General features: G+C 45.3%; 2 protein-coding genes and 1 pseudogene across 3 annotated transcripts; 2 read left to right on the top strand and 1 right to left on the bottom strand.

Annotated features, from left to right (window-relative positions):
- The first annotated feature begins 41,319 nt into the window (after positions 1-41,319).
- LOC136449946 (kinesin-like protein KIN-13A) lies at positions 41,320-61,594 on the top strand (annotated as a pseudogene).
- On the top strand, positions 49,513-55,506 carry LOC136449949 (uncharacterized). The gene is made up of 2 exons (XM_066450176.1): positions 49,513-53,934; positions 54,018-55,506. The coding sequence occupies exon 1, from the start codon at positions 51,381-51,383 to the stop codon at positions 52,437-52,439; it is 1,059 nt and encodes a 352-aa protein (XP_066306273.1). The 5' UTR covers positions 49,513-51,380; the 3' UTR covers positions 52,440-53,934; positions 54,018-55,506.
- Positions 61,595-62,017: 423 nt separating the features above from the next.
- LOC136449948 (ubiquitin-like-specific protease ESD4) lies at positions 62,018-66,658 on the bottom strand. Of its 2 annotated transcripts, XR_010758193.1 has the most exons (10): positions 65,800-66,658; positions 64,977-65,053; positions 64,800-64,893; positions 64,601-64,699; positions 64,146-64,232; positions 63,943-64,062; positions 63,659-63,762; positions 63,405-63,477; positions 63,007-63,323; positions 62,018-62,146 (listed from the first exon to the last, which is right to left on the bottom strand). XR_010758193.1 is itself a non-coding variant. In XM_066450175.1 (9 exons), exons 1-9 carry the CDS (start codon positions 66,583-66,585, stop codon positions 63,261-63,263), a joined length of 1,503 nt encoding a protein of 500 aa, XP_066306272.1. In that variant the 5' UTR covers positions 66,586-66,658; the 3' UTR covers positions 62,208-63,260. The 2 variants fall into 2 exon arrangements, 1 of the variants encoding a protein (XP_066306272.1); XM_066450175.1 differs by lacking the exon at positions 62,018-62,146 and having other exon boundaries at positions 62,208-63,323.
- Positions 66,659-72,089: the final 5,431 nt, after the last annotated feature.

Below are 72,089 nucleotides of genomic sequence, written 5' to 3'. Positions count from 1 at the left end.
GTCCGATTAGTTCATTTGATCAGCAACAACAGTCAGAGTGCGACCAGACGCTAGATAGCAGTGCTCACCGGACGCGATGCTAGCTGTATCTATAGTAGCATGGATAGGCTATTGACCATAGACCTGTGGGTGCTGACTAGACGCAGGCCAGAGTTCGATTAGAGCAAATGGCTCTTTCTAACACACTGATGTATTTCATTGACCAGTGCATCCGGTCACCTTGACCAGAGCATCCGATGATCCCGATACTTGCTGAGTTGGGCCTCAACCATTATGTTTTGAATGGGGGTATAAATACATATCTCACTTGTCCATTTGAGGTCTCTTGCCCATTTTTTCAACTAAGAAACACCTTTGGAGTGCAAGGGAGAGCAAAGAGCCTAGTGGGGTGCTTGAGATTTGATAATCCAAGATTAAAGACCTCATTAGTGCTTAGGGAGTAGCAAGTGTGCATCCACCTTACTCATTAGGCTTGTCTTGGTCAAGTGAGAGTTTGTGCTTGTTACTCTTGGTGATCGCCATCACCTAGATGGCTTGGGGGTGATTGGGAGCTTGGTGATCATTTAGCGAAGCTTGTGGATGACCCAAGTCATTTTGTGAGCGGTTGTGGGTGATTCACCACAATGGAGTGTCAAAGAATCAGCCCATAGAGAGCACTTGATCCTTGCACGGATCAAGGGGGAGCTACACCCTTGTGCGGGTGCTCTAATGAGGACTAGTGGGGAGTGGCGACTCTCTGATACCTTGAGAAAACATCACCGTGTTCCTTTCCCTCTCTTTATTTTGAGCATTTACATTTGAGCAATTCATTTCATGTCTTTACATTCCTAGAATTGCCATGCTAGAGTAGGATTGGAACCAAGGGTGCAAAACTTTTTTATGAGAGAACAATAGAAACACATTCTAGACATAAGGGGTGAAATGGGCTAAGTGTAGGGCTTATTTATTGCAAATATTTAGAATTAGCCCAATTCACCCTCCCCCTCTTGGGCATCTTGATCCTTTCAAACTACTTCTGTCCCACCATAGATGAGGAGTGAGCCCTTGGTAGGCATCTCTTATTAATACTTCTCATATGCTTTTGTGGATGTGATCATGAGCTAGCATTGTATTTGCACTATGATGATAGATGGTAGTTTCAAACTTTAATTTGCTTCCGCTACTATTTTACTTAACTTGGTTTGTAATAACCTAAATTCGTACTCTAATGAATGAACTATATTTGTGAACTTTATATAACATGTGACATGTATGTTGAATCATGTACGATCTTGGTTGTATGTTGATGGTTAATCAGGACCCTTTGTGGTACTCGATGGACTACCGGGTTTATATGGGCTCAAGTATGACACAGCGACCTCTTGTGGGCTGCCATTGTACTTGTGCTCTAATAAATTGGTTTGTTCTGCTACATTGGAGCCACCACAGCACACCACTACCACCGCTAGTCTAATGACCACAAATTTGTTTCTACTTTAAGGGGAAATATCCAATATAGGTCAACCTGTAGGTTGTTCACATAGAGAATATAATACTATAATGACTCCAAAGACATGTCCATACAACTTGTCATCTAGCGCAATGGTAAAGACCGTGCATTCTTTCCTCCAGGTCCCGGGTTCGACTCCCAGGCATTGAGGTTTTTTTTTAATTTATTAGACCCCAGCAGCACAATAGGTACAAGAGACGCGTAAGCCGTCGGGTCCAACAGGTCTGATGGAGATGGAGAAAGGTCCTATAGGTACACGTGACACGTGAGCCATTAGGTGCCACAGGTCGGATGGTCCCATAGTTACACGTGTGCACAAGCCATCGGGTCCCATAGGTCGGATGGAGATGGAGAACAGTCCCATAGGTACACATGTCACGTAAGTCATCGGGTCCCACAAGTCGAATGCTAAAGGGTCCTATAGGTACATGTCGAACAAAGAAAGGACTGAGTGGAGACTTTTATGACGAATTGTAAGCATTATAGATGAGTAACTATAGGTCCCACATGTACACGTCTGTTTACGGTAGTTAACATTCATCATAAACCATCAATAGAACTTGTATAAATGGCTAAAAAGGATCACCAATGTAGACTTAGGGGTTTAAACTAACAAATTCCATGAGTTTTGGTGAATCTGTGTTTTCAGCAGGATTTAATCAGAAAACCACCAAGGAGGACCTATTTGTAAAAAGAAATCACAGAATTCCACTGTGTAAACAGCGTGGGAAGACTCTACAAGACTATAGGAGGCTCTCCATTGAAGATAACCCCAAGCCACTGCCATGTGAGGCTGGCCAGCCCCGCCTGTAGGCTGGCTAGCCTATGAGGCCCCTATCAGCCTCTCCATTGTTATGTTGGTTCTCCACTGTCTTAAGGATTGCATCCCCACCATTTATTCAAGTCAGTTTGATCTGAGGGCTTAGGATTGACGCTCTGGCCTATATAAAACTAGAGATTCTACATTAGTATATTATCTGTGCGCTTGCGGATTATTCTGTGTGCATTAATATATACCAACAAGCATTTCTAGTGCCATTGCCGGGGAAACGATTGCTGAGTTAACTTTGAACCTAGCTTATCCTTGTATCATTATTCTTTTATCTTTTATCTTTTCCTTTCTTTTTACCATGGATCTAGAATCCACCCCTATCTACCAATATGGTGCACCTATGAGCGCATGCCTATAGCCACAAGAATCTTTAAAGCCTATCCTAACACCTGGCTATGAGCTACGCCTATGTTTAATCAACATGGTCATGATCAACCCTTTTCAGGCAAAGATTATGAAAACCCCTATTCCCACCTAAATGAGTTTGAGTAGACCTATGCATGCCTATGCATTGTGAGCATGTTAGACGAAACCTTACGATCGAAGCTTTTTCCTTTCTCTTTGATGAGAAAAGCTAAACGTTGGTACAATCTCACCATAGAGAGTAGACAAGGAGATTGGGATGCCCCATGTTCTAGCTTTTGCTTGCAATTCTTTCCCATCTCTAGGGTAGTCAGACTTCATTCAGAGGTTCTATCTTTTAAACAAAAGAAAAAAGAATCTCTTGGCATGGCCTGGGAACACTTTAATACTCTTATTAATACTAGCCCTAATGTTGCCATTCAAGACCTTATTGTTCTTCAACACTTCTGTATGGGTCTTAATAGGTAAACCTTAAAGCTTCTTAATACGGCCTCAGGAGGCTCATTCTTGCATGTCTCCGTCAATGCAGGGAGAAGCATTCTTACAAAAAATCTTAGAGAACATCCCCAAAGAAGTAGAAGAGAAGCCATTAGAGGAAGAATCCCAGATAGTTGAACCTGAATCTTTACCATACCCATCACTAACTTTAGTATCCCAAATCCTAAACCACCGAAAAAGGAGGAAACTCTAATTTCAAACTTCATGCTTGAATTCAAGGATGGACTTTTTGAAAAAATATGGAAATATCTTGAATTACCATACCATGAGGAGACCCTAGAAGTCTAGGAAATCATCATCCAATGAAGAACCTTTAGACTCTTCTGAGGAAGCTTTCCTTAAAAAGACTACGAAAGAGCTAGTGTCTATTATAAGCAATGAATGGTTAGAAGAATCAGACCTTTCCTCTAATGTGATTCATTTAGATTCACCTTGTATATCCATTCATTATCAAATTAATAAAGCTCCTTTCAATGCTCTTTACAATCCTGTTGTGCGTGTTAATATCATGTCTACATCTTTTACTCATGATTTATTGAAACACATGCCATTGATCCCAACAACAAAGTTATTGAAAAGACTTTCAGGACACATTCTCTTGAGTTTGGGAATTTTGTATGTCCTCCCTATCTAGGTAAAAGGAATCAAAGTTCATTTGAGCTTCTATATCTTTGATATTATGGAGTTTGACCTATTGATAGGGCAACCAATTAAATGACTTATCTAAGAAGGATAGACAGGGAAGTTGAATATAAGACTTGGGAAAAACTTTAAGCTTTCTATACCCACTACTCATTCTCTAAATGCTAAGAGTGAGCCAATTCCTGAGGAAGACCCAATGGAAGAGGTTAAGGTTGTATCTCTTGATAATTTGATTCAACCCAACCATGAGGACAATGCTCAGTTCTTTATCAAGGAGGAAGACAAAAATCCCATAGAGCCTGAAGCTCTACATGAATTGCTAGAACCACCTAAGTCCACCATTAAGCTTAAACCCCTACTTTTTGGTCTTAGATATGCTTTTCTCAATAATGGTCAGAATTCTCTTGTGATCATAAGTGATAAACTTTCTCAGGAAGAATCCCTATGCTTAATAATTGTCTTAGAAAAGCATCGTTCTTCCTTTGGCTACTCGCTCCAAGATCTTAAGGGAATTAGCCCTGCTCTTTACACCCATCGCATCCCTACAAATCCTAATTCTATACCTTCTAGGGAGCCCTAGCATAGGCTTAATAATGTGATGAGAGAGGTTGTTAAGAAAGAGGTTTTAAAACTCTTACACACTGGGATCATCTATCCCATGCCGCATAGTGAGTTGGTTAACCCTATTGAAGTTGTGCCTACAAAGGGAGGCATAACTGTTGTTAAAACTGAAAAGAATGAATTAATCCCCCCAAAAACCATCACTAGATGTTGGATGTGCATAGATTACCAAAAACTTAACAAGGCAACAAAGAAAGATTACTTTCCGTTGCCCTTCATTGATGAAATGTTGGAGCGACCGGCGAATCACTCTCTTCTATTTTCTTCATGGGTATTCAGGCTATCATCACATTTTGATCCATCTAGATTATCAAAGCAAAACACCTTTACATATCCATATGGAACCTATGCTTACCGTAGAATGTCTTTTGGATTATGTAATGCTCTAGCTTCTTTTCAAAGATGCATGATGTCTATATTTTCTGATTTGATTGAAGAAATCATGGAAGTTTTCATGGAAGACTTTTTTGTTTATGGAAAAACTTTTTATGATTGTCTTGAAAATTTAGACAAGGTTTTGCAAAGATATGAAGAAAAACACTTAGTCCTTAATTAGGAAAAATGTCATTTCATGGTTAGAGAAGGAATAGTGCTTGGACACTTGGTGTCCGAACAAGAGATTTTGGTAGATAGCGCTAAAATTGAAGTAATTAAATAGTTATCTCCTCCCATAAATATCTGAGGGATCTACAATTTCCTTGGTCATGCTGGTTTTTATTGCCGCTTTATAAAAGATTTTTCACATATTGCTAGACCACTTACAAATCTTTTGGCTAAGGATGTTCTCCTTGAATTTGATGATGCATGTTTGAAATCTTTTAACATTCTTAAGAAAGCACTCATCTCTGCACCAATCATTCAATCCCCTGATTGGTCGCTACCATTTGAAATTATGTGTGATGCTAGTGATTATGCTGTGGGGGCAGTTTTGGGACAAACTAAAGATAAAAAGCATCATGCAATTGCTTATGCTAGCAAAACTCTGATAGGACCTCAACTTAATTATGCAACAACTAAAAAACAACTCCTGGCTATTGTTTTTTATATTAATAAGTTTAGATCTTACTTAGTAGGAGTTAAGGTGATTATTTATACTAATCATGCTGCTTTAAAATACCTGCTCACTAAGAAAGATGCTAAATCTAGATTAATAAGATGGATTTTGTTACTCCAAGAATTTGACTTAGAAATAAAAGATAAAAAGGGAGTAGAAAATTCTATTGCCGATCACTTGTCCAAAATGCAATTTGAGAATTTGCAGGAGCTACCCATCAATGATTCGTTGTAGGACGACATGCTCTTCAAGGTCACAATATCCAACCCCTAGTACACAAATATTGTGAACTATATGGTTGTAGGTTATGTGCCACTAGGGGAGAATAAAAGGAAGCTTATCTATGAAAGTCATCTCCACATATGTGATGAACTATAGCACCTGATTTTAAAGACAAAATCAGATACACACTATATGTGAGCCCAGGAAGTCAAATCTCACATATAGCCACAAATAAGGGTAATATCAATAGACAATATTTAAATACATAATGTATTAGTATAAAGAATATAATCTCAGAGTAAAGACAGCGGAAAGATGACTCTGGGCTTCAGGCAAAGACTCTAAATCCACAGGGATGATTGGCTGGTTGACCACAAGCTTAACTCCTCCAGACTAGCAATCTGGTACCGATCTGGAGATTTTATCCAAAGTATAGAAAAGTAAAGCAAGCGTAAGCACATGTCGTACTCAACAACATAACATGGGGTTCATGAGGCTCAAAAGGCTAACACTAGTTTACTGTGATTAGCTTTAATAGGTCATCTTTTTAAGCAATTGAGTAGCAAAGAATTTACCATTCCCAAAAACACATGATCAGGTAAATATGAATAAAGAATAGCATAAACAATTAATTATTAGTACAATTAACTAGTAATGATAATCTCTATTCCATAAGGGTCCAAAGCCACTCATGACCGAGAGCATGACTGTTATAATAGTTTTACACTCTGCAGAGGTTGTACACTTTCATTGTGAGTCATGATTTACCCTTTCGCCTAAGGTAGCTAATCTCTTGACCCACTTCTAAGGAAGGTTGGTAGGGTTCACTATGAAGCCTTTCAAAGGTTCATCTAACAAGTTAGGGCCGCTAAGGTTTCCCCATCAATAAGCATAAACTCCCCTCTAAGGAGTGACTAACAAGTGCACCCACTTAGTAGGCCGAGATCATACCTATCGAAGCCCCTCTTGCGCCATAAAGGTAACCACTAATAAGCTAGAAAAGGTCCTCATACTAAGCTAAAGCCAGAGCCATATAGCCCTCACAGCTATACTGTAAGTCCCAGATGATCGCTTATAGATAAGTCCATAGGGAGAGGAATCTGAAGCATTTAGAAAGTAGCTAAACACTCCAGCCCCCTGTTTCCATGTTACTAAAAAGTCATGTTTTAATGTTTATTGCATATACCATTAGTCAAGTTACAAGATCATGGTTTTGATTAAGCACTAGCAAAAACTACCCCATGCAATAACCCAAAGGTATCAAGGAATCCAGGATATCAATTAGCTAGGGAATTTACTACAGTTGCCAAGGTAGACACATGCATCATGAATAAAATGACTAATGATGAATAGGTATCAAGGATGGTCCCATGCTATACTTTCCTTAAACACCGATCCTTTGGTAAGCTTTAATCTTCAACGTCCTTCTTCTTCTAGATCACTACGTATATCTCACCGACTAGACGTAATTGTAGAACACCACACAAACATCCATACACATACGTGCATAGCATACAATTGCATTTATATTAGAACAGTACACCAATCATAGAAAAATAAGTAAAAGAGATTAAAATACGATTCTAAGCATCGCTGCGAACACACAGTTGCGAGAAGCACTCTAATCAGAGCTATGGTTGAAACGATACAACTACCGAGAGATTTGCTTTATACGTGGAAAAGAAAATTGTAGTCTTCATTTATTTTAAATATATAAATTCATATATATAAGATATTTTATAAATAATATAGATTAACTTAAGTTAATTTTAGATTTGAATTATAAAACTAAAGTAAAACAAATTATATTTTATTTATAAAATCTAGTTGCATAATCATTAATCAAGATATGATTTAAACCATGTTATTTCAAAAATAACAATATAGTAAACACTATTACTAACGCATAGATCTCGTCGCTACAAATCTAACGTGACTTGAATGGACTATTTCAGAGTTAAAATGAATAAGTTATGATTTAAACAAGTTTTACTTTGGTTAAATAATAGATTAAATCTACCCATGAATTTCAAATATTTAAAACATGCCTAACAGTAGTATAAACACGTAGAAAATATAAATATGGTCCTAACGCAATTCGAACAGGTCAAATCGGACTTAAAACGCAAAAGTTACGCATGAAATAAGATGTAATGGCATTCCTGTAAATATTATTTTTGAATTAAAATAATTAAAAATATGAATATACATGGTTATAGAACTGCTGGTACTAATTCTGGAAAATACAAGGACCTAAACAAATAAAAATAGGGCCGAAATGTAATTCTTTTGAATTGATCTGGACTACGGGTTAATTACTTGAAAATCCAGGGGCTGGACTGCAAAACGTGCACGGCTTGACTGCATGTTGACCGTGTCGGCTGACTGGACCGACATGTGGCACGTAGGGACTGGTGCGGTGCACCACGCATGCGCGGTGGATCGGTGACGTGGGTGCTGACGTGGCACCGTGGGCCGAGTCCATAGCTTGTGGTGGACCGGTTATGATCCAACTAGTATCATCTAATCTTGACCGTTCATCACGAATCGAGCGGCGCAGGCATATACGGATCAACCTCCAGTGGCAGCATAGTGGCTCCGGCAAGCTCTCCATTGTCGGCGGCGAGGCAGCACAGCGACGAATGCCTGGATGGCGTTCTAGACCGTCCCGAGACAAACTAACCACACGAATGCGATCTATGGGTGCTTGCAAACACGCTGGACTGCAAACCGAGGCAAGGAAATGAGCTGAAGCGGCGTCCCATGGTGGCGCCATGGCCAGCGACAGTTGATGTTCTATGCTACGGTGTTCCAGGGCGTTATTTGATGAACAGAAGGCATGGGACGATGGAGGAGCTCACCACGATGTCGAGGGAATGGAGTGCAGCGTCCGGGAAGGGCTCCAAAGGCGCGGTCGATGACGGTGGCGGCTGGAGAGAGAAGTGGTGCACGGGTGAGGGAGAATTCGAGCAAAAATGTGAAATTGGAGGTACCTACAGTTGTGGGAGAACATGGCGGAGCTTGCGGGCGAGTCAGCGATGAGGTTAGGGGCGCCAGAATGAGGAATCGCGATAGCGGCGAGCTTTGAGTGGCGTACGGAGAAAAGGGGAGAAGGAGAGGGGTCCGGCTCAGGCTTTATAGGTGGGTAGTGATGCAATAGAAGTTAAGAGAGTGGGGCACGGCGATTCTAATCGCTTGCCATGTGGGTGCGGTGGCCCAGCGGCTTGCCATACTTGCAGCGCCATCGCCGGGCGGCTGGGAAGGAAAGGACCAGGAGAAAGAAAAGGAAGGGGAAGAAGGTGACGAGGCTAGCTAATGAGTGGGACCTGGGTCACAGCGAGGGAGAAGGAGCGGGCGCATGCGGGCATGTGACGGGCGGGGCCAGCAGCGCAGCGAGAGGGAGGGAGAGACAACGAGCGTGCGGGTGCGACACTATGGTCAAGACCGAGTGGGCTGGGGCGCCAGCTGGGCCAGTGCATAGTGGCAGGCACGCGTGGAAGAGAAGGAAGGCAGGGGCACGGGACTAGTCTAGGCTATGAGCTGGGCCGAGGTTAGGAAGGAGGAAAGGAGGGGAAGGGAGGGGCTGCTGGGCTGGCCGGTTGCTGGGCCAAGAGCACGAAGAAGGCCAGGCTAAATCTGGAGTTGGGCTAGAAGGGAAGAAAGGAAGTTTTTTTTAAATGAAATTATTTTCTATTTCTAGTTTTCAAATCCCAAGCCAATTCAAATCAAATTCAAGTATAGTTTCAAATATACTTCCCTATTCAAATAAAAATGGACAATTTTGTTAGGCTTCCCAAGATAAACTTTACAACTTTAAAAATACTTTTATTTTTCTAATTTTCTTTTCCTTTATTTCAAAGCTATTTTTCAAACTCAATTCAAAAGCATTTGAATTTGTTTTGAATTTTGATAAAACCACACATCACAAAAAAATGCAATAGCATGTATGCTCAAACATGTTGCTAAACCTTATGATGAATTTTAATCTAATGAAAATTTTTATTTTCCAATATTTTATGAGCACAAAAATTCATAAATAAATCATTTTAGCTCTATTTTAAAAGAGGCAAATTTTAGGGTGTTACAATTCTACCCCCTTAAGATGAATCTCGTCCAGAGATTCGAAAAAGGCTAGGGACAAGGAAGGGAGATAGAACTAGGAATAGAACTCAGATAAACATTCCAACATATCAACTTGCATTGTAAACCAGCTTAACAAGTTACATCTGTCTCATCTGCAAAGCTTAAGAACAAAAAGATTTGGCTACATGGACTACCCCATCTTGACTTCTAATGTGATTGTGTTACACCTCAAAGAGATGAGGAAAATCTATCTTCATTTGACTTCATTTTCCCAAGTTTCATCTTCCTCTAATTGGTTACTCCATTGAACTTTACACACTCTAAGCACTTTTCCCATAAGAGTTCCCTGTGCTCTTTCTAAGATCCTAACTGGATAATCATCATCTATCGGATGGAGCTCCTCCAAGGGTGTTTGTTCCTCTACACCATCATCTTGAAACTCATAGTCCATTTTACTATCCTTAGTGTTCACACCTTCTATTAGATCATTCCATTGTCATATTCCTCAAGTGCAAGTTGAATACCCTCATACTCAATTCTTTCTCCTGACGGTGTGGTTAGAAGCACCGAACGCTAGGCATACTTGATCACTCCTTTACATGCAGACATCCATCCCATTCCAAGAATAACATCAATGTCCACTAACTCTAATACAATAAGGTTTGCTTCAAATTTTACCCCCTTTATGTCAAGACTAACTCTTTGGCATATGCGGTTTGCCTTCATTTCTCCTCCTAGGGACTTAACTATCACTGGTTTCCTCATTGGAAGCATAGTTATCTTATGTTCTTTTATGTATGCACTAGAGATAAATGAATGTGACGCACTGGGATCAAACATCACCATAGCAGTGGCTGAGCATACTGTAATCAATCCATAAATGACCTCCTTAGCTCCATGAGTGGTAATCATATCCACACTGTTCAATCTTCCAAGGATGTAATTCTATTTTAACTTATTTCCATGCACCTGCTTCCCAAGGACATTCTGTTCTGGCTCTTAAGAGCTGACCTATTGCACTTCATCATCAGGTTGCTGATATTGATTCTGATCTGTACTCACAAGTAGATTCATAGGATGTGACTGATATTCTGGTTGCGTAGCAAACCGAGGATGAGTGTTCCTTAGCTGGCATTGAAGATCACGTTTTCTCTTCTTCTCTCCCATTAGTTGAGTCTACGTCATCAAAGCTTGCTCTATAGTTGGGGGACTTGATGGCGATGGATTAGAAGTGGGAACATTCCTTCCAACATCTTGTGAAGCACTTCTGCTGGTAGAGGCCATCTATTTCCAACATATATGCATTTGGATTCAGTCATTCATAGCATTCTTTACTGTAGTTTCAAGAGATGACAAGATAGGATTGATAGTATGAAAGACTAGAGAAAACCCCAACCATTGAGATATCCAATTCTTCCACATGAAACACTAGAATGCAAGAAAACTTCATCTTGCAAACCCTTCAACTTGGCTACCCCCTTAAGATAAGGTAAAGTAGGGGACACCAACGTATAGCTTGCATCGTCTTGTGATTTTTTTTTTAACTTTATAACCAAAACAGATACGAGAGCGGTTCTTGTGGTCACAAAAGGGTATTGAAGTCTACTGTTATCCAAAATTTTCTCATGATTTATGATCGTCCAGAATCAAAGATATAAGCCGAAGAGTACAGACTGCTCCAAAAAGACAGGATATAGAGAACAGAAGAAACCAAATCCCAACTATTTATTTCATTAATCATTATACCTTAGGCCTATAAACTAAATGAAATTGTGGGAACACCCAACAAGATCATTGCAATCTTTACAAAGATGCAAAACAAGCATAAACATAATGATAAATCAACAAAGCACTTAAAGATGCACAACTCAATCATTGACTCAACTTGAGCTACTATTGTTTTTATTACATAAAGGACACAAATTCCTAATTATTAAGAATGGCATGATTATAGGAACTTACAGGGACATCATGAGTTTAGTGATCTTGCTCATTCTGATCAGGCATGTGTAGAAGGATGTGATGATGAGCTCCTAGAAGCTCCTGAGGCTGGTTCTAACATGGTAATTGAGAATGGGAGGGTATTCAAGGACCTCCCTACATTGAAGAGGTGATTGCAGGCGTTTGTAGTGATACGAAAGAGACCTGTCGATAGAATATTGTCAGTAGTCCTCCGAGGGGTATCCCATGAAGGTAGATTGATCGATAGAGAGGCATGTAATCAAGAACAAGAAGACAACAGAGACACGCAAGTTAGACAAGTTTAGGTCATCAGTATGATGTAATACCCTACTCCTATGGTCTGTTGGTTTGTATTGGCTATCATATGATATTACGTGAGTTTGGAGGGGGTCCCTACCCACCTTATATAGTTTGGGGGGTAGGGTTACAAGTTGGTTAGATCTAAGAGATAACCGAAAAGTAATAACATATTATAGGAATCATGGGATCATATGTATCCTAACAGATCTTGTAGTATCTTCAGGATATCTTCCTGGTGTCTTATGGGAGGTGCCGAGCAGAGTCGTGTCCCATAAGGCTTTGTCTTGTGGGCTGGGCCGCCCCTAGGGGCGCAGCTCATGTGGTCTGCTGTGGATATCTAGGGTCATAACCCCCCCCCCCCCATAGCTAGTCCTCGAGCGCCTTGTACCCATTGTGCAACGCTGTCTTGAGCTTGTCCGACCAGGTGCGAACAAAGTCGAGCAGTCAAACTCATGGTTCTACCACCATGATGAGTTGTCGAGCAGTTGCTGAGCAGCATGAAATGTCGCCGAGCAGTGTGAACCATCATCGAGCAGTGTGAACCATTGCCGAGCAGCATGAGCCATTGCCGAGCAATGTGAACCGTCACCGAGCAGTGTGAACCATCGCCGAGCAATGTAACCCAAGTACGGGTTGCCATAAGGGTGTAAGGAGCTCAAGTTCAGAATCAAAAATTTCTTCACAGTGGACCAAGTGTGCCCACTTAGAGTCCGACCATGAGAAAGGGAGATAGTCTTCTTCAGCTTCAAGAGGCACGAAGTCTTCCAGATTAAAGCAAACACACTCACCGCAAGGTGAAGTGTGCCCACTTAGTCCTCGAGCCTGACAGTAGATGACATAGTCATGTGGTGCTAGGGTCCAAAGTAGAAGAATAGTAAAAGACCAGCCGAGCAGGCAGCCTATCCCCAGGCGTAGCCCCAAGGTGAGAAAAAGCACTTTCACCGTAAGGTGAACTGTGCCCACTTAGTCCCCGAGCCTAATAGTAGGTGACGTGGTCATGTGGTGCTAGGGTCAGAAACAGCAGTCAACTAAAGAAATATCCCCAATGCGGTGAGGAACCAAGACATAACACTGACGCAGTCCTCGAGCCACAAGAGGAAATCTTGGAGAAAACAAATCATGGAGAAAATACCAGAGTATGTCTATACAGTAGTAATTATTGAGCCATAACGGTTGGCGAAGAAGTCAGTGATTATTCGGCGAGCCATAACAAATTGTGGAGATAAATCAGTGATACAGAACGTGGTTGTGTGAAAGCCTAGGTAACGGCCCACCTTGCTGTTGCGGAGAATTCGAAGAGGCGCAAATTGTGGGAATGGTTTCCCAAAAACCTTTGAATGCAAAAAGGTGGGGGAGTGCTTTATAACTGCATCGCCGCACCCCATGCTCCCACCTTTGCCACTTTGCTATTTCATCTTCCTCCTCAGCCCTCGCATTTCTAGATTCAAATCCACACGTGCTTCCACCACCAGTCTCCATCTGGTTCCAAGAGATGGCGCCTAAGAGGGGAGCTATGAACCAAAAGAAGGCGAGCCCAAAGAAGGCGAGCATCAGAGCCAGCCATGACGAAGAGTGGGTGCCTTCATGCACGGGGGAGATGGAGCTCAATAGATTGGTGGAGGCGGGCATTCTTCCTGACCATGTCACCACTGACTGGCGGTCAGCTAGTGATGAGCCCTTCCTAATGCCTCACACTAATGAAGTAGTGGTGTTTGAGGATTATTTCTGGCGAGGGTTGGGATTTCCTGTTCATCCTTTTTTGAGGGATCTATTGGAGTTCTAGGCACTTTGTCTGTGCAATCTCCACCCAAACACCATCTTGCACATCACAATCTTTATCCACTTCTATGAAGCATATCTGGGGATTCTTCCGCACTTCAACCTCTTTAGATACCTATTCTGGTTGAAGAAGAAAGGCAGCGGTGGTTCTAAGGTGGTCGGTGGCGTATATCTGCAACTCTAGGATGGGATGGCGAGCGAGTACATCACTGTACCATTGAATACTTCACTGAAAGGGTGGAATGCTAGGTGGTTCTACATGAAGCAGAGTCACATTACAATTTGTTGCGACGTCGACCACATCCCAAAGAGCAAAAAGAGCTAGTTGGAGAAACCAAACAGTGTTGACATGGAGTAAGTGAGGGAGCTCCTTGGCTTAATAAAGGGTGTGAAGACCAATGGTGGACTGGTGGTGGTGAGCTTCATACTGCGCGCATCCAGCCCTACAAGGAGAGGGCCCATGCAGCCTTTGACTTCAAGGGGGAGACCGACGGTACCTGAGAGAGGACAGAGATGCTGTCGAGGGATGTTGTGCAGGAGCGGGCCATAGAGCTATTCGCTCCACTTGCCTCATTCAACTTGCAAGGATAGACGAGACCCTTTCTGTAACACCCCTGGTGTTAAGATCTTATTTAGCACCACGATTTAGGCCTAAGAAAAATTTTCAAAACAATTTTTCTCGGATTTTAAAATTTTAAAAACCAGCTTTTCGTGTCAGCAGTAAAAATTAGGAATTATATTTTAAAACGTTGTTGTGGTGATTTGTTTTGCGCGAAAGAATTACATAATGCTTTAATATTTTGTTCCATGGCATGGTACGAGTATGAGCTATCATGTCCGATATTTTTGTGTGAACGACAATCGCACCGAGCATTCAAGCATGCAGCAGGTCCTTTTTCTTTTCCCTACTCTATCTCGTGCGCCTGCTTTTTCAAATGCCTCTTGTCTTGTCTCTTTGCCTACCTTGCGTAGTCTAATCCTTGCCTACCTCCATTGTCTCATTGAATTAGTGACCTTAACATGCTGCCCTTGCTGGCACTGCCCTGCGCATGCCTTGGCCGGCTGCCCACGTGCGTTTGTTTCCTCGTTGGCCTCACTCTTGTCCTTCCTGACCTTGGCCGCACTCGCTGCTGCTGCTGCCCTCATGCACCTTAAGCCGAAAGCTAAGCCGAGCTATTGTCTACCTTTGCTTGTCCTTGCTACTTGCTGCTGCTATCTGTCTCCTGTGCTGAGATCAAGCTGCTGCTGTTGTCATGTACTCTTCCTTGCATCCTTTTCTCTGTGATTACTTTAATGAAGGTTGGCCAGAATGCTAGAGCATCGTCCCTCTATCCCCCACTACTTGCCCATTTCCCTACTCCATGGTGTTGTTTTCCTTACCTCTGTTCGCCTTTTCTCTCTCTACTATGCCGCTGGGCCATGGCCATCATTGCCGCTAGTCGTCTCTTCCTTTTCCCCCCTCGGGCATATGCGTCCTCATTTCCTAGCACTGGAGTCGCTGTCCCAGCACCTGCTCGCCCTTCTAGCTTGCTCTCCCACTCTTCCTTGCCTTCTCTGCTTGTCTTGCCGCCGAGCCATGCACCCGTGGTGGCAGCGCCCATCGCCACCAGCCGTCGTGTGCGTGTGCACGCATGAGTTCCTGTGGCCTGCGCTGGACCGCTCCACCTCTGGCTCACCCTCCTCGTAGCACCTATCGGGGCCACGTTGTGCTGGCGTCGTGCCATGGCTCCATTTCCCTTCCCTGCTCCTCACCACTGTAGAGCACTCGGCTGGACCACACCACCACCACATCCCAACCATCGTTCTCCCTTCTCCTCATGTGCGTGTCGAGCCACGTGGTCCCATGCCACTCCCCACTGCGGACCATACTGTCCCTCTCGCACTGTCCGCACCGGAGCTGTCATTACCTCAGCGCCACTATTGTGCGTAGCTCCACTTTGCGTCCATCGATGCCGGCTCTTCAACGCATGCGAGGCTCCCTTGGTTCTGCATTGGAGCCATGGCCCCAGTTCCTGCTGTCCCCCCCCCCCCCCACGCCATTCGCCTCACCTCGCTCCTCCGTGTCGCCATGGCCGCTTCCTCTACCACCACCGCGCATGAGCGCGCATGTCCATAGCGTGTCGGGGCCATGTGTGTGTGCTGAGTCCACATAGCTCCTCCTCACCATGCATCCCCACTACGTTGTCGGAGCCATAGCCGCCTACCTGGCCGACACCACCACAGCCGACGTGCTGCCACCATGGCTCGCGCAAGCGGACTCCCGAGAGCAGGTTCAAGTCTTGCCGTGGCCAGCCCAAGGCCGCGCGGACCCTCGTGTAGCTCGCCGGCGGTTGTCCACCGCTGTTGTCCAATGCCTCCGCTCCATGCTCTGCTTTGGGGAGGGAGGGAGAAGGTGAGAAATGGGAATGTAGCTTTTCCCAGGGTTCTTATTGTGAAGTATGTGACTCTTATAAATAGTGTTTTCATACCATGGGTTAAATTAAGGAAAGATCAGGGACTGTTTCACATATGTACCGTCGCCACTGCTGCCTGGGCCGCACACGTGCCTGTGTGCCATGTCACGCTGGGCCGCTCGTGCCGTCCCCGCGATGGGCCACGCGCCTTGCTTGGGCCGCTGGCCACACGCCACGCCTAGGCCATCCGTGTTGTGCGCCTATGGGCTAGCCTAGTGCCGCGCAACGTTGGGCCATGTGTGCGTCTGCCGGCTTTGTCTTGTTGCGCTGTTTTATTTTGTTAATTCAGCGCCTTTCAAAAAAAATTGAAAATAAAGTGTAGAAAAATCATAAAAATGCTAAACCAGTTTTGTTTAGTTCCTAAAATCATGATCCATCTAATAGTATATTTTGTTCACATAGATTCGTTATGTTTTTAGGGTTGCTCTAATTATTTTAGCATGCTTAATATTGATAAAAGGTGAACTTGTAGGAATTTCAGTGATAAATCAGTGATAGTGTTGACTCTAAAAACTTTACAGTAAATTACTAATACTATTAGCTGCTCAAGATAATTTTTGTAGCACCAGAATAATTAGTTTACTAGATAGATATTGATGCCCTATTCTGAAGAATGATTAAATCGATAGAATAAAATAAAGAAACAACTTGGGTTTGTATAACTAAAACTTTGGTTGGGAAGTAATGCCTTATTCGACAACATGGATACATAGAGTAGCGTGTTAGAACTATCTCATTAGCTTGTGAGACGTAATCGGATTTCTAAGCATTTCAGTTGTCGTCGATTATTTACATCTATGCATTTGCATCAATGCATATCATATAGGTACGATGATGGCTCAATGGATCAATTGAAGGATGATTAGGAATCCGAAGATGGTGTAATGGTATTCTCTCTAGAAGATGATACAATGGGCTTTCTATTCAGATGATGGTGGATGATTTGACGATGTAGATACTAACTTTTTAATATATATCTTACTCAGGCAAGCCCCGGTGCATAACCTGTACTTTTCTACAGTTTAAATTATATTTGAATGAAACCCACCTACATATATATCTTTATCCCATGAGTCTTACTAGTATGACAGGATCGTGTAGAATGCTATGCTACAGGACTCTAGTAGAAGTCGAGTGATTGCCTGTCACTCGTGAGAGATAGGAAATATATTACCGCAATATTATCACTTGGAATATATAAAAATGGTGGAAAGGAAAATGGTGATCGGGCAGGGATATGGTTTGGGTATTGGTGGGTGTAAGAGGTTGTGTCGCCGTGAACACGGGGCATAGCTTGGTTACACTGCTTTCCCTATCCATGTCGATTAAGGACCGGTCGTTGCATAAGCATTGTGGGCAAGTCACAGATTTATTATCCCGAGCACATACTTGTGTATGGGCGCTTGGAAGACTTGTTGCTCTCTTATTGTGGGTTTCGGCTCTTTTCCAGACTGACTGTCAGGGTTTTGTTTTGGTGGAGGAGGTCCTTGCACCGCACTGAGTCTAGGACTTAGAGGCGGGGGCTTGGAGTCCTAGTTTGGATGGGGACCTAGGACCTTAGGATAGGAGGGTGATGGGTTGGTCCTGCTTGTGCCTTGGGCATAAGCGGGGCGTGTGTTTTCGGGGTACCTACCTAGGGGCATTGATTCATGAATTGCCGGGCAATCCAGTACGGCTTGTTTTGTGTCTAGCACCATAGTAAGAATTGAAAGATGAAAGATGGAATGGAAAAAGGAACTATGATTGCTTACCACCAGCTTGAAAGTAGCACAGGTGCTTACATAGAATGGTTAGTTAATGAACCAATGCGGCTATTAATAAAAATCAAATATAAGGACGCACTCTTAGTAATGCTTCCTGCAAAAGCAATAAACCCACAAGCCAGATAGCCTTGCATATCCTTGGAGTCTTTTTTCTCCTGTTGGATAAGTCTTGCTGAGTATAATTGAGTACTCTGGGTTTTATTCCCCCTATTGCAAGTGACAGGTGGATGCTAGAGCTGACCCTTGTGTATGGATACCTCCTAGTGGGCTCAGCGAGGATTTCTTTATGCTGCGATCGTAGTTTTTATTTACAACTCTCACCAAATTATTTTATAAATGAAAGTTTCTTAATCTGTTGTCATAGTTTATATATCAATACTTCATCATGTCATGTTAGATATTTATTTCCGCTGTAATTCAGATCACTTATTTATATTCCGCTGTTCAATTAAATTGTTTATAACTCTAATAATATGTTCATATTCTGCTATTATAAATGATAAATATTGTACTCTGGTGTTACATGCAAAGTGATGTAAGAAATGGTTAAGAATGATGCAAGCTTTATTCTCTCATTTGTGATCCTGATGGCAAACAATATGGATTTTTGGGTTCTCCCCTGGTGTGTGCCCGACGGAACCGAGTAGTGGACTAATGCTTTTTATGTGTTCCTGATGCTTTTTATCTTTTGTCGTTGCTGAGCAGTGGACTATTTTACTTATGCAAAGATCCACTCACAAAAAAGAGTGGTGTACTTCCTGGGCATGCCGAGGGGCGATTGGCCGTAGGCAGTAGATGCCCCACCACCGACATAGCCTAAGAAGGGAGCCGTCAGCATCTCGTCAAAGAGTCCTTCCTCAGTGCCGGAGAAAGTCTGGGGGAAGAGGGTAGCGGCAGATGAGTCGGCCTGGAAGAAGAGAAAGACGGCGGGTGTCGCTCCCTCAAGTCGAGCGGCATCTCGCTTGGCGGTGACTAGACCACTCGGACACGGAGTACCATGATGTTCGAGTGGTCGGATGATGACAAAGTTCCAGTGGCTCCTCCACCGAGCATGAAGGCACCTCCACGCAGCACATGCATGGAGGAACAATCGAAGGAAAAGGAGGGAGTCCCCCAACAGTAGGCACCGGGAGTCCCCGAGCAGCAAGCGAAGGGAGACCCTAAGCAGCAAGCAAGGGGAGTTCTGGAGCAGCAGGCGGAGGGAGTCCCCAAGCAGCAGGCGAGGGGAGTCCTAGAGCGGTGGGTGGAGGAGAGGCCGACGGCGGAGACCATGAGACCTCCACCCCAAGACGCAGGCATCGACCCCAAGGCCACGGCTAGAGGCTCGGGTAGGCAGCGCTATTTTAGAAAAATCTACCAAAAAGCCGCTACGTAAGTACCCTTGTCTTGTAGTTATTTGGTTGTCATATCCTTATCCTTTTTGGTGATTAACAAGCTGATCTGATGCAGCACGAGGCATGTAGAGGATGTGACCCTGCCCGTCTAGACTGATGAACAGCCGAGGGCTAGTCACAAGGCGGATGCAATGCCAGTGGCTCCTGTCCTGAAGTCGCTGGGTGCTCGATAGTCGATGGAGGAGTCAGCTGCTGCCACTGATGGACTTGGTGGTGGCAAGAGGTTGGCATCAACAGTGGATGGATTAACAACGATGCCCGAGGTAATGGCAGAAACCACTGGGTCTTCAGCGGTGAATGCAGGAGATGTCGATGTCACGTCGGAGGCTGGAGTGGAGAAACTGATGGCGCCCGAGGAGCAAACAGCACCCCCGAGGCATTATAGGGTGTGGTCAAACCTGCTATCCATCCATGGAGCCCGCCGTTGGTGCCTCCAGCCACGGTAGAGGAGGACGAGGTGGAAGAGATCGAACGTGAGGAATCTCGACCCCAAGCTGTCTAAATCCTTCATAGACGTGGCGATGAGGTGGTGGTTGTTGAGGAGGAGGACACCACCAGGGAGCTAACGAGACTGGAGTCTGCCCTTGCTAGAGTGATGAAGCAAATCAAGGTCAGTACTGCATCTGTAATGCTCATCTTTGATGTTGGAGATTGTTCTTCTTCATAATCTTGGCGTTTTTGCAGGGGATAACTCGGACTGCTGAGCAGTGGCGCCAGCTGATAAAGAGGATGGAGCCCCTCACTAAGGAGAATGAAAAACTCAAAGAAGCTATGAAACTTATGGAGAAGAACATCTAGAGGGCCTAGCATGAGAGAGACCTTGCTGAGTCCAACGCACAAGACCTGGAGTACTAGAAAGGCGTCCTATCCGAGCAGCTGGCGACCATGTTCGAGCAGCTACATGGCAAGTCTGAGCAGCTGACCACTATCTCTGAGCAGCTATTGAGTGCTTCTGAGCAGTTGGAGCGGAAGTCCAAGCAGCTCAAGAACGTATCCGAGCAGAAAGCAGGTATGGCATATCGGTGAATGTGCTTTGTATTATTGAACATCCAAATTTTTAGTGATGACTGTTGTGCTTGTAGAGCAAGATGCAGAGCTCGACTAGCTACGCCAAGCTATCAGGCATCTCCAAGAGGAGAAGGTGAAGGAGTCAGGGTGACTAGACAAGCTGGCCAAGGAGATGAAAGGTGAGTACTTCCTGGTCAAAGTTACTGTTGAAGTAGTTTGCTTGCTTGATGGAACCTTGTAATGCTTGTAGACTACTGTCAGAGGGTCAAGGCATAGTTTGATGTGCTAGTGCAGGAGGCCAGGACCCAAAGGGACAAGTTTGATGCTATAGTCGTTGGAGTCAAACCGGTGCTCGACTACATCGACCTGGAGGTGGCTCCTTAGCCCGACGGCAGGCCGCCGCGTTTGGACACCATCATCAAGAGGTGCAAGGCAGCATGGGAGAACTTCAAGAGCTTCAACCACAACACCATTGTTACCACCGTTACTCACACCCTTGCGGTGGCCCGGTCCCACTACCTAGCCGTTGACCTTCAGGCGATAGAGGCCAGATTCGCCAAAGGGATGGGTGGGGTGGAGCACCAGTAGCTGGAGGATGAGGTGGAGGACATGGCGAAGAAGTTGGCCGGCGACATCAACCTGTTCGGTGAGATGGACGGCGATGGCAAAGCTCAGTGATCTGCTCAGAGAGTATGCTGTAATAACTAAATAGAGTAGTTAAAAACACGTAAGGGCGTAGACAGACATTTATGTGTATGTATAAATGTTGACATGTGCATGTTTATGTAGTTTGCTAGTATTGCGGTGAAAAAATCATTGCAGTATTATCCCTAACGCAATTATACGTAGTATAAGTAACGTACAAGCAGTTAGTTCATTACTAAACTCTTTGGCCTTAGCTAGCCCATAGTCCATAACATCGAGCGCGGAGCCTGTGCACGTGTAGGAGGAACAGGCGTGACCAAGGAACCACAGCCGACCACCCATAACATAGAGCGCGGAGCTCATAGCACGTGTAGGGAGAGATCAGAGACTGGGTCTTCTCCATAGAGAATAGAGCGGAACATGTGCTGCTCAGCGGTTGGCAAAATAACTTGGAGATAAACGTAGTATAAGTGGCATCCGAGTAGTTAGTTCTTCACTGAGCTCTCGGCCTTGGCTAGCCCATAGTCCATAATGTTGAGCGTGGAGCTCATGCACGTGTAGGAGGAATAGGCATGACCAAGGAACTGTAGTCGACCACCCATAATGTAGAACACAGAGCTCGTAGCACGTGTAGGGAGAGAATCGGAGACTGGGTCTTCTCCATAGAAAACAGAACAGAACGTATGCTGCTCGGTGGTCGGTGAAACATTTCAGAGATATGGAGAAACACGGCAGAGTGTTTATGGCGATCACATGTTGGAGATATGGAGAAACATGGCGGAGTGGTTATGGCGATCACATGTTGGAGATATGGAGAAACATGGCAGAGCGGTTATGGTGATCTCATATTAGAGTTCGTAAAGGAGTAGCTTAGAGCTCGGCGACCATAAGTGGAGATTAAATCATAATGGAGAAAAAATGGAGACAAATTATGGCGACCAAAACTTTATTCATCATGGAGTGGAGAATACATATCTAGAGCGTTTCAAGGATAGAAACATATAAGGTGCTCAATGTGCCATGAGTTGGAGATATCGATTCTATCCAAGTCACATAGCTGATAAGACCCTGATCGGGTAACCTCTTTTAACGATGTAAGGCCCTTCCCATGGGGAGGAGAGCTTGTGCATCCCTTCGGTTTTTTGTTTTCTACAGAGAATGAAGTCGTTGACAGCAAATGAACGACCTTTGATGTCACGGTTGTAGTATCTCTGCAAGCCTTCTAGATATTTGGCTATGTGAACATAGGTGATCAGGCGTTCATCCTCAGCCCTATCGACGTCCTCCATCCGAATAGCTGCGGCTTGCTCTTCATCATAATTTTCCACACTAGGTGCTTGAAAGGCAATGTCTGCTGGTAGTATAGCTTCTAAGCCGTAGACCAAGAAATATGGAGACACACCGGTGCTGCGACTAGCTTGAGTGCATAGTCCCTAGACCATAGCTGGTAGCTCTTTGAGCCATCTGCCCACATGCTTTTCTTCTTTCTGATATAGCCTATTTTTTAGGGCATCAAGGATCATGCCGTTCGGCCGTTCGACCTGGTCGTTGTCTCTAGGATGGGCAATGGAGACGTATTTAACAGAGATGCATCAGTCTTCATAGAAGTCCCAAAAATGATGACCAGTGAATGTGGTTCCGAGGTCGGTGATGATGTTGTTTGGGAGACTGAATCTATGGATGATATCTTTGAAGAGCTCGACTGCTTTCTTTGTAGTAGCCGAGACAAGCGGTTTATACTTGATCCACTTGGAGAACTTGTCGATGGTGATGTACACATACTGGAAACCACCTAGCGCTGGCTTGAAAGGCTCAATCATGTCCAGTCCCCAGCATACGAAAGGCTCGAAAGCTAGGATGGTCTGCAGTTCTTATGCTGACACATGTATTTGCTTGGCAAAAAATTGACATCCATCACAACGTCGGACGAGGTCTTTTGCATTGGAGATGGTCGTGGGCTAGTAAAAACTAGCTTAGAAAGCTTTGCCGACCAGGTTTCTCGAGGCCGCGTGGTTGCCACAGGAACCAGAGTGAATTTCAAGAAGTAGCTTCACTCCCTCTTCTTAGGTGATGCATTTCTATAGTATCCCTTCCTTAGCACTTTTCCTCATCAAGTTGCCATCCACCAGCACGTAATGCTTGCTTTGATGGATTAGGCATTCGGTTTCAGTCTTGTCGGCAGGTACTTCGGTGCTGGTGAGGTACTTGATGAACTGTTCCCTCCAATCGGCGGCCGGTGAAGGTACCATAAGTACAAGCTACTCGGCGGGGGGAATTTCTTGAACTTCCTTTTCTTCCTTAATGGATGGCACCAAAAGATCTTGAATGAAGACCCTGGCGACATTGCAGCGCAAGAGGAGCCTAACTTGTATAGGTGGTCGGCGAGCTGATTTTGATCTCGTACCATGTGGTGGTACTCGATACCATAGAATTTCCCTTCAAACTTCCTGATTTCAGCGCAATATGCATCCATCTTGTCACTGGAGTAGGACCAGTCTTTGTTGAGCTGGTTGATGACCAGCGTGGAGTCCCTATATACCATGAGCTCAATGGCTATATGGAGTCCATGGAGACACGCTTCATATTCGGTGACGTTGTTGGAGGCTGGAAAATGTATTCAAAGAACATATCAAAGCTTATCCTTGGTCGGCGTGATGAATAGGATGCCCACACCAGCACCGTTGATGTTGAGAGCGCCGTCGAAGTACATCGCTCAGTGCTTGGGGCAAGTAGCAGCGATGGGCTCTTGAATCTCAGTCCACTCAGCGACGAAATCAGCGAGCGCCTGAGACTTGATGGTAGGCCTACTTCTAAATTCGATGGAGTAAAGTGTCGAGCTCGACAGCCCACTTGATGATGTGGTCATTGGCCTCTTTGTTGTGGAGAATATCCCCTAGAGGGAACTCGGTGACCACGATGATCTTGTAATACTCAAAGTAGTGGCGGAGCTTGCGTGATGTAATCAGAATGGCATATAGCAGCTTTTGCACCTAAGGATAATGAGTTTTGGGCTCATTAAGGACCTCACTGATGAAGTAGACTAGACGTTGCACCTTATAGGTGTGCTCGGCCTCCTCACGTTCAATGATGATAGCTGTGCTAACGACACGAGAAGTGGCGGTGATGTAGATCAAGAGAGTTTCGTCTAGCCATGGTGCCATCATGATCGGAGGCTTTGTTAGGAACAACTCAAGCTACTTGAAAGCTATGTCTACCTCCTCTGACCAGGAAAAGCACTTAGAGGCCTTGAGGAGTTTGAAGAACGGTAGTCCCTTTTCACCGAGGCGCGATATGAAGTGGCTTAAAGCAACCATGTAGCCTGTAAGCTTCTGTATATCCTTGACGCATGTTGGTCGTTTCATGTTGGTGATGGTGGAGACCTTGTTGGGGTTGGGTTTGATGCCACATGCAGTGATGATGTAGCCCAGGAGTATACCGGATGGAACTCCAAAGATGCACTTTGAAGGGTTTAGCTTCCATCGGTACCTTTTTAGGTTGGCGAGCGTTTCCTCGAGGTCGGCGATAAGATTGTCGGTGGTCTTAGACTTGACGACCACATCATCGATGTAAGCTTCAACATTGCCACTGATCTGTTGATCAAGGCACATATGGATGGCCCTTTGATAGGTCACCCCGATGTTCTTGAGCCCGAAGGACATGGTGGTGTAGCAGTACGCACCGAAGGGCGTGATGAACGATGTCTTGATCTGGTCTTCTTCCTTGAGGGAGATCTAGTGATAGCTGGAGTAATAGTCAAGGAAGGAGAGCAGTTCATAGCCAGTGGTGGTGTCTACAACCTCATCTATCTGAGGTGGGCCGAAGGGGTCTTTAGGGAAATGTTTATTAATATCAGTGTAATCAACACACATTCTTCATTCTTTATTCTTTTTTTGAATGAGAATAGGGTTTGCTAACCACTCAGGATGATACACTTCTTTTATGAATACGGTAGCTAGGAGCCATTTTATTTCTACCCTACTAGCCTCCTTGTCTGGCGTGAATCGACAGAGTTTTTGCTTGATGGGTTTGGCGGTCGGTGAGACATTCAAGGAGTGCTCGATCTTCTCCCACGGTACCCCCGTCATGTCTGTAGGTTTTAAGCAATCATGTTGGTGTTGGCACGTAGGAAGGAGATGAGCGTGCTTTCCTATTTGGGGTCGAGGTGAGCCCCAATCTTCATGGTCTTGGAGGGGTCATTGAGGCCGAGGCTGACCTCCTTAGTTTCCTTGGACTTGGCAGAGGCATGAGGAGGCTCTAGCGATGGGATCTCTAGGTCATCAGCGGGCACTGTCTTGGCATCGGTGACCACACTAGCCATCTGGATGGAGAGGTCAATGGCTTCGGTGAGAGCGAGGCTCTCTGTCTCGCAGGCATAGGCAATGGAGAGGTTGGCCCGTAGGGCCAGGACTCCTACAGCCGAAGACATCTTCAGCACCAAATAAGCATAGTGTGGTACAGCCATGAACTTGGCCAGAGCTAGCCGACCAAGTATGGCGTGATAGGCGGCGTTGAAGTCGGTGACATAGAAGTTGATGTGCTTGATGTGGTAGTTGCTTGCCATGCCGAACTGTACTGGTAGGGTGATCTCTCTAAGCAATATGGATGTCCTGCCAGGTACCACACCCCAAAAGGAGGAGTCTGAGGGTGTGAGATCTATTATCATGAGGCCCAACTCCTTTAGGGCTCCAACGAAGAGGAGATTCAGAGCGCTCCCACCGTCGACGAGCACTTTTCTAAAAAGTACTTTCTAGATGGTTGCATCGAGGACAAGGGGGAAATGCCCTATGTAGGGGATGTTCGCCCACTGGTTGGCCCTGCTGAAGGTGATGGAGACCTCGGACCAAGGGCGATAGCTGGGGTTGGCGGCGGCGTGCTCTATAGTGACGATGAGCACTTGCTGGACGATGAGCTACCATTCTCTTCTACTCTCGGTGGAGGCGAGGCCCCCAAAGATGGTGGCGACCACCTTGTCATGATCCTAGAAGGTGTTGTTGTTGCCCTATGTGGTCGGCGGCCTCCCGCTCTATCATTGTTGTCATCGTCTAACTTTTTATCCTAGAACTCCTTAGCCAAGTCGAGGTAGTCCTTCATCTTATGCTTGGCGTTCTTGTGGAGAGGGCACAGGCCATCGAGGATCTTCTTATACTGCTCATCATAGTTGTGCTTGGCGCGGGGTTCATTAACGGCAGCGACAATGTGGTCTGGCCGGCGGCGGTGATTTTGACCAGACTTGGATCCTTCTAGCCGATCACGGCCACTGTCCCAATGGTAATTGCGGTCGTCATAGCGGCGGTCGTTGTGGCATCGGTCGTCGAGGTGGTCGTCACTACGGTGAGTTGGGTGATGAGTGCCTGCATCCTTGTTGAAGCACACCTTGGCTTCCTCGGTGTCGGTGTACTGGTTGGCGGTTGTGATCATCTCACCAATCCCTATGGGTGGCTTGCGGTTAAACTTGGAGCGAAGCTCACGGTGATGGAGTCCTTGGATGAAGGCGGTGATGACCTCAGCTTCCATGATGTTGGGAATAGAATTCCTTATCTCGAAAAAGCATCTAATATAGCTACAGAGGAGCTCAGATGGCCTTTGGTAGATGCGGTTTACATCATGCTTGGTGCCTGGTCAAGTACACGTAGCCATATAATTGTCGGTGAAGACTTTTTCAGCTCTTCCTAGGTTTCGATGGAGTCTGGGGCAAGGCATGTGAACCAGTTCATGGCGGTTGGCATGAGCATGATGGGAAAATAGTTCGCCATGATACTGGTATCTCCTCTGGTGGTGCGGACAGCAGTGGTGTAAGCCTATAGCCACTATGTTGGGTTCATCCTTCCCTCGTAGGGCTCGACCCCAGTGATTTTAAAACCATAGGGCCACTAAAGTGTTCAGAGCACCCTCATGAATGCTAGGGGCCCTTTAGGGTTGTCGGCATCATTGTCTGTAGTGTTGTTGGCATTGAGCAGCTTGAGAGTTGAGTTCAGGTTACCATACTCTTGCTCGTACTCCTAGCGGTGGTGTATTTCTTCTTCGTGGCAACCGAAGCGGCATTCGTCGATACGTCGCTGCGCATCTTGAAGATTGTTGAGGTGTACTCAGATGTCCTAGTCGACCTCCTAGTCATGTTGGTGGTGATGTTCAATGCGGTTGCCCTTAGCTCCGCCCTGGAGGGGTTGCCTGTCATCGCGATGCTGGTCGGTGAAGCGACTTGGGCGGTGATCGAATCTTGGCATGGCTAATCGATGAATTGAGCTTGTGGAGTATGAAGGTCTTTGATCCTGGTGGATCTCATTGACCTGGCAGTGCGCCGCTTTAAGCATGGCGGTGACCTTGGCAACCTCTAGTGTTTGTGGGAGCTGGGCAAGCTCGTTGGTGACCACAGCCAGGTTGGCGCTTGGGGTCTTATAGACATCGTGGCCGTCAACATGAACAAACTCATCGTCGAGGTTGTGTTGGAGTTGGCGTGGCCTTCCTTGCGAGTCAAGCTACTGCTCGGCCATCGCAAGGGTAGCCTCGTTTGCTCAGCGCTACGCACGGTTGATGTTCCTATTCTCACGAGGAGCGCGTTCCTCCTCAATTTTGCCATTCCGAGGGGGGCTATCGATGCTGACGTTGAAGATTGCGCTGCCTTGGAAAGGAGGAAGAGGAAGTAGTTCGGTGGTGGTTTCGGCGACGGCCTCCATAGAGCCCTGAGACTCAGAGTCTGGATTCTCCTCCAGGATGGTTTGGATGGATGCTCTGGGGCATCGGCCAATGTGCAGCATGTTGATGGCCGACGAAGGCTGGTCGGCGATCTGTTCGGTGAGAGGATGGACATCTCCAACCTGATCGGCAAATTTGCCCCTTACAGCATCTTGGTAAGTGGCGGCGATGTTGGTGAACCCAAAGGGTAGGGGCATAACACCTAGAGTTTCTCGAGCAACCCCTAATAGATCTGGATTGGAGGGTGGTCGGCACTGAACCAAAGTGTTAAGAGCCGATTCGACGATGGAGAGGCAATCGACGAGCTTTAGACCAACCTGATCGATGGATGTGATCAGATCATCATTATTGATCTACCTCCTCTGGTAGCAAGGAAGCAGGTAGTGAGTTGTCGATGAAGGCGACCTCAAAGGCAGTTCTAAGATCGGATCTATAGTCGCAGGTGCTAGGGTGATCAGCGTAGAATCGATTTGCACTGGCTCGATGAGCTCTCTGACTCCGTCAGCGTTGATGATCCACGAGATTGATCCAACCGTGAAGATCTAGCCGGGCTATGGGAGAGATGAAGAGCCTACGGAACATACCATCTTGTTCGTTATAGAAACAGCATGCACACCCCTACCTAGCATGCCAAGTATCGATAGAATATCATCAGCAGTCCTCCGAGGGGTATCCCATGAAGGTAGATTGATCGGTAGAGAGGCATGTAATCAAGAACAAGAAGGCAACAGAGATACATGAGTTAGACAGGTTCAGGCCGTCAGTATGATGTAATACCCTACTCCTGTGGTCTATTAGTTTGTATTGGCTATCATATGATATTGCGTGAGTTTGGAGGGGGTCCCTGCCCACCTTATATAGTCCGAGGGTAGGGTTACAGGTCGATTAGATCTGAGAGATAACCAGAAAGTAATAACAGATTACAAGAATCATAGGATCATATGTATCCTAATAGATCTCATAGTATCTTTAGGATATCTTCCCGATGTCTTGCGAGAGGCGCCGAGCAGAGTCGTGCCCCGCAAGGCTTCATCTTGTGGGCTGGGCCACCCCTGGGGGCGTAGCCCATGTGGTCTACCATGGGTATCTAGGGTTGTACCCCCCACAAGACCTTATAAGGTCTTGCATTCATATGCGAAGCACCGTTACATAGTTGTGTGTGACAAGGAACGCTGCCCATAGAGGATTTGTGCAAGGCAGCAAAAGGTCACCGAAAAGTGAAAGATCACAAAAATTGTCGGGCCACATAATTTTGCTGACCATGTGCTAACACTAAAGCATCAACAGCTGATATCTACCCTCATTGCCAAGCAGTTGATGGAAATATTGTAGGGAGAACCCAACATGAAGGTTAGGACAATTATCAAGACCGTTGAGGCATTGTATAGAGGTTATGTAATAACTTATGGTAAAGTTTGGAGGGCTAAGCAGCGAGCATGGAAGATGATATATTGGGACTAGGAGGATGGGTATGAGCAACTGCCAGTACTTTTTAATACAATCAAAGCTGTGAATCTAGGCATGCATTATGAGTACATCCCAAAACCAAATGCATGGAAGGATGGGAGGCAGATATTCTTCTGTGCTTTCTAGTGCTTCCCTCAGTGTGTCAAGGCCTTTAGGCGTTGTTGTCCTATCTTCTCCATTAATGGTATGTTCTTAATTGGTAAATACCAGGGCACACTTCTTATAGCCATATCATGTGGCGTGAACAACAAGTTGGTTCCTTTAGCATTTGCTTTGGTTGAGAAGGAGAACAATGATAGTTGGGGATGGTTCTTGAGGCTAGTCCGGATACATATGGTTGGGCTTGGTAGGGAGGTTAGTGTCATATCTAATAGGCACCAGGGCATACTTAATGCCATGTGAGAGTAGATAGAGCGGTATGCGCCTTTGCACCATCGTTGGTGTACTCGGCACCTTGCCAAGAATCTACTCCGGAAGGATGGTGTGAAGGATAACTTTGATCTGTTCCAAGAGGCTGCTCGACAGCTTGAGAACAAGTACTTTTAGAAAAAGTTGGAGCAGGTTAGAACCGCATCAAATATAGAAGGTAGACAATGGCTCAGATGTTTGATGAGGGATTTAGAGAAAAGGACAAGAGCTCACGATACTGGTGGATGGAGGTACGAGTTTCAGTGTAGCAACATGGTGGAGTCATTCAATAAGTTGCTATTGGGGATACATGGTATGCCCATGAATGTAATTGTTCAATTCACCTTTCTACAAGCTTGTTGTCTGGTTCAACAATAGACATGCTCATGCATTGAAGTTGCGGAGTGATGGAGAGATATGGGCTCTGAAACCAAAGGCATACCTAGAGAAGACAAATGAAAGGGCTAGCACACATGAGGTTACATGTTTTAACCATGCCATAGGGACTTATCAGGTCAAGCATAGGGGCGGTACAATTTCCGATGGTGAGGTCTGAGAGTTGAGTATGCATGTGGTAATCCTCCAAGATTTCACATGCACTTGTGTTAAACCAAGGCAGTACCACTTTCTATGTTCCCATTTGGTGGCAACAGCTAGGCATCGCAACTATAATATCAAGAGCAGGATACCTCATGAGTTTAGTGTCGACACACTTTGTGCACACATGGAGCCCTCGCTTCGTGCCTTTCCGGGACCCTAGAGAGTGGTCTCCATATGATGGGCCAAAGTACATTGCGGATCTAGCTTACCGTTGGAACAAGCATGGATCAAGGAAGAGGACGAGGCACAAGATGGTTATGGATCAGATACCCAGAAGAACAAGGCATCAGAGAGGAACCCCATTTCTTACTGACCCTAAGCAGTATGAGTGTGGCAAGTGTGATAGACTGGGCCACAATTCACGCACTTGCGATTGGCAGATTAGTGAGGTGCGACTATTGGTTGTTTTCATTATTTCATATTTGTCGTATTTATTCAATTAATTATGCATGTCTCAATTTATGATTGTAATTGTGTCAATTACTTGTACATTTCTAAGTTTATGTTTCATTGTATATTGAATTTCTATTTCATTGACTTTTTTTGTAGGATGGCGCAATTCCACCTGCTCGACCTGACGTACAAGGAGACTCACCGAGGACATCTCATAGCGGAGGGGTAGGTAATAATCTATATGTTTTGTTTAAATTTTTGTGAGCATACATGTGTTCGTGAAGTAATGGGAGACTATGTTTTATTCCATGCAGGACCTTCCACTCCTTCATCCTAGAACCCATAATAGGTTCTTGGACATGCAGTACGACAACAGGTACACTCCTTTCATGCAAAAAGTTGGCCTGGATGTCATCTCTTTTTAGGTTCATCGTGGGTTGCCCAAGTTTAACTTAGCGGCCATAACTGCGTTGGTTGACAGGTATTATCTTCAATTATTGCCTCCATTGATGGCCATTTATTCATGCGCTTGCCTTTTTGACATGTAATCTTGCTTTGTCTAAAATGTAGGTGGCGGCCGGAGACTCACAACTTTCACTTGCCTTTCGGAGAGATGACAGTCATGCTCTAGAACTATTAGAAGATGCTAGGTCTGAGGATTCATGGCAACGCAGTGACTGGGCAGTGCATGTCAGAAGGTTGGAGAGCATGAGTAGAGACCTTCCTTGGGCGTGAGGTTGGCGAGCAAGGGGCTCGCACTTCTGGAGTTCTAATCTCCTGGCTCCAGCAAGAGTTCGCATAATGCCCCGAGGAGGCAGATGAGAAGATAGTTGGATACTACTGTAGGGCGTCGATCCTACACCTATTTGCCTACGTTCTATTCCTCGACGCCACGGGTGACACTACATCATGGATGTGGGTCCACTGCCTCAGTGACTGGGACCAGGCAGGTCAGAACAACTAGGGCTCAACAGTGTTGGGTTTTCTTTACCAGTAGCTTTGCGAGGCGTGTTGTCGAACTTTGTCCATAGCGTCACTTGGTGGATGCGTGTACTTTTTCTAGTTGTGGATGTGAGCTCATCTACTAGTTGGCCTTCCTGAGCTTCTGGCTCATCATGAGTGGTTCCTAGGTTAGCCTCCACGTCGACAGCCGACGTGGGCATATCTTTGGGACTAGGTTAGGGTTTCATGTGTGAGGTTACAGTGGGCGTACACTGAGTTCATGAACAAGCTAGACACGCTAGTTTGAAATGGTTTAGTATAGCATCTAACATCTTGTTTGGACATGTTGCAGGTGTCGTGGGAGCCGTATGATAGAGAGGGGGCACTTCCTTTTCAGTTGAGCAACATGTGTGGGTGCGATGATGACTTCTATAGGATAAGGTTCCCTCTAATCTGTTTCTATGCTATCAAGTTTCACCTGCCAGATAGAGTTACATGCTAATTTGGAGTGAGACAGTTTTGGCCAACGGCTCCATTCTCGATTGGCGTTGACTTACATAAGTAAGTGTTTTGCTATTTCAATTGTCTCATGATGGTCCATTTCCATTAATATGGTGACATGTACATGGATTGAAGTAATGAGACATACGTGTAGGTTGGATCGTCAGAAGAACAGAAAGATTTTTGATTGGGAGAAACACCACTAGTACTATATTGAACAATGGGAGTTGTTGCACGATAACGTGGATGAGAACAACGAGCCACACATGAACCATGAGTTCAGGTGCTACCAAGCTTGGTACCAACGTACGACACGTTGCAGACTAAGGCTATAATAGACAGAAGATGACTACGCCGACATCGAGTCCTCCGATGATGAAGACACAGCGTATGACCAATCTACTCATGCAGGAAGGCAGGTGGAGGCAGGACCAATCTTGGATAGAGTAGTAAGTCAATTGCCTTATTTTTCTATGTTAAGTTGCATACCAATACATTATGCGTTAGAGGTATCTATTTTAGTTAGTGGCACCTTCAAGTCGTAGCATCCTTATAATTAATTTAATCATGCAACATAAATCATGCCTTCAGAAGAGGACTGGATGGAGTTTGATGCATGACCAAATGGATATTGTGATGACCTATAGGTGATGGTACAAATTCAGATGGGTTTAGTCCTAGTAGTTGTTTAGTGAATTTTTCTTCTATAAAAGAAACACAAAACTTGTTGCTATCTGTTGAGAAGTATTATTACTGAGAACTTTGTTGCTGGGCAATACTCTCAAATGCTCCATTGAAGACATTGAGCGCTTTCATCTGAGAGTCAGGGATGATGACAAGCATAGTTTTCTAGACATAAGATTCAAAATATTCTTTCAAACATATTATTAATACGTTAAATTCTTTCAGTTAACATAATTTTGTACAACAGAGGCTGTCACATTGGCTACGCCATGCGGCTACTCGTTGTGGTTGCAGGATAGCCACGACGCAAGACATGCACGTTCCTTCCACAGGCAGAGGAGGCTTAGGTTTCTCTAGTCAAGCACCTACAGGGTCCATAGGCATTGCGTACGAGGACGAGGACGAGGACGACGACGAGGTGGACTAGAGGCACAAGGAGCTTGGCCCGTCTTAGCTCCAGGATGCTCCCTCGACTCAGCCTACACAGCCTTTAGGCACTAGGCGACGTCGTCCACCTGACCCTTACACTCTAGGCACGAGCGCTCTCGGTCACAAGGGTAAGGGTAAGACTAGGAGACAGTGAGGTTTTGTGATAGATGTTATTATGTACTATTATAGACTTTGTAGTTACTTTTCTATAACTATTTGGGACTGTATGGACATTGTGGACTATTTAGACTATGCAGGACATGTTATGTTGATTGTGATGTTCGATGTTGTTGTATTGTGCTCTTTGAACGATTAAATGTTTGGATTATATAATGATGTCTCTATTTGTAATCGTGGATGTTCTTGACACAAGGGAAACTCTTGTGATTTTTTCCATGAATCATTAATTATACTACACTGCTAAAAAGGCACAAATGTAGTACACATATTAAATATAAATTCATTAGAATGTGTATAGTCTAATCATATCATACAGATGCTTTGTAGATGTATCTAGGCTTTTCAGTAATAGTGAACGAATCTAGGCTTTTCAAACAATGAAAATAGACTTTTCAGTTACAAGGACGAGGAGTACGATGACAGCAGCGATTTATCACTTCACTTATATAGTACACCTATAGCATCAAGGCTTTTCAGTGATTTATCATGTCAACGACGAATAGACTTTTCAGGAAATGAATATAGGCTTTTCAGTGTCCATTGAAGTAGGCGCTTTAGTGAAACTAATTAGGCTTATTGTGACCAGTTATAACACATTAAAACGGCAACTAAACCTGCCTCTGCCTATATATACGCAATGTTGGATGCATTGCTACTTACTTTCCAACTAGTATTTTCTTTTGTTGCGGTACCAATATCTCAAGGGTCGTCCAGAGGGAGAGGAAAGGGGAAGGGAACTACCATTGTGTGGAAGGGTTATCTTGGTCCCGATTTCTATGAGAAAGCTCTTTATGAGATGATGTAGACTAGGCCCGATCTTTCAAAAGGTATGATAGCGTCGATTGGTGGAGACTCGACGTTTATGATCTAGGCTTCGAACCAAGATTGATTCGAACCCCCGCAACTGTTACACCACTGCTCCGTTGGTTATCAACCACGCGAACGCGATTGACCTCGCCGAGAAGGCTTTCCTGCAAGCGAATCAAAAACACAAGCAAGAACGGGATGAACGCAATCTAAAATTGCAAATAAATATAAGGCTTATGATAATGAGAAGGGGTTCAAGTCTTTATTCGAAAGGACTAATCGCCACAGGTGAACAAGATCAAGAACTGGGGCCCTAGTTCACAGCAAGTGGCCTTGGCAGCGACAGTTGCAGCAAAACGATGTCTGTTTCACGAGGAAATCAAGAACTAAACAAAACCCAAACCCTAAGGAGAGCGACGGCTGGTATTTATAGAGTCTTAGGCGTCACTCCCCCTGGACGCGCCCCCTAATAGGCCCAAATATGATACACGGTCCAACGGACCAAAAACTAGTGTCGTAGCACCCTGGCAAATTCTGGATGCTGACTTATTTTGATGATTCCTGTTGATTCCGAAGAGCTTTTGACGTGAAACCACTTGGATTGGCTTCCTTATCAAATTAGCTTTCCATCCATATGTGGATCATCGAAAACGGAGTCCGGATGCGTTCTGGGTGACCAGTTTAAAGCAGACTGGTCCTGGAGCCCGAATCAGACTCGAACTTGAGTTGGACATGGCTTCCACCATGAAAAAGATGATTGGACGCCCATGCTGGACCTTCTCCTCTACTTGGCTTGTATACGATGAAGTAGTGATGTCCTCATCATGAGAGGTTCCCAGTTGAGAGCAAAAGTGATTTTAGCAAAGAGGCACCACTAAGAGGATACGATGAACGAAAAGAAGAGTGGCTTAAATGCATGCATGGTGAGGACTGCCTAGTGCAGATGTTCACCGAAGAAATAGATGGAGGTCATCGTTTTTTAAATGCCCGTGAGCATGGGTAATTGCTATTACTATTTGTTTCTTCAATATGTTCCTCTTCTATACAACTTACATGACATACTTATTGCAGTCTTCCTTGGGCGAAGAAAACTGTGGGTTCACTAGGTGGGTCGATTCTCGACCTATTTTACTCCATGGCGCATCCATGTGTTTGTTGTTTGGTTTAATTACCTAAGGCATGTTAGGTTTAGTCGAAGGAACTATGTACCCTTATTTGGTATATGTTCTCACATGTCATTTCTTGTGCTTGTTGTTCGCTTCAATTACCTAAGGCATGTTAGGTTTAGTTTAGAACCTCTGTACCCTAGTTCGGTACATGTTCTTATATGTCATTTCATGTGTTTTGTGTGTTGAATTATATAATACCCTACTTCGTTAAGTTTTATTTGCAACACATGATCACATTTCACTACGTCCGCAATATTAAACTGAATATTATGACAATAAATAATGAAAACAACTACGTAATGAAAAGTCCAATACTATAACACATTAAACAATACAATAATACTAGAAGTACGTGCCGATAAACTAAATAACATAGTACATGACCTAAGCATGCCCATACTTAAAGTGCATTACATGACAACGCAATGAAAAGTCCAACAGTAGGCAATATTATTCATGAATAAACCATAGAACTAGCAAGTAATGAAGACTACTAAGTGTAACGAGATCACTTTCCCTTCCTCAGGGCATCGGAATTCTCCTCCATCGCTGCTTTCGCTCGGCGTGCACGCTTAAGCTTCTTCTCCCTCTCCTCCCTATACGCAGCAACACGCCTTCTTTCCTCCTCTTCCTTGCTCCTCCTCTCCACGCCTCTTCTCTATCATCTCCTTATCCTCTGCCTCCCACCGCAATAGTTCTGCATCCATTTCTTATCTTCAGGCTTGATCTCAGTGTCGATCCGCTGCTCAAAGTCATAGAGCGGTGGAGGGGTCTACAAAAAATAAAATTGTTACAAAACAAAAAAAATCATGCAAGATGTCATATGACACAAACATCAATTCATCACCATCTTGTTAATGCAGTGCTGACGAAGTGTAGGCTCAAACGTAAAATTGAAACACATCCAATACCTCTGCCTATACGTGTCCTCTTCATCGAACTTGCCTACCTTGCAAGGATCGCCGCAAAAGCACATGGGCACTGGAACACCACTAGGCAGAGACAATGGGTCGAAGACATTTTCGGTCATCTAGTCATAACTACAATTCAGCCATTTTCGTTCTAAGAACCGAAATCAATTAACATTAAACCCTACGCCTAGGGTTTCCTATGTGATCGGACAACAATGAACCCATAACATAACAACGTGCGATGAGGTTACCTTGGTTTGCTAGCTTTTCCATGTCTTGGCATTCTACGATTGTATAATATTAATATTAAAATTACATGAAACCCTAAGTAATGACGATTCTTAAGTTAAAAAATCCGACTAATATAATCGATGTGAAAAAATCTAGGAGGGGGCGAGGATACTTTACTCTCAAAAATCTATGGATCAAATCAAAGTTTTAAGGTCCAAATTGCGATTCGTGAGGTAGGACGAAGTGATGAGAGAAAAAACCCAAGAGGAAGGAGAAATAAGAGAAAGAAGGCTCGGGCAGAAAGGTTGGGGGCCGGGTTAAAACACCGCCTCGGCGCCATAGATCTCGGCGCCGTTCTCGGTGCCAATAACCACGGCGCCAAGCTCGGCGCCAAGATATACGGCGCCGAGTTCGGCGTCAAGATCTACGGCGCCAGGATCTACGGCGTCAAGCTGGCTGCCAAGTCACCGCCACGTCCGCGTCGAGCCCAAGTCCGGGGCACCAAAATCTATGGTGCCGAAGCTCAGCGCCACCAACGATGACGCCGAGTTAAGGGTCCAGATTTTGAAATCATACCTCCAGGGATATATTTGTGAATTTTTTTTTGAAAAAAGGGCTTAAAAAATCGGCATGTGGCGCGTGGAGTCTCCGTGAACAGGTGGCGCGTGCAGTGAGCTGACTCACTAACGTTGGCAGTTTTTCCAAGAGAAGGGTACCTCATGAATAGACCCACGAAGTCACAATATTGTCACGGAAGCAAACATACTGAGATACTATTAAAAAATAAATTTTCAAAAAAAATTGATTGACTTCGTTTTGTTTTAGTAAAATTAAACTAAAAAACTATATTTTTTAAGAAGAGGGCAAACAATTTTGTCGCGTGACGAGACTCAAATTTTCAAAAAATAGAAAACCCTTCAATACGATGTCGGATGAAGATAATTTTTATATGTAAATTGTATACCTCGATGAGATCTACAACTTTATAGTTTTAATTTTTTTCATTTGAGGACAGTAAGATGCTCAAAAAAATAATATAAAATTTTAGCACCATAATAAACGCCTACTAGCGCTTGCCGCATTAGAATACTAATATATTATTTGTATGGAGTTAAATGAAAATACTTTTTATACCAAAGTTGTAGCTCTCAACGAGATCTACAACTTTGTAGTTTTGAGTTTTTTCATTTGAGGACGTTAAAATGCTCAAAAAAATAATATAAAATTTTGACGTGTCCCGAAAATATCAAAAGTTACTGTTTATACGCCAAAACCGCACAGAAACCAGCCCAGGGTTGAAAGTTGAACGGTTTCAAGAGTTTGAGAGCCAAAGTTATCCGGTTTTGGAGTTCGACGTTAAAATTCGGACTTTGACGAGAGTTCAAGGCTGTAAATTGCACTTTACCCTAAATTGAAATATGAAACGTTTTCATGGTCCGTTTCTTTTTTAAGTATCCGTATGAGTTAGAGCAGTGCGTCCACGTTACGTCTACATCTGATGAAAAGTTTCGATCTAAGATGAATTGGACTCGTGACATGATCATTGTATTACTCCCTATTCCCTAAGTATCATGTGACCATATGAGTTAAAGTAATGATTATCTAGACACAATGTAGAGTGATTCTAAAATAATTAGAACTAATGGCGCAAACGTAGAATAAATCTTTGAACCGTAACGCAAGTTCTCTACATGATTGTGTGGTAATCTTGCAAAGTACGGACATGTGTTTTGCTAGTGGTTATAAAAGACCAAACAAATACAGTACGGTTTCAGGGGCATTGTAGCTGTTAAAGATGCTTAGTTGCGATGCGGTCTATAAAATCCAACAGACATGATGAACAGCACTGATCTGATCACGTAGCAGCGTACGATTGTACCATTCTAGCTTTGATCCGGTACTTGCCAAGTTGCCGTCATATTGAGCGCGGCGATGCCATAACAGTGAGTTTGCAGCCACAAGTTTAACACAAGGGTAGAGTGTCATTGTATCTCTCATCATCAGGATTCAGGCATTGATTTTCCCTTGACAGAAAAGCCAAGCTTGCTTTCATTGATCCCAGGCCAGCTGTCCGCCCATATGGGTGATTTGGGACTGACCTGCATGCATGCAGTTGTGGCCTTGTGCCGATGACTGACGCTCGCCGTCATGTGTGCCTCTCGGCCGCGTCCTTCTCACCTGTTGGATATCCTTACTGGCAAAAACACAGGCTAGGGCGTCGTCTTGTTGGAAGGAAATGGGGATGAGACCAGCAGTCGAACGAGGATGATCCGCATTGGTGCTCAACAGCGACACACCTGTTAGGCTACAGTGACCAACCATCCTCCTGTAATCTTGTATTCCTGATAGGTGAATTTTCATGTCATCAGCTGAAGTGCTCAACTGTTCTGTCGCCTAATTTTCAGTTAAAATTAATGCAGGAGATATCAAGTTTTTCTTATCACGGAATAATCCCCGTACGTAACCCAAACAAGCACGACTATGTTCCTTCTGCAAATTTTCCTATGATCCTACTTTAAATGTAACCGAACTAGACCAAGATTGTGTGAAGAAATGGATCTCCTTGCCGCCAAGGCACTGCCTGGTCCGTCGGAAACTTTTGAGCTGCTGACGGCAATGCCAGATCCAGATTGATCAACGCAAATAAAGTCGCTGGCCAAAGATGCGTCACGCGTCCACGACTCCGAGAACAGGGGATCGCTGATCAAGTACGCTCAACGGGATCCTGTATTCCTGTCTTGGCCAGTGCGGTTGAATAGGCGGTGACAAATAAAAAGCACAGACACTAGACAAATTTAATTAGAAACGTTCGGAGCAGCAAAGCACAGGCACTAGACAAATTTAATTACGGTTTCACGTTTTTTAATCAAACGGTTTCAGCTCCACGCACTATGTTCGAGAAAAAATGTTGAAGTTATAAGAGCACATAAATAGATGCTCCACGAGCTTCGGTTTTTTGTGGAGCTGCTCTACAGTAAATTTTGTGGAGCAGTCACAGACACCCCCTTAATATACTATTTTTCTAACTAGAGAGGGTTTGGAAGCTTAGGGTGACCAGTAGGGCTGGATGAAAAGCTCACAGTTAGATAGCTTTCTCAACTAGGCTCATTTATATTTTTCAACGAGTTGATTTAGCATTTCAGCTCGTGTAGTTAACAAGCCATGAGCTAAGCCTAACGAGCCAAAGTTGTTGACCTTAAACTTGTATTAGTTTTGTATGACTTGATGCCTTGCACTTTACAATTGATCGATGGCTGGACCTGGATCCTATAAACTCCTGTCATTCACCCACTCTGTCGATTCTGGTGTAATGACATGGCTACTGAAGTCTTATAGATACCAGCAAAATAACTTAATGGTAGCATCGTTAGTATGAAATTGTACTTCGCTTGACTTACCTAACATAATATAAAAGGACTATACATGTAAGGCTTTAGCAAGGAATTGAAGTTAGGTTGCATAAATATCATTTTGTACATAAAGTAAATATTATCTATCAACTACATCTAAGCATAGCATAAGTTTAAGCATTAAAATGAACATAAGTATAATGGTGGAGCTCTATCTTCCATGAGTTCTCTCAAGGCATACACTACTATAAAGCTAGTAGTCATAGAACATTCTCATCACCAAGAGCATGCATTCAAAATGATCAACGAGGTACAATTATACCCACAAGAGACAAAGGCCACCGCATACGCCTATCGGTATACAAGGAGTAACTCATCGTCTCAACCTTTCCCACGCTCACCCAAATCGCCCAATAAATGGCTGAGATGTGATGAAGTACTAGTCCCTCAACTACTCTGCGCCTCAAATCGCCTCAAATTTAGATCCAGAGCAAAAATCCTAGGTACAATGTATAAACACTTGAACCGGGTCAAACCAAAAGGTGGCAATTAAGGAGAATTGTTCTCGTTAAATAATAAGAAGTATTTATCATAGTAACATCTTCTTACAATGTACAGAGTATTCTTTATGGAGAGCTTATAGCGTATGATTTCACATAGAGATCTAGCATATAACATATCCAAAGTTATGTGAGACTCAATCATTGGCAGACCAAATGAACTTAATAGATTTGGATGTTTAAGTCCCAAATGGGCCCTGTATTCTGAATCAAAATCAAACCGCTAATTTGCTAATGGAGATTTTAATTCTTGTCAAATTTAATGAACTATTAAAATATTTTTCCGCATGGATTCATCGCTCTGTCAATAAAGGAATCTGTCAATCTAGTCTAGTGTTCATTGTCTCATATTTTTCAAGCAAAAATCATTTTGTTATAAAAAACAAAAAAACATTTGGTCTTTTAGTCGTTTTATTCTTTCCACATGAATCCTTTTGTTTGGTCATTTCAGGTTACACAATCTTTCCGAAGACTATTTTTTATTATTAGTATGTGAAGGATTGGAAATAGCCCCGCTGTCGTCACTATATCCGTTACCGAACAATCGCATTTCAAAAATTATAGCCGCAGCCGCCCCCACGCGGCACACGGCACACGCTCCTTCAGTGTTTTGCTGAAAACATTTGAATCTGCTTCTCACTGGTTTTTTTAATCCCTCCCGGAGTGTTCTCTAACTTTTTTTTTTCTCCATATAACGTCTTGTTTAGATACATGTGTATCCACCTCAATCCATATGAGTGTAATAGAATATAATTTAGTTTAATTCCACTCTAATCCACCTCAATAACCCACGTGGATTAAAATAAATATATAAGCATCAAACGAGGAAAAAAATAATAATATCCGCCTCTCCCTCTCTCCTCTGCGTGGTGTATTTTCAAACTTGTGTGAGCAGCATCAAGGCCACCAACAGGCAACAGCAGCAGAACGAACATCTCGCCTTCTCTGAAAGCCATTTCAGAACCACCTTCAAACTCCACCCCCCTCCGCTTCCACAAACCAATCCCTAGTTCCTCTCGCCCTCGCATCAACCCCCAATTCGATCCACTTCGTCCCCGATCCACCTCGAGTCCCATCCAATTCGGCGCTAGCCTGGTCGGCATTGCCTGCCGGCCTCGTCGCTCAGATCTGAGTGCCGTCTCGGGCGCCAGATCCCGCCGCCTCCGCTCCTAGCATTTCGCCAGGACCAGGATTCGCGCGGCGCCGGCGCCGGCGCCAGACGCCAAGTTGGCGCCTCAGAAGCGGTCCCAGCGCGGCGGCGGCGGAGGTGGCGCCTCCGCCGCCGCTGCGGCTTCGTCATCCGCCGCGGGGGACTCCGGGGACGCCGTCATGGCGCGCTGGCTGCAGTCCGCAGGCCTGCAGCACCTCGCGGCGTCCTCAGCCGCGGGCGGGGCCGGGGCCGGGGCCGGTGACATCCGCGGCGGCGGCCTCAGCGGCGGTGGCGGCGGCGGCCTTCTCCCGAGTCTTCTCATGCAGGTCTGTCGAAGATTCCGTCCTTTGCCTATTACGCGTTGGACTGGTCCTTTCTGGTTTCTGCGCCGGCTGTAGCCATATATCTTTTGTACGTCTGTATAATGGAATCCATGGAGACGTACCTGTAACCGTGTATCTTTTGGATTCTTCTTGCATTTGTCCCGTTGTAGAAATGGCCGGAATCCACTGAGTTTTGCCACCCTGCCTGAATATAGCTTATACATTTAAACACCACATATTCTTTGTTTGCATTTTATATCTTTATATTATTATGAAAGTGTTTTTACTTTTTAGTGATAGAACTAGTATATTTTTCATCAAGCCAATCGTCATAGCTCGGACATTTAAACATGTTGATAGTCCAAAGTTTGGAAAGTTTGGCAACAATGATTCTAGAATGTCAGTAGAAACGAATGGCAGGATTAGCATCCTCTTATGTCTTGGATCTTTACTGGTAGCTCACACAGCTTGATTGCTTGAGTTTGTAACTTAACAAGGGGTTTACTGCAGAACCTTGTGCTAAACAAGTAACTAGAAAGTGAGCTTACACCTTTCACATTGCATGGTAAGTTTAGTAGTGATCAAATATTGCTGAAGGCATGGATGTGGCTTTGTTATTATTGTTATTTTTGGGGGTGGGGGTAGTTAATGCATCTGTGCTGTATTTCAGACATGTTTCCTTACAGTATTAAACTGGTACCTGTAACTTGTGGGAGGAAAGAATGTATCCTTGATTCTGATTGTAGGCCACATTTTCTTATAAAATAAGATGTGATCTGCATAGTTTGCTCTATATCAAATTCATACATGAAACACGACTCCAAATCTTTGTCATTGTTTGACAATCAGGGGGTAAATGTAACTTAACGGTTTCGCCGCCTAATATTTAGCAAAATCGGATCTATTTGAATTAGCGAACAATTTCTGTGTCCGCTATTTCTAGTAGCTGCAATGATAATGGGAAAGACACTGTTCTTTTTCTTGAAAATATCACGGAACATATTCCATGTAAGACATGATCACATGACTATGGTTGTATTGTATGATTGATTCTATGCCACCTGGAAACATGATACTACTTATTTGATGGTTTTGAATTTTTGCGTCCTCCAAGATGCAAGTTTTACCACTAATTTTTATGTCATACTATACTACTACCTTTTATGAAAGTATTTTTAAATAAAATGTGCAGTAATATAATTTCTGCAGTCAAGCTTGATAACCATATTAATTGTCAAACTTTGGAATTTTGGTAGCATGTTAAAATGACAATTCAGAAAGAAAATTGGAGGGAATGTTTGAATGTTGCCTGTACTTTCAGTGTCATTGGTTCTATGCACTGTTTTCTTAAACTTATTTGGATATGGCATTTTTTTTTCTCTTGTTTGGAAATAACTTGTCTATTCTGCCCTTCGCCTTTTATCTTCTCCTTTTGTGTTATTCCACTTTTCACTCACCGTCTTAGTTCCATGGCTTCTCCTACTGCATTGACACAGCGAGCATGCCTTAGTTTGTCCAGGATTTTTTTTCAGTTTGTCAGAATTAGCGCGCCTTAGGACTTACTCATTCTCATTGACAGTGATCTGACATCTGCACTTCGTGTTAGATCTATGTGCAAGGTTCCTATGTAGTTGAAGTATATGTAGTATAACAATGCGTAGTATTGTTTTTTTTGTAGGGATATGGGCCACAATCAATCGAGGAAAAACAGAAGCTTTATACATTATTGAGGAGCCTAAATTTTAATAGCGAATTAGCATCTGCATCTATATCCGAGCCCTATACTCCAACAGGACAGAGCTTTGCTGGTGATGCTCCTGTAGATGGATTTTATTCACCTGAACTTAGAGGTGAATTTGGGGCTGGCCTTTTGGATCTTCATGCAATGGATGACAGCGAGCTCCTTTCTGAGGTATTTCTCTAGATTGTACCTGCAAGATGATCTTGTGTTCCAAAAAATGCATGTCTACACTTTGTTTCCCCCCCTTCTTCCTGTTCCTTCTAGAAACTGGCGAGATGATTCAGTTGATTAAGATGTTATTAAAAAATTATCTCCCTATCTGTTTCATAAGTTGCAATATCATTTTCATGCATCTAATCTAATTACCTTATTCTTTTGTCAGAATGCTGCATCAGAACCATTTGAGCCTTCGCCTTTTATGCCAAAAGAAATGGATGACGACGACGACGACATAATAACAGAAAACCAGCAAGGTCTAGTAGACAACTGGAGTAGTGCCTTCACCAATGAAAAAGAGAACACTGTGGTTGGTGCTAGAGAAAGTAATGTAGCAAAGATTAAAGTCGTGGTATGTTGATGCTGCCATCTTCTGGTCCACAACTGTCATACACTTAAATCAAAATCCACTCTCTCTTTACCTCTTATTTCATTGAAATTTTTTTTTTCTTTATCTCATCAACTTGCAGGTAAGGAAAAGACCTCTGAACAAAAAGGAGGTATCTCGAAAAGAGGAAGACATCTTAGATGTACACAATTCTCAATTTTTGACTGTCCATGAACCTAAACTAAAGGTACTGCCTGTTCACCGAGGTACTTAATTATTTATGTGTTTGGTAGTTCACAAAATAGTTATTTTTTTTTGTCAAATATCGAAAAGTTGAAGGGCGGGCCTGGTGCAAGCGGTAGAGTCTTACCGCCTGTGACCGGAAGGTCCCGGGTTCGAGTCGCGGTCTCCTCGCATTGCACAGGCGAGGGTAAGGCTTGCCACTAACACCCTTCCCCAGACCCTGCACAAAGCGGGAGCTCTCTGCACTGGGTACGCCCTTTAAATATCGAAAAGTTATCTTATTGGGCTTGTTGGAATAGTTTGATTAATTTTGGATGCTAGTGATGATATTTATTGATGGTGAACATTGGAAGAGAAAGATGCAATACTTGTTCTCCTTCAACGTGTTACATAATAACCTACCTATGTATGTAGGACAACCTGCATGTTTGACAATATTTATATTCGCCTTGCTTTGCTTAAGAAATAAAGCAACACTAAGTAACTATGATGCCAGCATGATTTAGGTATTTAGGCATTACAACTTGAATGAACAAGCATGCTTTGAAGTGCTGAAGTTGACTGTTCTGATCGAATGGAAAATGACAAGCAATTTCAGAAATTGAATGTTCTGATTGCCAAAGATCTCCATTTCATTCAGCATTTTGAGTTCTTCAAAGTGCGCGTCTGCCTGCAGTTAGCCTGTCCTTTTAGAGAAGTGGGTAGTATGTTGATTCTGAGCCTAGATGTACATTGTTATAATAATCTGCATGGTGTTGTCACTATCTATAACTGAAATTGAACGTAGTTTTTTTACCAGGGTTGCAAAATAACTTTCTACAAAGCAGGACTGACGGAGAGATAAACCATTCCTTATTTTACTATTTTATTATTAGTGTATTGCATGCTTGCTCTGTTAGTGAAAATCAATGTGTTTAGATGCATGAGTCAACATGCTTTAGGAACATAAGTTTCATTTCAAACATTTTTAATACTTGTTCATATCAAATATACTAATATATTGTTTTCACTGAAAGGTGGATTTGACAGCTTATGTGGAAAAGCATGATTTCTGCTTTGACACTGTCTTGGACGAGAATGTAACTAATGATGAGGTATTTTTTATTATAATTATATTCAGTAATTGATCTCTAAAAGCAATTACCTTAGCACTGCCCCCAGTGGATGTTGTAGAATGTCTCCTTTCTTGTATTCGTTTACATTTTTTGACATTATACTTGCTGTTTTGTTTAACAGGTGTACCGTGAGACTGTGGAGCCTATTATACCAATAATTTTCCAAAGGACAAAAGCGACATGCTTTGCATATGGCCAGACAGGTTATATAAGCTAAACACTAGAAGTCTAATTTCTTTTGGTGTAATTGTGACTTATGTCCTGGACTTTGCTAATGATTATTTGTTTTATCTCCTCGGTGAACTCTTTGGAAATAACCTTGTGCTTGCCATTCTGTTTACATTCTTCAAATTCTCTACTGCAATTTGTTTAATGGTAAACTTTGTGCTTGTCAAGCATTTTACTGTAGAGTTTTACCAGCATCGATTTGCATGACCCATTGAATATGATAAATCCAAGCATCTGAGATTTGACACTAAGTACAATTGTGGAAACATTGCCAGTTTAATAGTTTATCTATAAGTTTGATCCCTGTTTTTGGCAACCTTTTTTTTTTGGGGGGGGGGGGGGGGGGGAGGTGTTGAGGTGCTTAAAACTGATGGTACTTGAACTTCATGGCCCGGTTCGCTGGTCTGAAACTTGGTTGAAAACACTGTTCTGGCTGAATTGTTGGGAGAGAAAAACACTGTTCCGGCTGAAAAAACAAGCCGAACAAGCCGAATATGGGGTAAGCCGAACATGGCCCATGTTGCAATTATCAAATTATCTATTGTCTGAATGCCAAGGTATTTTGTTTATTTGTCTCAGCTGGATGTTACATTTATATGGTAGTCTTGGTGAATTATGATAAGGACCATTCCTGTATATAGTTTGTTACTCCTGAATTTCTTATTGTTTTCCTTGGTAGCTTGTCTTATGAATCTCCATGTGCAGGCAGTGGCAAGACCTATACAATGCAACCCCTACCTCTTAGAGCTGCACATGATATGGTTCGTCTTTTACATCAACCTATGTATCGAAATCAACATTTCAAGTTGTGGCTCAGCTACTTTGAAATTTATGGTGGCAAACTCTTCGATCTTCTCAGCGAAAGGAGGTTGGTTACTTGAATTCTTATGTTCTTTTTTTCTCTCGAAAAACACAGGAGAGCTGCGCATCATTATATTAAGAAGTAAAAATGGGAAAGAACTCATACAACACACCCCAGGCCAGCCAAAAAGGCAAGCCCTCACACTCACCAACTCACGCCAAACTCCACCAAACTATCTGATCCTTAGGATACAAGCGCGCCCATGTCACTTTCTGAATGGGGGGCAGTCAAGAGTGAATTCTTATGTTCATGTTTGACATAGTATAATCCATTGGTCGAATTTCTGTTTTTGGGTCATTGGTCAGATGTACACACTGGTTGCATGCAGATTATTATGTATAATTCAAGTACTCCCTCCGTTCCAAATTATAAGACGTTTTGACTTTCATTCATAGATACATTACTTTTACTAAGTATCTAGACATAGTGTATGACTAAGGGCCTATTTGGTTGGAGACCTGGAGGATTTGCCTGGCAAAAAGTGTTGCCTGAGAGTTGCCTGGAAGTTGATGATTTTTGTCTGGCCAGGCAAGTCTGAAGAAGGTCTGTTTGGTTGGAGACCTCTGCCTGAGAAAGGCTAATAAAAGATACAGTACATATTTAAAAGCTAATAAAAGGTATAATACCATATTTAAACTTACACGGTTATGGTTATAAATAATAATAAATAAATAAAAGCATCCATATTTTCTCAATTAATAATATATTTGAAATTACAATTACAAATAAAGTTAATAGATTTCGTAGCTATTTAAAAAATGTCATAAGGAAAGAACGTATGAGGAAGAAAGATAATTATAATTATACTACACACATTATGCTAATTTTAACGTGAACATGATCAACCGAGGGGAGAAAGACTAGAAAATATAAAATATACAAAAAGTTTTTACACATGGCTGTGAAAAAAGAAATAGAATATGCCTGAGAAGTTTAATAAAAAAGAAATATATTTTCTTCTATATAAAACTTTAGCATCATTTGAGTAATATATATTATTATAATACAAAAATAATATAAATAAAACCTTTAATAAAGTAATATAAAATATAAATACTTTTAATATTTTATTTTCCTAATAATTCATTCATATGATTAAGGAATAAACAGAATAAAATGTACTAAATGTATCTCGGTTGCACCTATCACAGATGAACAATAGGAAATAGAAATAAGAGTCTCACTCATTTCATCAAGGAACTATAGCGTACAGCAAAGGAATAATATAAATAAAGGAGAAAAAGACACTGACAAGACAGCACTACAGTAGCCCACCCAGGCAACATCGGCGCTGCACCCAGGCGGTTGTTTTCGGTCGCCTGGCTGAGGCAGCCCCTGCCTGGCCCAGTCAGCTATCCAGGGTCTCAACCAAATGGAGCACAGGCAGCACCCAGGCACCTCTTCACCCAGGCAAATTTGGTCCAGGCTTTGAACCAAACAAGCCCTAAGTGCATAGCAAAAGCTATGTATGTAGAAAAGCCAAAGCGTCTTACAATTTGAAATGGAGAGTATAATACAAGTGGTCACATTGATTCTTGTTCCTTTTTTCTTGTGCGCTCATCTTCATGTACTGCTTTCATGCTGCTGCAGTGCTGCCTATTCACTCCATCCAAAATATACGGATTTCTGGGTTTGTCCTAAGTCTAGACAAATTTATAGAAAAGAACGATAATATTTGTGGTACCAAATGAGCATCATTAGGATAATTCTGAAATATATTTCTTAATTTTCTTTAATGTAGTAGATGCTAATTTACTTCCCTATAAATTTTGTCAAACTTAGGACAAACTCAGAAACCCTTATATTTTGGGACTAAGGGAGTAGTATTTATCTGTGTCATATGATGAAATGGTGGGGTGGGGGTCTGGGTGATGAACGCCTTTTATAACAGTGGCTCCTGGTTCAGAGTTAGTTGAATCATGTTGTCTCCAGATGTGTGAAACACTTGATTCCCATCGTCAGATCTAGTGGAAATGTGTAATCAATGGGCTAAGCATTTAAGCCAAGTGATGACTTGTATTTATTTGTACTTTTGTTTGTAGACTTGCTGGTCAAGCTCTAGCCAGTTAAATTCAATTTTTGAATGATTTTCCTGGGAAATAAAATCTGAGTGCATGGTACATTATTATCCTTTTGGTTTCTTTGGTGGATTTTTATTTTTATATATTTAAATCAGGCTACATTTTTATTCTTTTTTTTTTGTAGGCAACTCTTAATGAGAGAAGATGGAAAGAAACAGGTCTGTATTGTGGGTTTACAGGAGTTTGAGGTTTCTGATGTCCAGATTGTCAAAGAATACATTGAGAAAGGAAATGCTGCAAGAAGCACAGGCACAACTGGAGCCAATGAAGAGTCATCACGATCTCATGCTATTTTGCAATTGGCTGTGAAAAAGCATATCCCAGTTACTGAAACCCGGAGACAGAGAGACCGAGATGCTATTGAAGCAAAGAATACAAAGCTTGTGGGGAAAATGTCATTTATTGATCTTGCTGGAAGTGAGCGTGGTGCTGATACAACAGATAATGACAAACAAACAAGGTATTGTTTTTTGGCAGTAGATTTGGTCTTCTGCTTATTGTGCTCGTGCTGTATGATATTCATATTTCCTTATGCTTATGCCTTGTGCCAGAATTGAGGGTGCAGAGATCAACAAGAGCCTTTTGGCTCTCAAGGAATGTATCCGGGCACTGGATAATGATCAAATACACATTCCTTTCAGAGGAAGCAAACTAACAGAGGTACTTCGGGACTCCTTTGTTGGAAACTCTCGAACAGTGATGATTTCTTGTGTTTCACCAAGTTCAGGTTCATGTGAACATACACTGAATACCTTAAGATACGCCGACAGGTAATATTTATTTTAATTTTAATATAGTGAATTTACATGTATGTTCGCATACTTCGAAGATATATCTATAGTTATGAGTTATCTAGTTAATTCTTACTCCGGATCCTACTCTAGTAAGTCTGCATACAATTCATTCTTCTCTGGGTCCATTAATGTCGGTGTTTTCGGACCACCGACGAGTAAATTTGTATTTGCGCGTCTGGCTCAGATGGTGTGCTCGGAGGACACAAGGGTTTATACTGGTTCGGGCGGAACGTCTCTACGTCCAGTTTGCTGCTGCTCGTGTTACCGACACTTGGTTTGTAGTAGGGGTTACAAACAGACGAGAGAGAGAAAGGATCCCAAGTCTCTGGTGAAAAGAGTGAACGGGTGCTGAGAGCTCGATTGCCGCTCAGCCGTGTGCTCGTGTCGTGCTCTTGTGTTTTTATCTCGTTGTTCGGCCCCGTTTCATGGGGCGCCTTGCTTCCTCTTTTATAGGCGAAGGGAAAGCGTGGCTTACAGCGGAGGAAAAAGAGAAGAACGAGAGAGAGAAGAAGGCTTCCAGGATTGCCGGGTCCTTCGCCTTCATACGGGTCCCGCCGATCCTGTAGACGTCAACAGGGACGGCTCCACATCGCGGCCCTATTCGTTCCTGGCACCATGCGTAGGCGTCATCTGCAGGTCATGGCGTTCCACTCCGTCTCGGCGGACGTCGTGGTGAACTGACGCACCTGTCAGCGTCTGTACGAGTTTTAGACAGAGCCCGCGGCCTTGGGGTAGCTCGAGACCTTTTAATACGTCTCGAGCCATCCGGGGGAGTCAGCGTGGGCGCTAACCTTCTTGCTTTGGGTATCCCTAATAACGATACCCGATAGTAGCCCACGAGCCTGCGGAGTAGAATACTCCTTTGGAGGCTTTTCCGGACGGGAGGACTCTGAGGGCTTTGGTCTTCTTTTTTAGCCCGCGGCGTGTCCTGGTAGGACAGCGATTCCCTTTTGTCGCGATCGGTCTTCTTGGGGCATGTAACTGTAGTGTTCGGGAGGTCGGAAAGGTTGTTCTTTGCGAGGCCAACTTCCCTTGAGCCCCCGCGCGTGGTAGGCGTCCGGTCGAGGGTCGGCTCGTCTTTGTGATCGTCATCCCTCAAGCGTTTTTTCGATAAAACGGAGGGGCTGAGCCGTGGACTGGGAACCGACCAAGACTCGAACGTGGGCCGGGATGCCCGCGGTGCTTGTGCACTCGGGTACTGGCCGCTAGTGGGTCCATCCTTTTGCACCTCTCACTCTAAGGGAGCCTCGGAGTGGCTGTGAACCCGTCGGAGGACCAGTCTTCGAACTCCTGGGCCTGAATGGGCCGTAGGAGCGTTTTCAGCTCTGTATCGCTCCTTCCCTGCGACGGTTCTTGGCCTATCGATCGGGCGAACCGTCATTCGGCATGTTCTTTGAGGGCGCGGCCAGAGATAGCGTGCGCACGATCTTCGGAGGTAGGTGACGTGACACGACGCAGCCGGCGCGTGAATCTAGGCGGACGGTTCGCCTTCTCGCCCCGCTCCGTCCTATAAATAGAGGCCTCCCCCTTCATGTTTCTGCACATCAAAACCACAGCCTTACCTTCTCCGTTTCTTCACCGCCGCCGTTCGGATCTGCCGTGCTTGCTAATCCGACGCCGGAGCCCTAGATCTGTGGCTTTCGCTTCTCCGCCGCCGCCTTTGCTTTTCCACAGCCGCCTCCATCCTCTATGGATTCGTGGTATCACTCCGATGTTACCCATGCGCGCATGGAGAGGCTCGTCAAGCGTGGTCTTCTCCGTGAGAGGACCAATGCGGCATAGTGGCTCGTGCCCGGCCGTGAGGATGCGTCGGCGCCGCCCGACGGCTACATCGTCTCCTTCGCACCCTTCCACGAGCGCAGACTCATGGCTCCTCGTCACCCGTTCTTCCGGGGTCTGCTGCACCACTATCAGATCGAGCTGCAGCACTTGAACCCCAACGGGATCCAGCACATCGCGGCCTTCATCGCGATGTGCGAGGGGTACCTGGGGATCGAGCCCCACTTCGAGCTGTGGAGATATTTCTTCTCTATTTCCTTGATCAAGGAGAGAGGGCGAGAGACCCCGGTGCCGATGGGATGCGTGGGCATTCACCTCCGAGGGCGGCGTGCGGCCGAGTACATGCCCTACCAGCTCTCTAGATCCAACAAGGGGTGGCACTCGCATTGGTTCTACCTGAAGGGTGACCCTGCTGCACCCTTGCCTGTCTTCTCTGGGCGTCTGATCGAAGAGGTTTCGCCGTCATGGCCGTGGGGGCCACCCGTCAAGGAGAAGAGGATGCGCGACCTCCTCGAGGCCATTGCGTTCCTGAAGACCCACGGCCTCCGCGGGGCCGACGTCATCGGGTGGTATCACGCGAGGAGGGTGGCGCCCCTGATGGCACGCGTCCTCTCGCTCTACGGGATGACGCCCGGTGCACAGCTCGTCGGGACGACGTTCGCCCAGGGGCTGCTCCGCGACAACAAGGTTTCGCAGCACATCAAGAAGGCCACGGGGAAGGCCGACGCCATGTTCCCGATCTCGGGGCATCCCGTGATGCGATCAGATGCGGGCTTCATCGAGCTGTCGGCGGGGTTAGTCTTCTGGGACTCCGTCGCGCCGCTGTTAGAGCACGCAACCGTGAGGGCGGTGAACCGTGCCGCGGATGAACAAAGGAAGAAGAAGGAAAAGGACGACGAGGAGAAGAAACGGCGGTTGAAGCAGCGAGCGAAGCTGCAGCGAGGGAAGCGGCGTCAAAGTTCGTCGAAAGAAGAGGAGGATGGCTGCACCATGTCGCCCATCCCGTGGGATGATCTGGCCGCCCGGGACGAGGACCCGTCTTCACCGCAGGCGGGGCCCTTTCTGCGGCATGCCACGGGTAGGTGGGGAAGGACGCGTCCCCAGAGCCGGCGGAATCAAACCGCCCCGCCCCGTCCGGACCTTTGATGGCGGCCTCGGAGCCGACGGAATCAGGCCGCCTTGCCTTGTCTGGGCCTTCGACGACGGCTCCGGAGCCGACAGAAACGGGTCGCTCCGCTCCGTCCGAGCCCTAGACGGCTCCTCCGGAGTCAGCGGGAGGCAGCTGTTCTGATTTGTACGAGCCCTCCGAGCCGAGGGGGGGCTCGAAGCGGCAACGTGCCGACGAGGAGCAGTCGGGGTCGGGCAAGCCGGCCCCAAAACGTCCTCGTATGATGGCTCAGTGTGAGTGAGTTTTTTCGTCTTGACGGATTTTTGTCGCGAATTGACCGCCATGTCCGTTGCAGCGTCGGAGGACATGGGACTCCTGTGGCTCGCTCCGTAAAAGATCCTCCTCTGGCAAACGCGCTAGGAGCCGGCTGGCGCCACGCCGGTGGCGAGCGTGTGGCGTTGGGGCGGCCGCGGCGTCAACCGGGGAGGTGCAGTCGATGGCTGCGTCCACGGGAGAGCAGGCGAAGGAGGGCGCGTCCGGGACGCTTGTGGCGGGTGCGGTGCGGCCAGTCGTGTCCTCGACGTCGCAGGCGGAGGCGGCACGGCTAGAGCCGTCGTTCGTGCAGGTGGTCGTGTCCGCGGCGGGGCGGACAGAAGGGGGCGCACCCGAGGCATCCTTCGCGGATGTGGCGACAGGGTAGGTCTCCGTGTCCGCGTCACCTGCCCCCTCTATCGCTAGAGGAGCCGCTCTAAAGGAGCTGCCGCTGCAATGGAGGTCGGTGCCGCTTGAGGTCGGCGCGGGGACGTCCCGGTCTCTGGTCCGGGTGGCTGCCCTCGATGAAGCAGCAGAGGAACGGGAATGGGGGATCTTCCACACGGAGGTTGGGGACGCGGTTCGCGCCCTGACCACCATGCTGAGCTCAATGCGCGACATTGTCGTCCCGGTTGGCCAGGTATGATATGATCGTGCTTCCGACCCTCATGTTCTCTTTTCGCGCCTCTGTCTTGTCTTCTTCGTAGATCCTTATGGCCCGTAGCCGGGAGAAGTCCCAATTTCTTGTTGAGGAGACGTGACAGAGTAAGGGGCTGGCCGCATAGGTCGCTGCCACCCGTCAGGAAGTGGTTGAGCTTGCCCTTGCCGCCCGGGAGGTGGCCGACCTCCGAGTCAGGGAGAAGGACGCTTGTGACGACGCTCGTGGAGCTGAGGAAAAGCTCGCGGCCTTGACCGAGAGGGCATGCATGGACGCCGTGGAGGCCGAGCGGCTACGGAAGGAGTGGGACGATTTGCTCCGGGCAGTAGAGGAGCTCCGCATGGGGATTGACCTGGCTCACCAGGAGTGCGCCGATGCTCAGCAGCTGATCGACCACCTCGAGGATGAGCTTCAGAGGGAGAGGGACCTGAAGGTTGTGGCCGAGGGCGTGTCCGCCGGGTTCGCCGCGGAGGTCGGTCAGCGTCAAGAAGAGGTCCGGCACTTGGAGGGCGAGGTGACCCGGCAGCGCGATGAGGTGCGCAAGCTTCGGGCGGATGTGGACGGTAAGTCTCCGGTTTCCCTTGTTGTCTTTGTCCCTGTAATCCGTGGTAAGTCTTTTGACACGGTCGGTATGTGACTTGGGCAGGTCTCGACGACAAGCTCGGGGCAGAGGCGGTGAAGAGCCGCAGCCTAGAGAAGGAGCTTAGCGAGGTGAAGGACACCCTCCAGAAGGAGAGCGATGAACATGACAACCTACGCGTCGTCGTCTAGCTGGTCTACAACGAGCTCGAGATGGCCCCGGAGCAGGAGACAAGCTCGCTCGCGGTTCGCGCCACGCGGATCACGGAATGGGCACGTGATATGGCAAGGGGCGCGCTTAGCTTTGGCGTTCACCTATCGTTCGCGATCGTCTGTTCTCATTACGAGAACATCGATCTGGCGACGATGAGCCAAGGCTTCGGGCTCGTCTATATTGACGGCGAGCTGGACGACATCGAGAAGGAGATGCCCCCCTTGGCACATGACCTTTTTGCCAAGATAGAAGATGAAATCATCTCCCCGAGGGGTTAGTTTAGTCAGATAGGTCAGGTGGCGTATTTGTAATAAGTGGACAAGTTCCAACCCTCCTATTTCGTTTAAACAAGTTCTTTTATTTCGGTTGAACAAATTTGTTCTTTCTCCCTTTTTATGTAAAAAGGGTTAATGCATTCCGATCCTTCCTGCTGTTTAAACAAGCTTCTTTTGTTTCGGTTGAACAAATTTATTCTCTCTTTTTATGTGTAAAAAGGGTTAATGCATTCCGACCCTTCCTGTTGTTTAAGACTGTAGAGCTTGAGGTATGGGCGAGAAACTCTGGTCACGCTGGTAAGCAAGAGTGCCGTAGCCTCTGGGGCGTAGGTTTCTTGCAGTCCGACCAGGTTTACTCGGCGTTCGTTTCCGCAAACCTTGCCTCTAGGTTTTTAACGTGAGAAAGGGTCGGGCACGACGACTGTTTTAGAAAGGGTATATATATACCCTTATCAGGCTCCGAGTGAGACCCGACCCCTTGCCGTTGCCGTGGTTGGGTTTCACTAAAGATCGACACGATAGCGAAACTGGTAGGAGAAAGCGTTTTTTGTTTCAGAAACGTAATTCTTAGTTTTTGTACGTACTACCTTCCTAGGATCCGAGCCATCGTTCTGCGACCACGTATTTGGTCTTCTTGGGAGTCTAACTTCTCTCGAGCCCCCGCGCGTTGCAGGGGTCCGGTCGAGGGGTCAGCTCGTCTTTGTGATCGTCATCCCTCAAACGTTTTTTTGATAAAACGGAGGGGCTGAGCCGTGCTACGTTTTTCCTCGATAGACGAAACATAGTGCTCGGTGAGCTGTTAACGGGCTAGTCCGAGTGGGGCCCCGGCTTCTCGTTCGTGGGGGTCCGGCATGGGTCAGCTAGTGACCGACTCCATATTCTTAGTGGCCAATCCATATAGTTCTCGAGTCCGTTCGACCGGTCCCAAGGGCTCGTTGCCTTTCTTCGAGGAAAAATCATGGACTGAAAATTGACTAAGACTCGAATGTGGGCCGGGATGCCTGTGGCGCTCATGCGTCCGGGTACTGGCCGCTAGTGGGCCCATCCCTTTCCACCCCTCACTTTAAGGGCGCTATGGAGCGGCTGTGAACCCGTCGGAGGGTCAGCCTTCGAACTCTTGGCTTGAATGGGCCGTAGGAGCGTTTTCAGCTCTATATCCCACCTTACCTGTGACGGTTCTTGCGCCGAGCTGGACGGCGTCCAGAAGGAGGTGGCCCCACTAGCACAGGACTTACCTGCGGAGATAGAGGATGAGATCATCCCCCAAGAAATTAGTTAGGCAGATAAGCTAGGCGGCAAACTTGTAATAAGTGGACAAGCTCTTAAATTTCGTTATGGCCTAACAGATTTTTAGCCCTTCTCCCCTATTTGTATAAAAAGGTTAATGCGTTCTGACTCTTTCCGTCGTTAAGAATGTAAAGCTCAGGGTGCGGGTAAACAAACTCTGATCACGCTGGTGAACAAAAATGTCGTAGCCGTTGGGGCGTAGGTTTCTTGTAGTCCGACTAGTTTTACTCAGCGTTCGTTTTCGCAACCCTTACTTCTAGATCTTAACGTGAGAGAGGGTCGGACACAGAGAATGTTTTTTGCGCTGTAGTCGCTGGGGCATAGGTTTTTTGCGGTCCGACCAGTTTTACTCAGCGTTTGTTTCCGCAACCGTCGCTTGTAGGTCTTATTAGCCCCCGAGTGAGGCCCGACCACCTGCCGTTGCTGGGGTCGGGTGTCACTAAAGATCGAGGAGTTGACAGCGAAACTGATAAGAGAAAGCGTGCGTAAATTAAGGGTAAAAGCGACGTAGCTGTTCGATGTTCCAGGCGTTGACGAAGACTTCGTCGTCGATGGTCCTGAGCCCCTTGCTGTTGCTGGGGTTGGGTGTCACTAAAAATCGAGGAGTCGATAGCGAAACCGATAAGAGAAAGTATGCGTAGATTTAAGGGTAAAAGCAACGTAGCTGTTTGATGTTCCAGGCGTTGACAAAGACTTCGCCGTCGATGGTCCTGAGCTTATAGGTGCCTGGTCAGAGCACCTCCACGACGACGTACGGTACCTCCCATGGTGGAGAGAGCTTGTGGCGGTTCTTGTTGCTCTGGACGAGGCGGAGTACTAGGTCTTCGACGTTGAAGGTCTGACCCCGTACTCGACGGCTGTGGTACCGGCGCAACGCTTGCTGATAATTGGCCGAGCGGAGGAGGGCAACGTTGCGCGCTTCATCTAGCGGTCGACGGTGGCCACGAGCGAGCCCTCGCGCCGCTGCTTCTTCTTGTTGGGACGGTTGGAGGTGCCTTCGCCGGTGTCCTTGTTCTGCTTTGCTTTGCCTTTGAGGCGGTCGAAAATCGCCCCGAATGCCTCCTCGCCCGAGGCGTGGCTGGTGGCAATGTCGAGGAGCTCCTTAGTGGTTCGCGGGCCTTTACGTCCCAACTTGTGAACCAGGGACTCGCAGGAGGTCCTAGACAGGAAAGCTCCTATGACGTCGGCGTCAGCGACGTTGGGCAGCTCGTTGCACTGCCGGGAGAAGCGCTGAATATACCCACGAAGAGTTTTCCCAGACTTCTGTCGGCAGCTTTTGAGATCCCATGGGTTCCATGACGAGCGTATGTGCCCTAGAAGTTCCCACGAAGATCTCTTTGAGGTCTGCCCAACTTTGGATTCGATTGGGCGAAAGGTGTTCCAACCACGCTCGCGCCGAATCGGCCAAGAACAATGGAAGGTTGTGGATAATGAAATTATCACTATCCGCTCCACCGGCTTGGCAAGCAAGCCGATAATTCTCGAGCCACAGTCTAGGGTTTGTTTCCCCGGAGTATTTCGGGATGTTGGTCGGCGGTCGATACCGCGGTGGGAAGACGGCGTCGAGTATGTGTCGGCCAAAGGCCTGAGGCCCCGGTAAGTCGGGGCTCGGGTTTCGGTCCTCGCCGCTGTCGTAACGTTCACCACGACGAGGGTGGTAGCCGCGGTTAGCCTCCTCGCATCGCTGCGGGCACGCTGACGGGCATCCAGGGTGTTGTGCGCGTCATGGTGGAGACTGAGACGCTCATGTGCTGGGACCGCGGTGCGCGGCCCGTCGCCTTGCTGCGTCTGGTGGACTGATAAGTCCCTGTTGGGTCGCTCTGAGGGCGTGCGCTGGCTGGCGTCGAGCTCGCGTCGTCGGGACAGCGAGCTCTCGACCTGCTGCACCACCGCACGCTCGTGTAATGTGCGAATCTCGCGATGGGCCCGACGATCCTCGGGTGTCGCGGGCTCCAGAAGCCCCCGGAGTAAGGCCGTGGCGGCAGCGACGTTCTGGCTTGCTCGGGTGAAGTGTGGGAGGGCTTCGTCGTCCTCGATGATCCTCCGGTTCACGTCGCGGGCCATGGCACGCGCACGCCCACCGTCTCCGTGGCGCTCGATCTCGCTCGAGCTCCGCGCGTTCCTGCTTGAGCTGGAGTCGTGCTTCTTTGAGCTTTTGGTGCCGCGCCCTCAGCTGCTCTACCCGCAGTCGAGACGGGGCCTCTGCATCCCCCTTGACCTCGTCGTCGAGGTCGTCTGTTGGGGTAGCCCCTCCCTTGTGGATGCTTTCGACGTATCCCTCGGGGATACCTGCCATGAAACATTCTTGCGAGGGGTGATGGCTCCCCCTGCTGGAGTCAGTTGGAGGGCGACTCCGATTCTCCCGCGAGGTCGTGGAAAGATTCCGCAACGTATTCGGTCATCCCCACGAACTCGTTGTTCGTAGGGTATGGGGGGCGTGCGCTGCGCCACAAGGTGGCCAACGGTCTCTGTGGCGTTGCGTAGACTGAACAGGAGCGCCGTCGGGGCGCTCCGGATGAGGCAATCCGGGGAGAGCGGCTCTCCTCCGGCAAGCTGCGTGATGACGTTGGCGAATGAAAAGGTGAGGCGGCGCAGGTCCTCCCAGGACGGTCGGGGTCCTAGGAAGGCGCCGAGCTAGTGCTCTAGCCTCCCGTAATCGAAGCCGAGGAGTTGGTTGCTGCCGGGGGTGGGGGCCTTTGGTGCTGCAGCTTGAGGAGCTTGAGAGGTTGGACGGCGGCAGGAACCTACGCCAACTCTCCCTCCGTCGTAACGATGAAGTCCAGGTTCCCGAAGCGCACGTGCGCGCCCGGGACCCAGCTGACGCCATGACTAGCCATCCAAAGCCTGATGTGGAAGTCGAGACGCGCAAGAAGCTGCTACCTGCCACGCCAACTGTCAGTGTTTTCGGACCACCTACGAGTAAATTTGTATTTACGCGTCTGGATCGGATGATGTGCTCAGAGGACATAAGGGTTTATACTAGTTAGGGTGGAACGTCCCTATGTCCAATTCGCTGCTGCTCGTGTTACCGACACTTGGTTTGTAGTAGGGGTTACAAACAGGCGAGAGAGGGAAATGATCCCAAGTCTCTGGTGGAAGGAGTGAACGGGTGCTGAGAGCTCGATTGCCGCTCAGCCGTGTGCTCGTGTCGTGCTCTTGTGTTTTTATCTCATGGTCCGACCCCCTTTCTCGGGGCGCCCTGCTTCCCCTTTTATAGGCGAAGGGAAAGCGCGGGTTACAATGGAGGAAAAGGAGAACGAGAGAGAGAAGGCTTCCACGATTGCCGGGTTCTTCTCTTTCATATGGGTTCCGCCGATCCTGTAGATGTCAACAGGGACGGCTCCACGTCGTGGCCCTGTTCGTCATTGGCGCCATGCGCAGGCGTCATCTGCCGGTTATGGCGTTCCACTCCGTCTCGGTGGACGTCGTGGTGAGCTGACACCCCTGTTAGCGTCCGTACGAGGATTAGACAGAACAGTACTGGCACACCTGACACTGTTCTTGATTTGAATCGCCAGATATGGCCCGTCATGGCCACGAGTTACATCGAGGCGTGCCAGCTTCTTTCCTGGTGTCAGAGTTTTGACCCAGACCCATACGCTTGGACCTGGAGTGGTTGACGGCAGTATTGGTCCCCGTCGGACGAGGCGGAACCCGCGTCCTTGGGGTCGGGCGAGACGGAGCTCGCACATGAGGGGTCGGGTGAGACGGAGCCCGCACCCGAGGGGTCGGGCGAGACGGATCCCGTGTCCTCGGGGTCGGGCGAGATAGAACCTGCACCCGAGGGGTCGGGCGTGACAGAGCCTGCGGCCTTAGGGTCGCTAGAGACCTTTTAATACGTCTCGAGCTATCCGGGGGAGTCAGCGTGGGCGCTAACCTCCTTGCTTTGGGTATCCCTAATAACGATACCCGACAATTAAGTTTGTCCCTTGGAGGAGAATTCGGAGATCTTGGGGACCCCTGTAAATTTTTTCAGTGGCTTGCGGTCAAAAATCGGTGCTGGACAGCAGATAGATTATCCAAACATGGTTTACCTCATCCTGCTGCTTGCTTATTGTGTGACCAACCTGAAGAAAACCATCCAGCATATTTTAGTTTCTTGTACTTTCACTCGGCAACTCTGGACCTTGGTCTTGCAAAAACTTGAACTTGCAGCAATTGCACCTGGTATTGAGTATGCCTCGTGCCTCTCCCTTGTTTTTTTCCCTTTTGTTTCTCCTATCTTAATGACATGACATGCAGATCTCCTGCGTCATTCGAGAAAAAAATCTTACTGATTTCACTGATTGATAAACAGGGTTAAAAGTCTTTCAAAAGGTGGCAACACAAAAAAGGAGCAGTTTGCTGCACAGTCTGTATCATCTGGCAAGGAATCTACCTACACACCATACCCTGTATCATGTGAAGCTGAAGAGACTATGGAGCAGACTCAAGAATTTAGGCCTGTTGATTCTTCTAGGAAAGGTGTTGACAGTTTCACTTCCAATTCTTCCGTGGAACCTGAGAGAAACTCCTATAGTATGATTCCAAGCTATCCACATAGAGGAAACGAAGAAACTAGTACTAGATCTGGTTTCAATGATAGGGAGAGAGGGGACTTGAAATCTAACCAGGCTGGTTTTAATAGTAAAACACAGTCACTTCAGGAATCAATAAATTCACAAGAAGAGGTGAAAGTGACAAAAGTCTCACCGCCCCGGAGAAAAGCTAACAGGGATGAGAAATCAGAAAGGCAGGTCAACTACATGAAAAAAGAAAGTGGACCTGAAATTAGTCGGAATGTTGTTAAGCAGCAACAGCAACATAAGCAGCAGCAGCTGCAAAGACCATCATCAACCTCAGCATCACAGGTTTCATCCAAGCAATCTGAAAAGGAAGATATGGAAATAAATGCAATACTTGAGGTGAAGTCTTTTTTAATCAGCATGAGATATTGTTTGATCCTGAGTAGAGATGTGATATGAAGTCTTTTATTTTTTGGGTGCACCTTAGGAAGAGGCGCTGATAGCAGCTCACAGAAAGGAAATTGAAAGTACAATGGAGATAGTACGGGAAGTAAGTTCCAGTTAGTTGTATTTGAATTTCATCACAGATGTCTGTTTGGTAATAAATGGTTGTCTTACTCTATATTGCTCATCTCTTAGTAAAAACGTTGTCAGTTCCATATCCTTGTCATTATCTTAGCATTACAGTATGCTGCTAAACATGACATGCATTTTTTTTCAGGAGATGAACCTATTAGCAGAGGTCGATCAGCCAGGTAGTCTTATTGACAACTACGTGGCGCAGCTAAGCTTTCTGTTGTCACGGAAGGCTTCTGGTTTGGTAAGCCTCCAGGCACGCTTGGCACGGTTTCAGCAGCGCCTAAAGGAACAGGAGATTCTTAGCCGTCAAAAAACACAGAGGTAGTTTAATAAACCAAAAAAATTGAAACCTTTTGGTTTGTCATTGATTGCGAGAAGCCCCGGATATTGGAATATTGTATCATGGCCCTCCAACATCGCCTTAAAAGAAGGAAAGGGCGGACAGGATCTCACGGTGATTAGGATGGGAGATGGAAATGTGGGCTGATGCAGTGCAGGCATTAATGATTTTTAGGTTTTATGAATCAAGTTTGCCAAATTTTCTTTTCCAGAAAAAGGTGCTTGGGTGTATTTTCTATTGGTGGCATAGGTTTGTCAACGTTTGCCATTTTCGTTTGTAGGGTATAGTTGTAACCGTTGTTTGAATGTCGGTAGTGAAGTGCTGCGGTGAGGAAATAACCGTACCTTGCCTTGCCGTTATAGTGTTGTATTCTTTGTTGATATTTATTTCGCATCAACAAAAGAAAGGCAGCATTTGACAAAGATCTACAGGGTTTGATTTGTACCTTGGGTTGCCCTGTTTATTGCAACTGTAAGTCTGAGATATGCATTTTTTTCATACCTTTATTTTTGCTACCTTTTCTCTGATGTGACCATTCTCAATTTATAAAGTAATCAAGGATAGCATTAATTTGCAAGCATGTTTTGGATCCTAAAGATAACATGCATATCAAGAAAATTAGAAAAACTCAGTCGACTACTTGACTGCTTTACGAATCCTAAGAGCCCCATCCATGTAGGAGGCCCCTATATTTCTGCTGAGGTCGCTTCTCCCTCCCGCTTGAGCACAGATCCACTGCTGAGATCGTTTCTCCCTTCTGCTCGAGCACGGATACGCCAGAGGACCTCCACTGCTCTCCCTAGCTCACCGGCGTGGCGTTGCTTGACCGCACCCTGAGCGACGCCTGCGACTGAGGTCCTGTGCTGCCTGTGCCCTGTTCGCGGTGGCTGATCCAACAACCGCCTCCCTTCGACAAGGTCCCTCTTCTCCAGGCCTCCTCCCCGGCAAGGTCACCCCAGCCGGCTCCCTCCCCAACTGGCTCCCTCTGCCGATAGTCTTTGGGTTGCGTCAGATCAACGAAGGGGGAGAAGAAAATAAAAGGAGTGAGTCTCATTGACAGGCGGCTCCAATGTCAGTGGCTATGGGAGCCTTTGTTTGAGGACTTCTGCTAGAATACATTACAAAACTCTGATCCCAAAAAATAAATAAATAGGGAGAGCCCTCAAATCACAAGTAGAACCTATTTAAAGACTCATGCTAGTGTTGCTCTAAGGCTCTATGCTTCGGATGGCTTCGGCTCTAGCTCCTCTGCAAATAGCGAGGAGCTATTTTTTCTTTTCATCTCAATAAACTAGGAGCTAGTGAGGCCACTATTTTTAGAACTTGTTCAGTAGAGCTCTAAAAACAGCTTCCAATTTTTTTTTTTTTTTATCGAGAAGTGATTCTTTGCTAATTCCTCTAAAGTACACTAGGGGGTCTAGTAGCTAAAAAAAAGTAGCTTCTGATATACTCCATGCATAGAATCACTATATGCATAAAACGTTTATCTTTGGGAATCATAGATAATCAATTTCAGTAAGAACCACTTTTATCATAGAGAATCAACTTCTAAGCAGAAAAAAAACTCTGCCCAACATGCCCTTCACTTCTCACTGGCTCTGGCTCCTCGGTGCACTGTACAAGGAGCTAGAGCTGTGCCAAAGAAGGCCTAAAATTACAGGTAGCGGATGAGCCATTCCAGATGCACTCATAACAGGCTCAGGGAAGTAGCACTATTGAAAGAATAAATAAAAACATAATAAAACAAAAAGGATTTGAGGCATTACACAAAACTCTACACCCAGGCCGGTCATACAGCCTAACCCGGTGATTGCTCACACTGGTATATATATAGTTTCAAGTTAACCCATACGTACCTATCTCTGAGGCTCACTCCACGCATTTATGTCCCGCAAAGGCTCACTGACAAAACTTAAAGGTGCCGCTGTGCTCATGCACAATTCCCTTCAACCTATTGCTTGACCATCGCATGGTGCCATTGTGCAACCGGAGAACTTTCAAAATCCTTGCACTCAGTGCTATACCTTTAAGCTGCTGCACCCATTTGTTAAGTACATATTCCAACCAATATCTGAACCTAGCCAAAATGACCTATGATGTCCTCCAAGGTTTATTCAGCCCTCAAACTCAGTATTTCCTTTGCTGTCCTCCTGCGGAAGTAATGCATTTGCTTCTACAAAATGCATCCAATTTTGTTTCAACTTTTGCACATACATCATATCCATTATGGGAAAAATGATAAACAATGTATTACCTGTCCGAAAATGAGGTCCATATCTCTGCTGTAGAAGTCAATGTATTTCAGCATGAACATGCCGCAGTCCCATCTAGGGTGAAACAGGACTCAGTACGTTAGGCAAACTTAAGAACAAGTAGGAATAGGGCTGTAAGAAACTAAATGTTCTCAGGTTGGCAATTGCATGCAAACTTTTTTTAAAGGAATTCATTAACTGCACAAGCAGAAACAAAAGTACAACTATGCTTGCAAGGAACAAAGACGAGAAGTACCCATTCTCCTGCAAAGGAAGGTTTTTGACACCTTCCTGCTTCCATGAGAGCGCATCCATCTGTTGGCCACTTTTGTCTTTGACCTCATCCACAATATACGTGGCCTGGTAAGCATTTGAAAAAAAAAAACATATATAACCAAATAACTGGCCCGGTTGAGATTTTCTTAAAAAAAAAGAATATATAGAAAACGAAAAATGAGTGAAATTCAATATGGCTTTTCCGCTTGTACATGGGGAGAGCAGAATGAAGCAACACTGATAGAACCTAGAGATAACACTAACCAAGTTCCTCAAGACCTTCATGTCCATGCCACCAAGTGAGTCCAGATACTGAAACTTTTTGTCCCTTATGTTGATGACTGCTAAACACCAATGGACTTCCTTGTGTATGGGAACAAATATCTGGATCATAAGTTTCGGTCAAATGCATACTAAGTTAGACCTTAGTAAGATCTAAACCTGAAGAGAATCCAAAAGTGTTTTACCTTGTCACAGTCAATTAGACTGTACCCTAACTTCCTTTTTGTTGTCCATCTTCTAACAGCTTTATAATCATACCCACTGGAAATCAGCTGATAGACAGTAACAAGAGATGAATTATGAGTTATAATTAACACAACATTGTGATCAAATACAACGCATGTCACTATTGCAACAAAATATGGTAATGAATGCAACAAGACAGATGACAATAATAATAGAAAAAAATGAGAATGGCATTAAATGGCAGCTCGTATGCATGCACATGTATGAATCAGCTGAGCTGTTTGGGTTGATATCATATAAATACTAGGAAACAATGCATCAGGTAGTAACTGCATGCATATCTTTCAAACTGATATGATGCGCATTTGATGAGAATGCTAGTTGTTTAGAAGCAAGGAAAAATAAACAAAAAAGAATTTTCCCGCCAAAAGGTAAAACAAGTCCCAACACAAACCTTCTTGTAGAAAAAGGTGTTGAAGAAATGACATTTTAAGAACTTGCGAGGTTCTCTTAGTTCCCTCTCTTTAAGAAGATCAAGATACAAATTGATAACCTGAAAGTAGTAGGAAAAGAAAAGAATAGCAAGAATTTTATACTGATTTTTGAATGCTTAACTCTGCAAAGAGTTACAGAAGCAACAAAATGAAAAATACCTCATCATTTAGCCACTCCTGGTTATTCAAGCACTGCAGGATCTCCCTCGTTATTACAATATTTGAAGGTTCATGTACTGCTAACCTCTCACGGCTGGAAAAGGACCCTTTTAGATACCACTAGCTATGTAAGCATCTGTGCGACTATCACATGACAAAAGAAGATAAGAAGCAAACCTGTTCTTGCCATGAAGAGCCCGACGAACCATTTCTTCATCCTCATCAGTAAGAGGAACAAAAGGTTCAGGCACCTCCTGAAAGGAACATGTTAATACTCGATAACCTTAATGAAAAGAGTGTGTTCAATTCTAAAAACATAGCCTGGTTTGGTGTACCATTAAGTGCAATTCAGTCTCCAGGAACAACATGAATTTCTTTTAATCCATCTATTTTTCAAGGGAATTGCAAAAATCATAGGCTTATATCCCAATAGACTTCGGGGTATGGGGAAGGGTGTCAGTGGCAAGCCTTACCCTCGCCCGTGCAATGCGAGAAGACCGCGACTCGAACCCGGGACCTTCCGGTCACAGGCGGTAAGACTCTACCGCTTGCACCAGGCCCACCCTTCTGAATTCCTCATAACATAACGACCAGAAAATCCTTTAGTAGGTCCCTTTAATCTTTCAGTAACTCGCGAGTAACAAGTGCAAACATTTTTTACAAACAATTATACGAGGCTATGGAAGTACTATCATATATTTAAGATAAATTGTCTCTCAGGGGGACAAAACAACCATGATTGAAGAACTAGTTCTGGAGACAATCACATTCTCAGAAATTCACAAGCATTAACTGCCTATGGTTGCTGCTCCATTATGATCTGAAATGCTAGGTCCTCAAGAGTAGGAAGCACATGCGTTCTGGCTGTTCAGTTCAACATTCAGAACATTTTGTTTTTCCATTCAAGCTCAGTTCAATTCAGTCAATCACCTTGTTCCACACAGTCCTCCCATCATAAAACAATATGAAAGATAAAAAGAAGAATCCAGGAAAGCCATACCTCCTTCTTCTTTGGCGTAATTCGCGGGAGGGCCTCGGCAAGCCGCTCAAGGCCAAGACGGCCCTCCTCGGCGAACCGCACCTCAAACTCGAGCGTCTTGAGCTTGGCATCCCGCTTCCATCGCGACGCCTCGTACAGCTCCTTGTATAGTGGCACCCTTCTCACTACCACGCTCCCCCTCACCTCCTCCTCGTCCTGCTGCTTCGTCTCCTCTTCATCCTCCTCGATGGCGACTACCTCGAGGGGCACCGCCTCCGCCTCCGCCTCTGCCTGCCTCGTAGCATCGGTTGTGGCGGCGGGAGTGGGCGGCGCCGGGTGTGAGACGCTGTTGACGAGCTCAATGAACTGCTGGAGTCCGAGAGAACGAGGCGGGGGTGATGACGGGGAGAACCACGAGTGGCCGGCGGCGTGGGTCCGTGCGGCCCCCCCAAGCCGGAAGACGCGGAGGTTCCGCTGGGGGGCGTGGATCGGGCGCTGGAATGGCGGCGGCGGAGGGAGTCGGCGCCTGTGCGGAAGCGGGGTGGAAGCGGTGGTGATACAAGAGGAGGAAGGGCCCGGCGTGGAGGAGGTGGATGCCGCGGCGGCGGAGTGGATGATTTGGGGAGAGGGACGGATAGGCGGGACGGCGGAGGTGGAGGGATCGAGTTCAGGGAATGGGGCGAGCTTGGCCCGCTTGGAGGGAGGGGTAAGGGACGGCGGGGGGAAGGAGGGGTAGGGGAGGCGGTGGTCGGCCGAGAGGCAGTGGTCCGCCGAGAGGCGCTTCCGGCTGTCGGTGAGGGCGCCCATCGCCGGCGGCAGTGGAAACCCTAGCGGCGGTGGAGAGCGCCGAGCTAGGGAGGGCGAGCGGGCGGTCTTTCGAGGAAAGAGGAAAGAATGTGATTTATTTTATTTTATTTTCCTCCTCGCCTTTTTTTTATTTTTATTTTTGCCTTTTTGGTTCATTTCTTTGCGACAGTGTGTGTATGAGTGTGTCAGTTTAGGGCGGGAAGGAGAACGTTCTGATTAGGATGAACGAACGGTCAGATTGGAGCGAGAGGTAATGCTGTCTCCAACAGCCCATTGCGGAATCAAAAATAAAATGGATCTCCAACATAATACTAATAGCCAGTATTAGTCCTAAAATTTTAAGGGCTCTCTGGTGATCTCGTCGCAACGGCCCCTCTTAATTATGTATAAAATCTTATAATATATATATATGCTAATTTCACTTGCAAAACGAAAGCAAATTCAATAACATATTTTTAATATAACATGTCTGATAATTATCGAGGAATAATATAGATTAAGCAATATATTTATAGATGTATGATAATTATCGAGGAACAATGTAGATTAAAAAAACAATATATTTGTTTTCTTTTCTCACCCATGACAAATGTTTCTTAGGTAACATTCTAAAATTCTAACACCTAAATTAGAAGAAAAATATGACTATATAGATACAAAGTACTAGAAGTCTAGAATACTATACAAATAATTAATTTAGATTAAAAATAAAAAGAAAAAAATACCTTGGGCCTGAACAACTGATCAATCAAGATGTCGTCGTCGTAGTGCCCTACCTGGTCGTCGTGCGCCGTGTCCGTGTCTCCGGTAGTCAAGCTCTTCGTGGCGGCATGACTCGCCAGCTCCGCGTGTGTAAGGCGTACGTCGCGAACTCACGATCAGAGTGTGCTGTGTGCAGCGTGACTCCTCGTCTTCTCTCTACCCGAGGGCCGTGGGGAAAGGAAACTAGAAAAGAAATACCAATGTTGTCTTTTTTAGGCTGCCTGGGCAGTTTTATGTCTCTCTTCTCATTAGTTTGCTAATACCTAATAGACTTAGGACCTAGGGGTTTGTGGACTTGGGCCTCTCCTTTGCTTGGGCCTTCGGCCATCGCACCTCGTGCCCTATCCCTAGGGTCGGTACTGCTTATAGCCTCTAACATAGTATCTATATAGAAGACCCATTTTAGGTGACAGGAGAGGCATAACTCAAATCTGAGTATCATCTCTCTTTGAGATTCATTTGCAGAAAGGGTTGTCTTTTGAATCTTGTTGTTGGAGAAAACTAATAGGTATTGAACCATTTGCCTATAGCGCTACCCAAAGAATGAATAGGTCTTGTGATGGATGTGGATCCGTTCTTGGCTGGGAGGATTTCTACGAAGAGCTGCCCAACTGGCGCCCGGGGTCTGGGGCATGTTTGTTAAAATTTAGACTACACATCTGTTTGTCAAAAAAATCGTTCCAAACATAAAGATTAAACGTACTATCTCGGTCCCAAATAAATACATATATTAATTTATGAGGAGTCAAATCTTTTAAAATTTGACCAAATATTACATAAAAAAGTATCAGTGATTATGACAAATAATAAGAATCATTAGATTGACATGAAATATATTTTCATAATAAGATTCTTTGGAGATATAAATGTTGACTATTTTTTATATGGTTAGTCAAATTTGAAAAAGTTTTACTCCTCAACAAGTGCGGGACAGACGGAGGGAGTACCAAAAGAAAACTAAATATTGAGTTTCTGGTTAACGGTGGAATCCTTATCCTCACATGGATTGTGATATAGGCCTTCTTTAAATTCAGAGGCTAAAGTTTAGGGCTATCACATAGGGGTGTCATATGGGATTGTTCGGATAGTAATAATAAAACAAATTACATAGTCCTCAGTAATTCGCGAGATAAATTTATTAAGCCTAATTAATCTATCACTAGCACATGTGTTACTGTATCACCACATTGTCAAATCATGAACTAATTAGGCTTAAAAATTCATCTCGTAAATTAGTCATAATCTGTGTAATTTGTTATTTTTTTAGTCTATATTTAATACTCCATGCATGTATCAAACATCCGATATGATACGAACTAAAGTTTAGGAGGAGGAAACGAACAAGGCCCTGTATGTGGGATCCATTGCAAAAAGTTTTAAATGGGCTTGCAGATTGGAGGAACATGCTCTCGTGGCAAAGGTTCCAATGTTCTATCGCGAAGTAAATTTATTATTTTTATTCTTCTAACTTCAAGTCTCGAGGGTTGCTTTGATCCTAACTTTCCTGTCTTTCTCCCCTTGCAATGGTTAGATCGAAAGCTAACAGTTAGAAAGTGTTCTTAGCTCCTCTTTGAGTCATAAGTTGTATGTGTCCTAAGACTCTGTTTAGCATGACTCAAATTTCTTGGAATTAGCCATTCCTATCTCTAGAAATTTGTGGATATAGAGTTGTGGGTTGTCGTTTGTTTCCATCCAACTAGTAGTTGATGTACCATGAGCTAGCAGCCGCAAAATTATACTGGCTCGAGGTACCATACATTTGTGTAGATGAGGAACTCTATTACATGTGCACCATGCGCTATGGTTAGCTGCGAATAGGAATTCACAACTGCTGCGCCTCCTTATATAGTATGGGATATGTCGGTTACAACAGATAGAGTCATTAGTTTATAGGTAAGTTCTAGTCAGTTACAACAGTGAAGTCGGTTTTCATGTATATCTTGCCGATGCCATGTCTGCCAAGCATATGAGATATTCCCGTCTAGTTGGGCCTCTTGCATAGTTAATTGGGTCATCACCTTTCGATTGGATGTATGAAAGTACGAAGTACCCATGTACGCCCTGTTTGCTTGGTTTATAAGCCATACTTTTTCAGCCAAAAAAATAATATTTTTCTCTCACAACAAATCAGCCAACAGTACTTTCAGCCATGGCTTATTAGCCAAGTGAACAGGTTAGTAGTCAACAGTAGCCCTCAAGCCCTGTGCGGTTCAGAGAATCAGATAGTCATCAAGCCTGAGTGCTTTTTCTGTAATCATACTTCACCATACAACAAAGGAAAAAATGATTTAGTTCACAAGGGAGCTCAAGCAACATGAATGTCATGGCGGATACAATGGAAAGCATGTTGGAGACGCTCACGTCTTTGTATGGCAAGATGGTGAATGGCAAGAAGGGTGAAAGGGCCTGTTGATGGCTAGAGGGGGGAGGGGGTTGAATAGCCTATTAATATTTCCTTCAAAGGCACAACACTTGGCAAACTAGTTAGATAATAAGATGGCCCTTATAAGCACTATTCCTAACTAGCAAGCAAGCCAAGTAGGGATGAAAACGCTCGGAAACGGTCCAAAAAACCTCTAAACACTTTCGATTTCATTTTTTTGTCACAATTGCCTCCCTCTCAAGGCGGCAACCTAACTAGATAGTCTTCCATTGACTACCATTAGTAAGATAAACCAACTTGATCGGCCATCTAGGTACACTATCCATATAGTGTACTAATGTCCAACCTTCATCTAGGTCCATTATAGTGGAGATACACATCAAAACTCGCATCAAGTTCATATTACAACATAAAAGAGTTAGTTAAGTTTACAACAAGTTTGTTTTGCACACTTAGGTAAGTGTTTGGTTTGAGGGATAGGGACATCCCAGGTAAGATATCCCACTTAGAGATGGTGTTTGGTTCTAGGATAGACAAAGTCAGGGACGACCCACTTGGGAATATGCATCCAAGATTACGTGACTCCCATCCCTCTTTTTTAGGGACAAAGTCATCCCACCTGGGACAAGCATTCATTCACTTGACCGTGGATGCAGGTGGGCGAGCTCCGCCACCATCCATGCCACGCGAGAAAGCTCCACCTCTATCCATGCTATGCGAGCAAGCTCAGTCCCGAATCCCATATGCCATGTGGCCGATCCCACCTTTGTTATCCCCAAACCAAACAAAAAAACATGTTGTCGTGCCCTACAAAAGCTTAAACAACAGGCGAGTTAGTATACAATTGTATGCAATAAGACTTACCCATATAATAACAAGGACTATGCAATTTAAGCCTATAGAAAGGAATGTGGTTGGGTTTGCATAAAAGCAATTGTACACAAAGTAAAATGATCTTATCAACTAAGCAAGTCTAGCATGGTTGATATGATTAAGCGATTAGCAAAGTGGAGCTTGATCTTTCGTGAGTCATGTTCTCATCACTAACCCATATCTAGAAGCATAGAACATGCATATAATTCAAACACTGTAGAGGGGTACACATTAACCCCACCAAAGACAAAGACCACCGCCCATGCGAAACGTCGGTACATAAGGGGGTAACTCATTGCCTCAACCCTTCCTAAGTCATATTGTAACATAAATGCATTACTTAACATTTAGTCAAATTATGCACTTAGCAAAGAAAGTAGGGTGTTGTCGGTCACCAAATGCCAAATTTGATCGTCAATTACCTCATAAATAAAGGACTGGCTTCACTAACATGCATATTTGGTTTCAAATAACATATTTCCACATGTACTTGGAGAATTTTGTTTACATGTTACTTCTCATGAAAAACACATGGAATATGACAAAAAACTTCAACTTCCAAACATCCGACAAATCGTCGACATTCATATAAAGACCAAAAGGCCAACTCTACTCCGTTTTGGTCCAAACTAGAGGTCCACAGGTAGGGACAAGATCACAAGAATAAGGTGGACCAACCCACACAAGATGGGCCCCAGAGAAGGCCACTAGGGATTAGCCGATCCCTGGGCCATGCCATGTGAAACGATCCATGATTTTCTCAAAGGGAAATCCACAGAATAAACCATAATGTGATAGTCCTAAGAGATCATGCCATCGTATTATCAAAATCTAGTTGATATCACAGTTCATACATAGCGAATACCTATCTTAGAAGAGTACAATAGAGAGGTTAACCCATAACTATTACATCGCCACTTGGCATAATCACACGTCCAAAATAGCATCAGAGTAGATTTAATGCCTCAGCGGCTAAAGACTCCATCTCCACAGGCAAAATCGAGCATAGGACAAGACCCTCTAATCCTCCCATCCATCGGTGTTGGTATCTCTTATGTCTATTGGATAATTCTACAAGCACACATAATATACCATTGTAGCACTTCACCCGGGAGTATTCCAATGTATCGTTATTTATTTTATGCCAAGAGAAAGTGATATCTAGGAATGATAATAAAAGAGAGACCCTTATAATTACATAACTTTGCTAGGGGGTAATCAAAATATGATAGGAAGGGATAATTGAAAGGTCCTTGTTTGATTTTGGTAATTGAGTGACAACCTTAGGTGGACTAATATGTGTGAGTGAGATACATAGGTAATTAGTCCACAAGTACATCATGTGTGAGCAACCTATGCCATGGAGGTGAAATGGCTTGGATATGTTGCAAGGCTCACACATGTGATGAAGGAGCTCATTGCTTATGAGACATGACATGGAGTCATGTGATCAAGGTGGAGAATATCAAGACAAGACTTGGCTCGA

This window comes from Miscanthus floridulus, chromosome 5, assembly GCF_019320115.1.
Source record: "Miscanthus floridulus cultivar M001 chromosome 5, ASM1932011v1, whole genome shotgun sequence".
Taxonomy (NCBI): Eukaryota; Viridiplantae; Streptophyta; class Magnoliopsida; order Poales; family Poaceae; genus Miscanthus; species Miscanthus floridulus.
Note: the sequence above shows the minus strand (reverse complement) of the source record. Positions and strands in the feature narration are given on the sequence as shown.

What these genes read in the sequence shown, in the direction of transcription:
- LOC136449949 (XM_066450176.1), top strand. Translation starts at nt 51,381, where the DNA reads ATGGCTCCTCGTCACCCGTTCTTCCGGGGTCTGCTGCACCACTATCAG.
- LOC136449948 (XM_066450175.1), bottom strand. Translation starts at nt 66,585, where the DNA reads ATGGGCGCCCTCACCGACAGCCGGAAGCGCCTCTCGGCGGACCACTGC. An exon ending in TTACGCCAAAGAAGAAGGAG is followed by an intron (nt 65,054 to 65,799) that starts GTATGGCTTTCC and finishes TGTTCCTTTCAG; the next exon opens with GAGGTGCCTGAACCTTTTGT. An exon ending in TGAAGGTCTTGAGGAACTTG is followed by an intron (nt 63,763 to 63,942) that starts GTTAGTGTTATC and finishes AATGCTTACCAG; the next exon opens with GCCACGTATATTGTGGATGA.